Source organism: Pipistrellus kuhlii, unplaced genomic scaffold, assembly GCF_014108245.1.
Source record: "Pipistrellus kuhlii isolate mPipKuh1 unplaced genomic scaffold, mPipKuh1.p scaffold_m20_p_3, whole genome shotgun sequence".
In the NCBI taxonomy this organism is placed as follows: Eukaryota; Metazoa; Chordata; class Mammalia; order Chiroptera; family Vespertilionidae; genus Pipistrellus; species Pipistrellus kuhlii.
Window position 1 is genome coordinate 48,735,538 of NW_023425529.1, and position 67,844 is coordinate 48,803,381.

Sequence of the window (67,844 nt, forward strand, 5' to 3'; positions counted from 1 at the left end):
GAAGAGCTGGGGTACCGAAGGGGTTCGTTCCTGCAGAGCCCCGCGCTCACAGGCCCGCCACAAACGCGGCCTCTTGGTGAGCCACACGCACACACACACAGGAGGGCCCTCGAGAAGCCGCCAACTTTCCGGGCGCACTCCTCCCATGCCCACGTCCGCCACCCTGGGGCCTGCGTGCGGGCGCGGGCTCCTCGCGGAGCTGCTGGGGCGCCCGGGGCGCTCCCCGGTCTCTGCTCCCCGCGGAGGCAGGGGCGGCGGGGAGAGGCTGTCGCCGGGCGCTCACGTGGGCACGTGGGCGCGGAGAGGGCTGGCAGTGCATCCGGCGTGGGCGGCTGGAGCGACCTCGCCCCGCCCTCCGGGTCCCCGAGCCCGCCTTCCCCGCCCCGGCCTCGGTCACCCCAGTCCCCACTTTGGCGCCGGGGCTTTGAGTCGCCGCCCCCGCCGCCAGCTCCATACCCCGTCCCGTCCCCTCCCCCCAAGTCTCCGCCTCCCTCCGTCTCCCCACCGCGGCGGCGGCGCCTTCCCCGCGGGCCCCGCAGCCCGGCGCCCGCCCCCCGCCCCTGGCCTCCGCCCCCGGCTCTGCCCACGCCCTCCGCCCGGCAGCCCGCGCCGCGCCGGCCCCGCTCCCCGTGCGTCCTGCGGGGGCGGCGGCGCGGAGAGGCGGCGAGCGCAGCCGGGGAGGGGGGCGGGGGGCAGAGGCACAGACGGAGCCGCGGAGGCTCGGAGAGGAGACGTGGAGGGAGGGACGCAGCCCGGACCGCGGCGGACACGGCCTCCGGAGCCGGGAACATCGCAGCGCGCAGCGGGCAGCGCCGGGCGCCGGGCACCCGGAGGGGCGGCCCTTGGCGGTCGCCGGCCGTCCATGCACAGAGCGCCCTCCCCCGCCGCCGAGCAGCCGCCGGGCGGAGGGGACAGCGCCCGCCGGACCCCGCAGCCCAGACTCAAGTTAGTGGGCAAAGGGAAGCGGCCGGGAGTGGGGATGGGTGGAGCTGGACTCTGGAAAGGGGTCTGGAGGGCGGAGATCTGGGGGTGGTGGTGGGGGGTGGTGGTGGAGGGGAATGTCGAGGGGAAGAGAGATAAGGGTTGGGGAGGTGGAGACTGATGGAATTGGGGGGGGGGGGCTGGGATCTGATGAATCTGGATATGAAAGAACATATTCAAACTCTCCATCCCACCTTCTACTTTGTGGGCATGACCTGGCTTGTGAGCCCCCTGCCTAGAATATGGGGGCCCCCCAAGCTCCAGGGGAAGCCCTGGGCCTCTAGCTGGCAGCAATGCGGCGGGAGTGAGGGGGTTTGGGGGGGTCGCTCAGCTGACTCGGTCTGTCCCTGGCACGGGGCGGGAGGACTCCGGGTCGGGAGAAGTCAAGAGAGCAGCAACTAGGCAGTGGAGAAGCAGGGGCTGTCTTAGGGGTCCCGTTGCTGTGCCTCTTAATTACAATGTGGGGAGAAGAGTTTCCAGTGTGCAGCCCCTCCTTCAAGAGGCTTTGAGCCGCTCCCCGTCTGCACTGGAGATGTGGGTGGAAAATGAGGGAGAGAGAGGGTAGGCGGGAGCCCCTAGGCAATTTTCGCCCACAGACGCTACCACTGTGGGAGTGTGTGTGGGCGGAACAGGCCCCGAGCAGAACAATCGAGGCGTTCCTCTCCTCCCCGCGGCTGAGTGGCAGGGGAAGGCCTGCCTCTGAGCAGGTGTGGAAGGTCCCTGCTGGGAGCGGGGTCGCCAGGGGGTGCTGGGCAGCCTGGAGGAAAGCGACCATCCTGAGGGCAGGGAGCTAGAGTGTGCTAAGAATGCCTAAGTGGTAGGGAAGCTCAGGTGACGGAGCAGAGGTGCATCTGGCTCACGGGTGTGGGAAAGGACTGGGAGGGGCCACACCTCTCCCTCCCCGCGGGAGGCAGGATGCCGCCAGGGACTGGAGCCTGCCAGCAGTGGTCCCAAGTGTCCACTGTGGGCAGGAAGGGGCCATCCTACATGTACCTCAGGGCGGGACGTCTCCTTGAGTGATGGTGAGGCGGCCAGTGCTTAGGGTGGAAGGTAAGGACCGTGTTCCGGAAGAGAGGCACATCTAGGCATCCCAGGATGTGCTCGCTGGCCTCGTCGCTCAAGGTCTCCATGGCCCAGACCAGAAAGGCAAACGCTGAGGTTGGGGACGGAGAGCCTTTGGCTCCCGCAGAGACCGAGCTGGCTTTGGTACTTCTGCCTTGTCTAGGATGGCACCACATGTCTATACTCTGAGCAGTGCCTGATTCTCAGAGTCTGTGCCCAGGTCTGGCTACCGGTCAGGGAGAGCATTCAAAAAGAGAGGAAGAGAAGCAGGCAGGACTGAGAGGACAGTTGTGAGTGTGGGTTGGTACCCAGCAGGGGGACTTGCACTGACCGTCCCCCTCTTTTGTGTGCCTCCTTCTCAGGCCTGGTGCCCGAGCCATGGCACTGCCTCGGACACTAGGGGAGCTGCAGCTGTACCGGGTCCTGCAGCGCGCCAACCTCCTTGCCTACTATGAGACCTTCATCCAGCAGGGAGGGGACGACGTGCAGCAGCTGTGCGAGGCGGGTGAGGAGGAGTTCCTGGAGATCATGGCTCTCGTGGGCATGGCCACCAAGCCCCTCCATGTCCGGCGCCTGCAGAAGGCACTGAGAGAGTGGGCCACCAACCCCGGGCTCTTTAGCCAGCCAGTGCCTGCTGTGCCCGTCTCCAGCATCCCGCTCTTCAAGATCTCTGAGACTGCGGGCACCCGGAAAGGGAGCATGAGCAACGGCCACGGCAGCCCCGGGGAAAAGGCTGGCAGCGCCCGAAGTTTTAGCCCCAAGAGTCCCCTGGACCTTGGAGAGAAGCTGTCGCCAGTGCCGGGGGGACCCGGGGCCGGAGATGCCCGAATTTGGCCAGGCCGGAGCACTCCGGAGTCTGATGTTGGGGCGGGAGGAGACGAGGAGGCTGGTTCACCCCCTTTTTCCCCACCTGCGGGGGGAGGCGTCCCGGAGGGCATAGGGGCTGGAGGTTTGGCGGCCCCCGGGGCCGGAGGTGCTCCGGACAGACTGGAGCCGGAGATGGTGCGCATGGTGGTGGAGAGCGTGGAGAGGATCCTCCGGAGCTTCCCGAGGGGCGACGCCGGCGAGGTGACGTCCTTGCTGAAGCTGAACAAGAAGCTGGCACGGAGCGTGGGGCACATCTTCGAGATGGATGACAACGACAGCCAGAAGGAGGAGGAGATCCGCAAGTACAGCATCATCTACGGCCGCTTCGACTCGAAGCGCCGGGAGGGCAAGCAGCTGAGCCTGCATGAGGTGAGGACCCCGGTCTCCCCAGATGGCTCTTGGCTCCCAGGCCTCCACTTGCTCACCCCTGGGAGCCCTCACGTTCCTCAGGTCTGTTTCATGGCCCTTTGACCAAGACCCCAGGCCCCGATTCCCCCTCTCCTCCACCCCAATTCCAGCTCCTGCCGTGCTTCCCTCCTCAACTGAGGGGGAAACAGAGGCCCAGGGGGGAGCCCAGCGGCCCAACTTCATGCCACTCCTGTCCCCACAGACGTGGAAGAGGCCTTGGGCATTCCTAGGAATCTGTGGGCGCCGAACTGTCTTCTTCCCTCAGGAGACGCTTGGATTATGTCAAAACCCAAGCAAGAATCTGATGGGTGGGCCTCCTGGGTCTGAGGATGGAGGGATGTGAGGATGTCTGGGCGGGACAGTGGGGAGTTAGGGTTCTGACTGCTCGGGTGGTCCTCTCCGCAGCTGACCATCAACGAGGCTGCCGCCCAGTTCTGCATGAGGGACAACTCGCTCTTACTGCGGAGGGTGGAACTCTTCTCCCTATCACGCCAAGTGGCCCGCGAGAGCACCTACCTGTCCTCCTTGAAGGGTTCCAGGTGAGACCCCTTCTCCAGGTTCTTCCTAGATTAGGATTCTGCCCGGGAGCTGGGCCGTGTCCTAACCTCCATGAGGTGCCTCCGGGCCTGCTTGCCACCAACCTGCATGTCCCGCCCCCTCCCATCCATCTCAGGTCCCCTCTAAGCCCCAAAACAGGAGGGCCTGAGCTGGGGGCTCTTGCTCAGCCAGCTCCTGCCCAGGATTTTGGGGGGGAGGGGGAAATGCATGCCCCTCACCGGGTTCTGTGCCCAGCCCATCCTGTGCCCCTCCCCAGCCTCACCCTCCGCCTTCCTCCATCTTTACAGGCTCCACCCCGAAGAATTGGGAGGCCCGCCCCTGAAGAAGCTGAAACAGGAGGTAGGTTTGCCAGGGTGCATGGAGGGGGTTAGAACGGTCTTTCCCTAAAACCTTTGCCGGAGCCTCATTTCCCCGTTTGGGGCATACACAGGTGGGAGAGCAGAGTCACTCTGAAATCCAGCAGCCTCCCCCGGGCCCCGAGTCCTATGCACCCCCATACCGCCCCAGCCTGGAGGAAGACAGCGCCAGCCTGTCCGGGGAGAGTCTAGATGGACACTTGCAGGGTGAGTGGACATCAGAGCACTTCTCAGGGCGGGGCGGGTGTGGCGGGAGAGGGCCAGGAGGCAACTGCCTGGGCCAGGGTTGGGAGGCCTGGCCGGATGGGGGCAGAAGGGCCTAGATCTATGGGTTTGGCTTTGTGGTTGAGGGTGGGGGTTCTGTTGACTGTAGTCCCTTACCTGACCGGTGCCCATGCCCACAGCTGTGGGGTCATGCCCAAGGCTGACGCCGCCCCCTGCTGACCTGCCTCTGGCATTGCCAGCCCATGGGCTGTGGAGCCGCCACATCCTGCAGCAGACACTGATGGACGAGGGGCTGCGGCTAGCCCGCCTCGTCTCCCATGACCGCGTGGGCCGCCTCAGCCCCTGTGTGCCTGCCAAGCCGCCTCTCGCAGGTGAGGCAGCCAGCAGCGCTGTCCCCGAGCACCCCACCACCCAGGCCCCCTTAGCCATCCTGGGGCCCTGGGGCCAGGTGGGAGGAAGAGGGTACAGTGCCGAGAGGGCGGCAAGGAGGAGGGTCAGGCTCCAGCCAACCAGGCCTTGGGTTAAGAAGAGGGACCTGCAGGACTGCTCCTACTGGGGAGGGTCTGACCCTAACAGAGACCTGTGAGGCGGGATTGGGGTGAGCAGGGGAGAGAGTTGGGAGATGAAGGGGAGCAGAAGGAGGGTCACCAGGAAGGAAAGCGTGGAGAGAGCTTCCACCCGTGTAGGACGGTGGAGCAGGCTAGCTCTTGGGATGGGTTTGCCCAGCCTGAAAGTGGAAGAGCCTAAAGGTGGGGGGATGCTTTGTGTTGGGATGGGGGGAAGGGGATCAGGCCACCAAAGGGCCAGGCAACGGCTGGGCTGGGCTGGGAGTGACGCAGCAGACAAAGCCACCAACCCTAGCTTGGTATTTTTAAACCGTGTGTGGGCGGGAAGTGGGGGCAGGGACTGGAAGGGGGGCTTTTCTTGGAGGAGGAGCTGGGAGCCTGGCTTCCTGTCCCCCCCTCCCCCACACTTGGCTTCTGAGAAACTTGGGGGGCGTGGGTGGGTGGGCGGGGCCTGGGAGGGGGCCAGAGATGAGTGGGGGCTGCAGAGCCTAGGGAGGGGGAGGGGGAGGGGGAGAGGTCAGAGCCAAGCCACCCCCGCAGCTCCTGACAGAACCAGAAATTCCAGCGGAGCAGAGGCGGGAGAGACAGAGAAAGAGAGACATACATACAGAGACAGAGAGCTACACACAGCCAGAGAGAGGAGGGGGCGCGCGCGCAGGCATGTGGAGCCCTCCCTGTGCACACGGCGGGCAGGAATCAGTGACGCCGTCAGTCAGGCTCCTCTCGCCGCCTCCTCCAGCCCTGCCTCTCCGCTCAGCCACCTCTCTCTCCAGTGTCCGCCCCACAGGCTCCTAACCTGCCCCTTCTCCCTGCAGAGTTCGAGGAAGGGCTCCTGGACCGATGCCCTGCCCCAGGACCCCATCCAGCTCTGGTGGAAGGTCGCAGAAGCAGCGTGAAAGTGGAGGCCGAGGCCAGCCGGCAGTGAGGGATGGACTGGTACCCTCTCACCCGGGCCCTGGGATTTCCGGCTCCCACAGGTCCCTACACTCTCCATCCCCGGTCTCTGGTCACAACTCTGGATCCTCCCGCCGCCCTTCTCCTGCCTCCCCACGTGCTCCATGGGCGTAAAACTATGGGGCTTCAAGCAATAACGAGCAGGGGCCTGGCAGGAGGACACAGAGGGTGCGTCCTGCCCCTCACAGCACGGGGCGAGGGCTCTGCCTCCAGGGCATCTGGGGTCTCCCCTCACACAACACACTCCCATTCTCTCTAGTCTGAACCAGTGGTGTGAGCAGTCGGGCTCCGTTTGGATGTGGGGGACAGGGGAACTTACCTGGGAAGGTCCAGCCTCTAAAAATGGAAACGTTTCTCCCCAGAAATGGGGGCCTGAGAACACTGGACCTGCTCTTCCTCCCCTTGCTCCCCCATTTTTGTGCTTCTAGTTTGTTTCTTTAATTTAACAAGTGCTGCAGTTAAATTCATGCCCATCTTTCCCCCCGAGTCCCCGCAATTCTTTTCCTCCTGCCCTGCCCTCTCTGGGGGCGGGATGTGGGGGCCCCTCCATCAGCTCCCACGGGAGGCCTGGGTTGGACTCAGCGTCTCCCGCAGCTGGGGGCTGGACCACAGCATCTGTCTGAGCAGTTAGAGCGTTTTTCTTTTCAGATCGTGTACAGTAGATTATTTATTTTGTTATTTTGGAATAAAATTTATTTTATGGCTTATGATCTATGGCCCCCAAGGGGGAGAAAGGGTGGTACGGGAGTGGAGGGAAACTGGCGGTGGCTGGGGAAGTAGAAAAGAAGCAGCGGGAGGGTCCCTAATACATGGAGAGGACCACACGCCTGGGCCGGCCCGACTCCCCCTGCCTGGGGCGGGACTGGCAGTGCTGAGCCACAGAAGCTAAGCCGTGTGCGATGTCACAGCCACGCGGACCTGCCTGAGCAGTCACTCAAAGCTGAGTGTGCCTGGGTTAGCATGTATCAGGCTAGCACACAAACCCGTGTCTTTCATGCAGTGTCTCACATTTCAAAAACTTGTCACAGGGAAAAATCAGATAATGTCCTATGTATGGCTGTACGACTAATGTGCGTGACATCTATATGTTAATGTGTCTCAAGTACACACACACACACACACACACACACACACACAGCTGTACACCAAGATACTCAGCCCTGTACTTTGCACCATTTCACACACAACCGCAAGCCCCCATCTGACTGCCGGGTCTGGAGCTGTCTGGGATCTGTTTTTTAATCTGGACAAAGTCCACATCAGTAGCCAAACGGACAGGCCCTTCTTGTCCTCCCACCCGGGGTCTCCCGAACTGCTTCCTCGTTCCCCCAGGGCTGGGACCCGGCCCCTCCTCTCCCACACCCCCAGCCTCTATAGTGCACATGTGTGCTGCTTCCCACACGTGCGTCCGGGGTCCCGGCTGGGAGGGGAGAAGGCGCCTCCGTGCCCTAACCCGTGCTCTTGCTCAGCCCCCTCCGTGCTCGGCCCCGTCTCCGGGAGAGCCGTGTGTTCTGCGTGTTCAGGCATGCAGGGGCGTGTCTCACTTTAGAACCTGAATTTCTCCCCCGGCACAGGAAGGGAGAGGGCGGCGGGGGCGGGCGTGTGGCGGGAGGGAAGGAGTGGATAGGCTCCACCCGCAGCGCCTTCTCCTGGCAAAGTCTTCCTCCTCGCCAGGGAGTGGGTGGGGCTAGGGGGACACGCTCCCCATCTTTTGCTTAGCAGGAGCATGGGCAGGTGTCCAGAGCAGGTCCGTCGGGGTAGAAAAGCTGTCTCTGAGCTCCCCCTCCAGCTGGGATCACCAACTGGGGTTGGCCCTTAGGTCCATGTGGGACATTGAGATCCCAGCCTGCCCGTAGGGGTTGGGCGGCAGGAGGGGCTGGGCTCCCATAGGCCCTCCCCCCGGCTCCCCTTGCCCCTCCAGAAGAAGCTTGGTGAGGTCCTGTTCTGTGGGCGGCAGCAGGGGCGGGAACATGTCTTCGCCAACCCTGCCGGGAGGGAGGAGAGAAGCGGTAGGCTGGCATGGCACCCACGCCTCTAGCCCACACTCAGCCGCCGCCCCCAGGCCACCACTCACCAGGTGCGCTGAGTGAACCCCCCTACTGGCTGGTTCAAGCAGTTCTCTTCTGCCATGGTCACATCCGAGCAGAGCAGGGGCTCGGGGCTGGACATGGCATGCTCCTGAGTCTGACACAGTAGCAGGCTCCTGCTGGGACCAGAGAAGTGAATGGAATGGTGGTGGGTGGGGAGTGAATGGGGCATATGGGACCAGGATGGGGACAGGCACTCACTGAGGGTGAGATTGGTCAAAGGGCAGGCTCATCGGGTTCAGGTTGGAGGACATCTGCAGGTGAGGTCTGGAAGTGGGAAGAAGGGTACAGTCAGAGAAAGCAAGAGCTGGGTGTTACAAAGTCAAGACCACTGAATGATTTTCTATTCCTTATCCAAGCCGTCTCTACCATGTGAGCTCAGGCTTCCCATCCATAAGGTGTTTGTGGGAGCCTGAAAGGAGGGGGAGATGGGGACTGGGCTAGCTAATTTCTTTTTTTTTATATATAATGTTTTTGTTTTGTGTCAAATGATCTTTTATTGAAATATTTTCCTTTGTAGTTCTTTTTTTTTAAAATATATTTTATTGATTTTTTACAGAGAGGAAGGGAGAGAGATAGAGAGCTAGAAATGTCGACGAGAGAGAAACATCAACCAGCCGCCTCCTGCACACCCCCCACCGGGGATGTGCCCGCAACCAATGTACATGCCCTTGACCGGAATCGAACCTGGGACCCTTCAGTCCGCAGACCGACGCTCTACCACTGAGCCAAACCGGCTTCGGCGAGGGCTAGCTAATTTCTGATGCTTATTTGGACTCTGAACTTTGGTGGTCTGTTTCCCCCACCTCAACTCCTGAGAGGGAGATATAATGTCTTGACTAAGAGTGTTAGCTGAGGAATAAAAATGTCTAGATCACTTCAAGGCCAAAACAGATGGATAAATAAAAATCAAGATAGCATGCCCTGACCGGTTTGGCTCGGTGGATAGAGCATCGGCCTGTGGACTGAAGGGTCCCGGGTTCAATTCCCGTCAAGGGCATGTACCTTAGTTGTGGGCACATCCCCAGTAGGTGGTGTGCAAGAGGCAGCTGATCGATGTTTCTCTCTCATCGATGTTTCTAACTCTATCCCTCTCCCTTCCTCTCTGTAAAAATCATATATATGTGTGTGTGTGTGTGTGTGTGTGTGTGTGTGTGTATGTTTGAAATCATATATATATACAAAATCAAATATATATGTATATATGATTTCAAATATATATATATATATATATATATATATATATATATATGATTTTTACAGAGAGGAATATAAATATAAATTTCTCTATATAAAATCAAGATAGCAAATAAGAGACTGTGGATTCCAGGGGCAGAAGAGAGAATCTAATCCTTATATATATAGCCCTTGCTATAAGCCAGGTGCTTTGCTCAGCAGTACACATATTATGAACTCATTTAGCCTTTACAATAATCCCACGAGGAAGGTATATTTCTCCATTTTACAGACAGGCACCACAGTTAAGTAACTTGCCTGAAGTCAGTTAAACAGCAGAGCTGGAATCCAAACCCAGGGAAGTCTGGGTCTTAACCACTGAGCCTCAATGGAGTGAACAGAAGAGACAAAGAAAGCTTTTTGCTGCTCCCTTCTCCCAGGAGAGCCTCTCCTAACCTTTGAATGTCCCTCCCCTTTGCAGCTGGGTATCCCCACCCCATCCCTAAGAGGTTCTGCACTTACTCTGGGAACACATTGCCTGATTCCTCCTGGGAGAGGACTTGATATGAAGGGATAGAGTGAGAGTGCGGTGGGTACACCTGGTGCCTGGGGAAAGAAAGAATCCCCTGATGCCAGCTCTTCTTCTGGACACCCCCAGCCCCTGCCTCGGGATGAGGAACCCCTTTTGTGGGAAGGAAAACTCCATCCTTCAGTCCCCAGTTCTGGCTCTCCCAGGCGCCCGTGCAGAGAGCCGGCCTGCACAGACCACTTCTATCCCCATCTCTCAAGCTCCTTACCCCATATCTGGGCTGAGCTGCATGGTCATGGAGTCAGGGGCCATTCTAAGATCATAAGTGGGCAGCATAGCAGACATATGGGCCTCTGGAGCGGGAAGTGGCTGGTCCCTGGAGGAGGGAAGGAGATACAGTAACTGACAAATGGCCACCACCCCTTCCTGCCAGTAAGCACCAGGCCTTCCCCGTCATCCTCACCACCACACTCACCTTTCCACAGTCATCTTGATGGTCGCTGGGACGTAACCCCTGCCATCCTTGCCTATCTGCTCATCTGTTGTGGGGAGAAAGGAGATCTGTGGCGTGCTCCAGGGGTAGGCTGGAGAGGAGGTGGGGAAGGTGGGGATGGATGATGGGCAAGTGGGAGAAGTGGAGCTACAAAAATGTGGCGAGAAGTCAAGATGACACAACGGGCAGGGAGGGCGCCACTGGGACCAGGGAGGAGTGGGCAACAGGAAGGGGGGTCAGAACTGCCAGCTCCAGCTCACGCTTGTAATGGCTCCGGAAAGCCTCGTCCTTGGGTTTGTTGCCGTAGAGCTTCTTGAGCTGAGAGAGGTCCCGGATCCGGTCCCCCAGTGAACGGATAGACAGGTCTTTGGCGGAGAATGGCTGGATGTTCTCTATCTGTGGGGAACCTACAAAAGGAATGAGACCCTGAGCCACGCCGTCCAGATTTCCTTCCCCTTTAAAAAAAATTTTTTTTTCTTCCTCTTTCCCAGCCCCCACACAGAACTCAATCTACCAAGGCAAGGAGGAGAGGACCTCCAGTGGGGTCCTGGGGAGGGAGGCCCACTAGTCTCTATCCCCACAAAGCTCACAGTGAGAAAGTGGAAGTTTTGACCATAGAAGGAAGAAGAAAAGTCGGAACTAAAGAAGAACTTTCTGAAGATCAGAATTGGCATAAGGAAGCTAAAACGTTTCCTTCTCAGAAGAACTCGCAGAGGGCACAGGCACAGACAGGACTGGCTGGAGTGACCTCACCATCCTGGCCCCGGATGACGTGGGCAATGGTGATGCCTCCAATTTCTGAGTCACTGAAGCGAAGAAGGAACGTTCCGTCAGGCTCATTGAGAAGAAGGCTGGTGACATACTGCTTGCTGATGAAGCCAATGATCAGCCTGAAGGAGAGGATGGGGGTGGAGGTGCTGGATGGGAAGAGGGAGCTGGAGGTACAGCTGCTCACACCACCTGGGGCAGAGACTCACCGATCTGACCAGTAGCTCTTGAGACAGCGTTTGGTGAGATCCAGGACACCATCGAACCACTGCCAAAAGGTGAAGCCACGACCCAGCAGGATCTCCTGTGGGGGAGGGAGGAGCTGGTGTGAGCTCACGAAAGGGCTAGAGCCGGAGCCTGGTTAGGGCAAGTATGGGTTGTGCGTGCCCACATGACAGAGTCTCAGGGCTCAGGCACCACACTGGACCTGACACCCATCAGTGATAACAGCCAATACTCACATTCACCAGGTGCCAGCCATTATTCTAAGCCCTTACCATAAATTAACTTATCTGATCTTTACAAGGTAATGAAGGTAGGTCTTACAGCTGTCCCATCTTAGAAGTAAAGAATGGAAGCCCAGAAAGGTCAAATAACTTGCCCAGGTCCACATGGCTGGTGAACTCCACCTTTGCCCAGAAAGTCTGGGCTAGAGCTCCTCATATCCACTAGGACCCACCCGTCCCCAAGGAAGCCTGGTGGAGTCCAGAGAAGGTGGCTGCCTGCTGGGTGTGAATGTCTGGCTCCCTTTGCTAACACATGCTCTGGTCATGTGGGCTTTTCTTCCTTCCTTTTTTTCTAAGTGAGCAGAACATGACTGCACTTACCCTGCTGGTGGCCAGCCAAGACACCCAGATTTCTCCCCTTCCCCCCGTTCTTGTAACAGACCCAGTTCTGGGGCCATCTTATTTTGGAGGGAATAAAATATAGTAGCTAAGAGCAAGAGTCAGAAATATGGGGTTTCGCCAAAACCGGTTTGGCTCAGTGGGTAGAGCGTTGACCTGCAGACTGAGGGGTCCCAGGTTCGATTCCGGTCAAGGGTTGCGGGCACATCCCCAGTAGGTGGTGTGCAGGAGGCAGCTGATTGATGAGTCTCTCTCATCAATGTTTCTAACGCTCTATCCCTCTCTCTTCCTCTCTGTGAAAAATCAATAAAAAATATATTTTTTAAAAAATTAAAAAAGAAAACAAAAGAAAGAAATATGGGGTTTCCTCCCAGCTATGCCACTCACCTGCTGGGAGGCCTTAGACACACTACTGAACCCCTCTGAGCAATAGATTCCTGGTCTATAAAATAACGATGATAAGGGTACCTACCTCAAAGGGAGGTTGGAAGGATTAAGTGAGATAAATGTGTAAAGTGCTAAGCATAGTGCCTGGCTGGTAGTAAGCTGTCAGTACATGGTTGCTGATACTACTGTGTGTCCCTGTGGGATTTCGTCCTGGTCTTTGCAGTAGAAATTGTTTCCCCCTGGGTCAAAGTTATTTTGAGCTGTGTTTACGCACAGTCTGGGTGAGTCATCCAAGTCACTGGCAAAGAGGGAAGACAGGGGGTTCCTCATCCAAACCCTAAGGGAAGCCAGAAAACGCATCCTCTGGGCTGATGGGATTTCCTGCCAGGACAAGGCTTCCTGATGGACGTGAAAGGGCATGGTGAAGACCCCAGCAGTCAGTCCCTGGGCAGAGGTTGGGGATACCCTGAAGAGAAGAAGAGCTTGGGGACAGGATGTCCGAAGGACAATGACCTTGTTGAACTGTGACCAGGACACAGAACGATGCTGGAAAGTCTCTATGCTGAGGCTGTTGTCGTTGAAGATCTTCTGGGCCAAGAAGAGAAAGTGCTCTGGGAGTAGCCCCTGGTTGGTTCCCACCTCAGCCATGAACTTGAGGTTCAGAGTTTCGCACATCTTCTCCCATGGCACCCGCTCAGCCACCACAAAGGGAACACGGTCCTGGGGGGAGGGGGAAAGAGAGGGTGCCTCAGGCAACCACCCTCATTCTTACTCAAGAGAGGCCTTCATTCCTTCCACCTCCCCAAGGCTGCCCCTCCCAGGTGTCCCCCTGAGCTCGCTCACAAAGATGGTGCTTTTACTACAGTTTAGGGTGCTGCAACATGATATAGCTAAGACCGGTATGAAAAGAGGCCAGAAGTGCATGAGAAGTTAAGATCACTCCCATTTGAACATGCCTGCTAACCCACCAGCCTGCACCCCATCCTCATGTTACAGCCCCCTCCCCTCCTCAGTCTTTCCTCACCATCTCAGAGAAGGCGTTGTCCCACAAGATGGTGGCTTTGGCATTGTTGTCTTGGTTGCCGTGGACGATGACCACCAGGGGCAGAGACAGAGCCTACAGGGGTGAGGAGAGGGGGTTCTGCATAATGGGGCCAGGGCTTCCTTAGAGAGCTGGCTCTGAGGGGGAAGCTTTGGACTCACATAACATAATTAAAAGATCATGGGGAGTGGAGGGGGTGCAAAAAATAAAATAAAATAAAAAAGATCATGGAAGCCCAGGCCACTTGGCTCAGTGGATAGAGCATCAGCCTGCAGACTGAAAGGTCCCAGGTTTGATTTCAGCCAAGAGCACATGCCTGGGTTGTGGGCTGGAACCCCAGTGGGTGGTGTTCAGGAGGCAGCCGATCAGTGGTTCTCTCTCATCGATCATGTTTCTATCTCTCTTCTTCTCCCTTCCTCTCTGAAATCAATAAAGAAATATATATATATATATATAAAGATCATGGCATGTTTTCAAATGCTTTCTAAAGCTTAATGAGGGCCTTACTATAGAGAAGTGATTGTGAGCCAGTGCCATGGGCAGACCTCCAGGTTTCCAACGCCAGCTCCAACACTTAGGAGCTGTGAGACTTGGGCAAATTTGCTCAATCTCTCTGCCTCAGTGTCCTCCTCTAATTGAGGCTAGTGATACCACCCTCCTCATAATGTTATTGTGAGCACCGTGTGTGTGTGTGTGTGTGTGTGTGTGTGTGTGTGTGTCACTTAAAACAGTGACCTGGTCTATCAAAGGTGCTCGATGCTACTACACTGTTATTCCATGGTACGCGCCCTCCTGTTCTTGCTCCTCGCCGTGCAACCTGGAACGCGGGACAAACTCAGAGGCTATGAGGCGATCCTGAAGGTTCGGGGATTGAGGGCCCCAGTGTGTAGCATGGCGGGGCCCTGGGGGCCCAGACTGGGCAGGGCTGGAGCCTTGGTTCACCTGGAGCTGGATGGGAAGTTTGTTGGGGCCAAGCAAGAAGCTGGTAGAGAAAAGCACAGCACACTTCTCCTCCGTGACTGATTCCGTGCCCTTCCGCTCACACCGCTTGATTTTCTTCAGAAGCTGCAGGATGGGGTGAGGGGGAGCAGGAGTGAGGACAGAAACTCCTGGGCCCCCAACAGCCACTCCAAGGGGAGTCTCTCTCTCACACACACACACACACACACACACACACACACACACACACAGTGCTTCCTAAGCCCTCACCAGGTTCTTGAACAGGGCGGAGCAGCAGTTCCCAGAGCCGATGTTCTCGAAGGGCACGGTGTTGTTGGTGATCTCCCCAGAGCTCTCTCTGCCAGGGGAGGTCGGAGAGTGAGAGGGCTGGCCCAGGTGTGGAGAGGAGCCCGAGTCCACGGGTGAATGGTGTGGACTTCCGGCTCCACCTCTCCATTTCCCCGCCTGGGTTCTTCAGTGAGGCATCCCATCTGGGCCGAATCACGATGTCCCCCTCACCTATTCCAACACCGATGGGACCCTCCCCTTCTGCCTTGGTCATTCATCCCACGGTCCTCCCTCCCTCCTGGAGGTGCCAGTCCCCCAAGCTCCTCTGGCCTTCTCCAGCCCCAGCTTACACTCCGGCCCCAGGCCCCTGGGGGCTGCTCAGCTCCCTCGCCTGCTTCTCCGTCACCATGTCGGCCCTGACCAGCGGGAACTTGGCAGAGTTCCCCAGGAACCGTGGACCCAGCAGGAACCGAACTCCAGCCTGAAACTTGGTCTGAGTTTTCAGAACCTGAGGGGGCTGCTTCTCCACGAGGAAGGAGCTGGGAGGAGGGAGGACAGTGGAATGTTAGCAGCAAGGGTCCCTCCCCAGGAGCCCTCCCCACAGCTCTAGCCCTCTTTCTTCCTGGGGTCTGCTCTAGGCCAGCCTGGGGCTCACGGGGCACATACCTGGTGACGAGGGTTCGCAGGACTTCATCCAGCCGGTTCACCAGCGCTGCCCGGGTCTTAGGCTCAAGCTCCCCGCCAGCTGCCCCCACCTCCTGCTGCAGCTGGGAATAAATGTCCACCAGGCTCTCACACCTAGGGGCAGGACAGTGGTCAGGGGGCACAGGGTCCAGGCTACCTGCCCTGGCTGAGAAGCCCTGCCCTTAAGACCAGGAAGAAAGCAGATTAATGTGTGTGGAGGGGTGGGATGGACTGGGGGTGTTGCTGCCAGCACCTGGGCCGAAAGGGCCCTGGGTGGGCGCTTCCTGTGGAAGCCCAGCTGCCTCTTCCCCAGGGCTCTGATACCCGGATCAGCTGCCAGCATGGCTGGTGCTTTTGCACAAGTTAAAAGATGCTCTACCCGCCAAAACCGATTTGGCACAGTGGATAGAGCGTCGTCCTGTGGACTGAAAGGTCCCAAGTTCGAAACCTTGGTTGTGGGCACATCCCCTCAGTGGGGGTGGTGCAGGAGGCAGCTGATCAGTGTTTCTCTCTCAGTGATGTTTCTAACTCTCTACTCTCTCCCTTCCTCTCTGTAAAATGTCAATAAGACATATATTTTAAAAAGATGCTCTTCCCAATAGGCCAAATAGAAAAAGAATTCCCATCCCTCTGGGCATGGGGCCTGAAGAGAACAGTGTGGGTGGGAAGAACTCCCACTTGTGCCCCTTTGGCCTGGCGTACTTGTGCAGGACACGCTCTGAACAACAGGGTGCGTAGCTCTGCCTGGACTGGCTCCTCTGAGTCTTGGCCCTCTTGCCTGGCTTTTTCTCTCTCACACCTGTGGGTCCTCCAGCAGAAGCAGCAGGCGCCTGCCAACCCCCAGCCCCTTCCCTTCTGGTCAGCCCTGCCCCAACCTCTCCTGTAGTTGGGTCAGGTTCTCATCGAAGGGCGCGCCATTCCCTGCCAGCTGCTGCTGCCGCTTCCAGATCTGGATCCTCTTCAGCACCAGGGCCTGGGCAGCCTCTAGCTCCCCCACAGTCTCCTGCAGCACCGTGGCCAGGGCCTGCGGGCACGGGGGGGGGGGGGGGGGGGGCTGAGCCAGGACTGCACCCAGCTCCTCACCCAGCTCCTCACCCGGCTCCCTCCTGACAAAAGGACTCTTTCTCCCTCTCTGGCATTCTCTCACCCCACCTCTGTCTGCCCCCCTAGGGTCTAATCTCCATCACATCACGGATCTGAAATCCCACAAAGATGGCACTTTGAGCTCAAGCGCCCCCTCTGGGTCCATTACTCACCTCACTTGGCCCAGTCCCATTGGCAGACGTTTCTATCAAGCTGTGCAGAGACACTGAGGGTGGGGCAGAAATCAGAGGGACAGGACGATTTGAGGTTCAGGCACAGTTACGGTCTGAGAGGAAATCACTCCCACCCACTCCCCCAAGCCCTCTGAGGGCTCCAGGCCCAGGTGCCCACCTTGGCCAGCCTCAGCCTCCTGCTTCAGGGCTTCTCGGAGGAGGCAGATCTCCCCCACTCGGTGCCGCAGCCGCTGCAGGGCTGTGTTAAACTTGAGTTCCTCCTGCTTCCAGTGGAAGGACATTGGCAGGTGACGGAACTGCGCGGGAGGGACAGATGTCAGCCATGTAACACTGCCCTAGCTGGTGTGACTCAGTGGCTACAGCGTCGGCCTATGCACTGAAGGGTCGCGGGTTCGATTCCCTGTCAAGGGTAGGTACCTGGGCTGCAGGTGTGCGTGTGGGAGGCAGCTAATGGATGTGTCTTTTTCACATTAATGTCTCTCTCTTTCTTCCTCCCTCCATCCTCCTACTTTCTCTAAAAATTAATGGGAAAAATATCCTCAGTGAGGAATCACACACACACACACACACACATACACACAAACTGTAACACTCTGCCCACTCCTCTCTACCCGGCCTCCACTCCATAAAAGGGTGCCCGCTGCCATGCTCTGCAGAGAAGAGAGACCATTTCCCTTTTCTCCCATTTGACAGTGCTTCCCAACCTTTTGGAATCTCCCAAAGATAATACCTCTCTCCTTGCTCCTTGCTCCTTGCACTCCTCCCAGGCCTCACTACCCCCATCCCTCATTTGAAGTTTCCCTGAGCTGGGCTTGGGTTCACTCTGACCTCCTTTAGTCATCCCGGGCCTAGAACCCTGAGCCTTGCCTGAAGTTCAAGTTCCTCCCAGTTTCTCATGGTGTAAGCCACTGTTCCAGGGAACTGAGTTGGGGTGGGAGATGGGGTGTCACCATACCTGTTCCATAACAGCTCTTTTCTCCCCTTGAAGTATTTGTCTGAATATGGCCACCAGCTTCAGGGGGTCCCTCTGATAGATGCTCTACAGAAAGGAAGGGTAGTAGACAGAGTTAGCCTGGCTCTTCCCCGTGTCAGTCTCCCCTTCTAATCCCCCACCTCAGTTCATACATACACACACACACACACACACACACACACACACTGAAAGGCAACACAGCTGTAGACTCCAGAAGCTTTTTCCTGCATTTGCATGCTTTTAAAATCTAATTTGCATGCTAGCTAACCCTAACCATAGGAACACCAATTTGTTTCCAGCGCCCAACCGATTTTCTTACGGCAGCCGTGCTCACCCCAGCTCCAGCCCAGCCCCACTCCAGCTTTGTCCCCGCCCCCTGCGGCCCCCACCTCCAGGGTGCTGATATGTTGCAAGATGGCACTCCCCTCCCCCTGCTTTCTGGCGGAGGCCTGAAGGTGCTGGACGGTGGCGGAAAGCAGGGAGCTGGCCTTGTTGCAGCAGAAGGCATCCGAGCTTACCAGGAACTCCCTGTGGGAAGATCAGGGTGAGGAGGCCCTGAGTCAGGGCTTCATCAGCTCTCCTGACCCTCCACCCCACAGCCAACAGCTCAGTGGCTCCTTCCTCGATTATTCTCTCCACCCAAGCCCTCTGCAGCCCTCATCATGCCTTGCTCCCCAGTCTTCCAGCTGTGATAGGAAGTGCCCTTGCCCCAGCCCTGACCTCCCTCCTCTTTGGTCCAGCCTTCTAAAGAGTAGGGGACTCCAGGTGTCAACATGCATAGTCTGGCTAATGCGACACAGACTTCCTGCTACATCTGGGTTCCCGCACATCAAATAATGGGCCCCGAGTCCTGAAATGGTGCAGAGAAAAGCTAATGAAAGGGAAAGTGGGTGAGGAAGGACCTGGGGGACTACCACGGGGGCAGCAGGGACTCACCAGGGCTGTTTCTCCAGCCAGTCACCCAGGAGATGCCGCAGGTGCTGGGGGAAGTCGACGTAGAGCCGCTGCAGTTTTTCTGGGGGTGTCTGGGAAACCAGCCCCCACAGAGACATGGTCTGGGGTTTGGAGGGCATCTGGAGGAAAGGAACAGGCCACTCTGAGAAGCGCCACAAGGGAGGCGACCTGTGTCCTGGGCCAGCCGGGGACCACCTGGAGATAGCTCTCCCCGAGACCGCCCCACCGTCACTCACAGCCAGACCCCCTCACACCAGGGACACTTTTGGTCAGTGTCTGAGACCAGGTGAACCCTCCAATGACAGACACAGGGTGGTGGAGCTGCAGGCAGAGGGGAGACAGGAGAGATCGGGCATCGGGGAAAGCTCTCCGAGAGGAGGCAGAGGACTCAGGTTGCAGCTCTAGACCTGGCTCTGGCTCTGTGGGCAAGGCCCTCCTCCCCGTGGGCCTCAGTCTTCTCGTCTATGACACGGGATGCTTGGAGAGGGGCAGGGCTCTCCAAACTCGTTATAGGGATACTCTTACTATTTGTAATCCGAATTACACAACAGGTATAAAATCAGAGTTTTGGGGGTTAATCCTCACCTGAGGACATTTCCCCCCCATGGATTTTTAAAGAGTGAAAGGGAGAGAAAGAGACAGAGAGAAACATCAATGTGAGAGACACACATCAATTGGTAAGCCTTAGCCTTCGCACACACCCTGACTAGGGCCAGGGATGAGGTACATGCCCTTGACCAGAATCGAACCCGGGACCCTCAGTCTGCAGGCCAACGCTCTTTCTGCTGAGCCAAACCAGCTAGGGCAAAATCGGAGTTTTGAAAGCAAGTGTGGTAGGCCTGGAACTCTACTACTTCTTCCTACCTCTCCCCACCTCCTCACCCCAAATATGACCCTGAGAAACTCCTCAAAATTCCTGGGTTCCATGAGATAATTTGAAAACTAGCCAGCAAGATAATGAAGAAGAAGAGTATGGTGAAGCAATAATAGCTATCATTTATTAAGCACTCATTATATATGAGGCATTGCCTGTTATCTCATTAGAACCTCACAACAGCTTTTTAAATATATAATTATCTCCTTTCCTAGATGAAGAACCCATTTTCTTATATGCATACGGAAGGCCTGGTGCACAAAACTGTGCACTTGGGGTTAGTGGGTCTCTCAGCTCAGCCTGTGCCCTCTTACAGTCCATGAGCCCTCGGGGTGTCTGACTGAAGGCTTAGGTTTACTCCCGGGGAGCAGCCCTCAGCCTTCAGTAGGACATCATTAGCGTTGCTTTGGAGATGGGAGAGACTCCTGTCACCGCCACTGCGCTCGCCAGCGGTGAGCCCGGCTTCTGGCTAAGCAGCACTCCCCTTGTGGGAGCTCACTGACCACCAGGGGGCAGCTCCCAAGTTGAGTGACTGCCTCCTGGTGGTCAGTGCACATCACAGCAAGTGGTTGTTCTGCCCATTCGGTCGATTTGCATATTAGCCTTTTATTATATAGGATATGCAGAGCCCATGGACAGACAATAGTGTGGGAAAGGCCTGGGGAGCGGGTAGGAGCAGGGTTGAGGGGTTCAATAGGCAGAAAAAAAGGACATCTGTAATACTTTCAACAATAAAGATAATTTTTAAAAGAAAGAAAACAAATCTCAAGGAGGTTCTCTAACTGTCCATGACCCTCAGCAAGCACATTTGGAATCAGGATTTGAATCCAAGTGGGAATTAACTATCACACTGTACTATTAGGATCCCTTCCAGATTCAAATCCCATCATCCTGAGGAGCAGTGCTGAGGGAGGAAGGTGGAAGAAAGGGAGATGGAGCAAAGAGGAAAGTAGAAAGAACTCAAGAAGAAGGTGAGAGAATGGAGAAAAGTGGGGTTGATAAGCCTGGAATAAAGCGTTTAAAAGAGTGGTAGAGGATGCTAGAAGGCGAAGGACAGAGAAGAAAAGAGAGGAAAGGAGGAGACGGGAGAAGTAGGGCAGATGTTTATGGCCCCTTTTCCGAGTAGGGTGCAGGGCAGGGTAAGTATACCAGCAGTTTCCCAGGGGTCTCTCAGTTCATGTTTTTGAAATGTTCTTCTTCTCCTAGAGACGAGGGAGAAGAAGGGGATGGAAACTCCCTGGGTCTCCCCCCAGCTCAATAACCCCAAACCTTCCTGTTGCACTTTTAGCTTCTCCCATCTCCCAGGACTCCCAGAGAGAGAGAGAGAGAGAGAGAGCAGAGGAGCCTCTTCTCTGAAGATTCCTGCTTCAAGACCCTCCCCCCACCCCAGCCCTCCTCCTCCTCCAGCTCTTTTCCCCAAAAGTATAATCTTCTTGCCCTCCTGTGCCTAAGCCCTCCACCCCCTCCTCTCTTTCCTCCCCAAAGCAGAATTCCCGCCCCACACCCCCACCCCGCTTGCTCAGGGTCCTCCAGACCAATAGGCCCTTCTTTATTGGGGAGGGGTACATTTTGGTCTGTTTCAAATTCAAGGGAAGACTCTATTTCTTCTCTCTTCCTCTCATGTTTCTCATGGAGCTAAGATTCTGACCCTCTACCCCTACCCTATTGAGAACTGAGGTGATTCCTAAGTCATGGACCAGCCTCCTAGCCTGGCCCTGGCTTCACATCTCCTCCCCTACTCCGTCCTCAGACATCAGGAGGCCACACTTCCCCCCACTCAGACCCCAGAACAAGGCTGGGTCCTTGGGCTGGTCAGCAGGGGAGCCCCACCTGTTTAAAGCCCCATAAAGACTGTCAGGGACCCAGAACCAGGGCCTAAAGGGGTGGAGCCGACATTCCCTTCCAAACCGAAGGAAAAACCCAGTGTCTGGGATTCTCATCTCCTGCTCCGCGGCCTGCATCTGCTCCCCTCGACCCCTCCGTTCCCTAGCCCTCTGACCGCCCCTGACCACAGGATCAAAAGTCAAAAGAGCTCCTCCGAGTTGCCCAATGTGTGTATGTGGCGGTGGGGGCGGGGAGGGCGAGGGAGGCGGAGCCAGCTCCGCACGAGGGAGGTTAACCCTGCGCCGCCGGGAAATCTCGGCGTCTACAGCGGCCAAGCGTGGAGCAGCTTTGAGGGGGAAATTCCCCCTGGTCCAGGGCACCATGAGGTCTACAGCTAGGGCTCGCTCACCCCCCAGCTCCTGAACAGGAGCCTTCCTTGGGAAAAGCGTTAGGGTTTGTCCAGGCCCTACTAGCATCCACCTCCCAGGGAGGGGCAGCTACTTCCCCCCACACGCAGCGGGCCGGGGACACCACCTTGCCTCCTTCCCCAGACGTGACCACAGTTCCTGCTGGTGGTGGTTAGGGGTGGGGTGGTGGGGTGGTGTTTGGGGGTTAGGGAGGGTCGGGGGATGGAAAAAGTGTCCCAAGGCGGGGAGGTAGGAGTGCTGGGCCTGTACCCACTCCAGATTCATCTGAGATTTCGAAACCGCCCAAACCCAGTACCACCAGCGACCAACACCAACCGAAACAGTTTCCTGCGGCCCATCCACCCTGCCAAGGGGAGGATCCTCAGATGCCCCCGGGCTCACCCCCATCTGCCACTCACACAGAGGACCCCCACCCTCCCCTCCTCGGAGGCATCCCCTCACCTTGGCAACCTCTCTGCTGTCTTCTCCCTCTCTCGGCAGGCACTGCAAGGCCATGGGGCTGTAGCTGTCCAGCGAGTTCAGGGCTGGCCTTGCCAGCACCCGCCCTCCACCACCACCACCACCACCGAAAAGAAAACACACACACACACACACACACACACACACACACACTCTTCTCTCCCCCTCGTCCTTCCTCCTCCGTGTCAGCAGTGGCTGCCCCAGCCTGCTGTTTCCGGCTTCTCGGTCTACCCAGGTCCCTCCCTGGAGCTCTGACGACACAGAGAAGAGAAAGTAGGCTGGAGGAGGAAGAGGAAGAAAGTGGGTGAGTGTGTGTGTGTGTGTGTGTGTGTGTGTGTACCTCCTGTGCCAAGCGGGGGTGAACAGGACTGGGGCTTGGGGCCCCTGGGCCTGGCTGGAGGGGAGACGGATCCCCCACCTACTCTGTTCCCTCGAAAGTGATAAACTTTTCTCAAGAAAGTGACCTACTACCAAGCAGAGACATGCCGCCCCAAACTCAGACTTTCACGGGGACTCCCGCTTTGGAGCTCACGAGGTCGGGGCGCCCGGCGCCTCTGGAAAAGCAGGTCCCTCCGGGCTCTGCACTCCCTCCAGCAGAGGACCCTGAGGAGCAGCCGGGGAGCTCGGGCTGGACCGAACGCCTGGGTCCCCCTCCCTTCGGGCAGGGAACGCCTTAGAGGTCGCGTGACCACGGATGGGGGGGGGGACCCCCAAGGTCAGAATTCTGGAAAACTCCCGAGTGCCTCCGACGGCCCCTCCTCACAGGCTGCTACTCAGACCCCGGTGGGAGTGGGCGAGGCTGGAGTTGGTGCCTGCAGATTCCCAAGGGACAAGTTGGAATACGAATCTGCTGTGCAGCCTCGTGAAGTTCCTGTTTCTGGAGTAAACACTGAGACACACCCAGAAACAAACACACATGAACAGCTCCCTGGCCACAGACCACACATACGCATGCTTACACACATGCAGGCAGGTTCACAGACATGCCAGCGCTCAGAGCCACATACAGCCACAGGAGACACATACGCACGGCTTGCTCAGCTTCTGAGTCACCGTCATAAGTAATGGGTAATTTCTGCAGCTCTTGCTGGAGGAGGAGCTGGAGGGGGTCAGGAGACCCAGAGGCCTTCAGGCCCCGAAACCTGAGAGACAGTGGTATGTGGGAAGGATGGTCCCTGGGGGATCCCAGAGGTCGGAGGAAGTTTCTACTCCCCCTGCCCCCACCTCTTCCTAAACAGGGCGGGGTTGAGGGGCCAAAGCTAGGCCTATGCTGCCCCCTGGTGTCTGAACTGATACCTAGAATCGAGCTCCATGTGGATGGGCCTGTGTGTTCAAGAACTCAGAATGTGTGGGCTCGGCCAGGCAACAGAGGGTGGCCATTAAGAACTGGGATTCTTTCCCTGGCCGGTTTGGCTCAGTAGATAGAACTTGCGGACTGAAGGGTCCCAGGTTCGATTCTGGTCAAGGGCACATACCAGGGTTGCCGGCTTGATCGCCAGTAGGGGGTGTGCAGGAGGCAGCTGATTGATGTTTCTGATTCTATCCCTCTCCTTTCCTCCCGGTAATATAAAAAAAAGACAAAGCCTAGAGGAAACCGGTTTGGCTCAGTGGATAGAGCATCGGCCTGCGGACTGAAAGGTCCCAGGTTCGATTCCGGTCAAGGGCATGTGTAATACCTCTGCTGCGGGCACATCCCCAGTAGGGGGTGTGCAAGAGGCAGCTGGTTGATGTTTCTCTCCTTGATGTTTCTAACTCTCTATCCCTCTCTCTTCCTCTCTGTAAAAAATCAATAAAATATATTTTAAAAAAATAAGACAAAGCCTATATGTGTGTTGATTGAGTCTGGAAGGCAGTGAATTGAAAGGAGGGGGAGCAGGGGTGGAGTTGGCCAGCAGGACATCTGTCCGAGGGTCACGGGTGTGCACATAGGCACGCACAGCACACATGGTTTGTAAGTGCTCCCAGCTGCCCACTCCGCCTGCAGACATCCACAGACAGTGGCTGAATTCAGGCGTCATCAACTAAGGGTCTCAGAAGGTCCAAGTTCCCCCGAACTTTTGCAAGAGAAGGGGCGGAGTGAATGCAGTCTCTAACTTTGCCCCCTTTTGGGGGTAGGAAGGTGAGGAGCACATACTGGTAGGCAAACAATATTTGTGGTCACACTCTCCAACTGCTTCCGCTGATGGGGATGCTGTGGTGTCATGGAAAGAACCCAGAATTGGGAAGCAAATCAGCTTGGGTCTGATTTAGTTTGGATTTTGTGTCAGCCCCTTAAATAGAGACAATAGTTGCATCTACTTTACGTGGATGAGGCTAGGGAAGTGTTTAGGATGCAAAATTTAAGGAGACACTCATCTTCAGCTTGTGCAATTGCAGTGTTGGCTAGACTATCAGCAATGACACTCCCACTTGCGTGACCCTGAGAGTGAGTGCTGAACTTGCCACATCCTCCTCTGGGTCCTTCCATCCACCGAGTGGCTGTTACGATTGCACAAAAGAAAGCAAAGGGAAAGAGACGTTTGTGGTCAGTGCACTGCCCACAAAGTTTGTGGTCAGTTGCAACCCAACTGAATCGCAAAATCAATTTGGTGAGTGTATTAATTCGCTGGGGCTGCCATAACAGAACACCACAAACCGGACCGCTTAAATGACAGAAATGTATTGTCTCACAGAAATGTACCAGATCCAAGATCCAGCAGCTGGGAGGGCTGGTCTCTTCAGAGGGCTGTGAGAGAGAAACTGTTCCAGGCTTCTTCCCTGGGCTTGCAGATGGCCATCGTCATGTTCACGTGGTGTGAGTCTATCTCCAAATGTCCCTCCTTTTTTAAAAATAAATATATATTTTACTGATTTTTTTTTACAGAGAGGAAGGGAGAGGGATAGAGAGAAACATCGATGAGAGAGAAACATCGATCAGCTGCCTCTTGCACGCCCCCTAGTGGGAATATGCCCACAATCAATGTTCGTGCCCTTGACTGGAATCGAACCTGTGACCCCCTCAGTCCACAGACCTACGCTGTATCTACTGAGTGAAATCGGTTTGGCTAAATGTCCCCTTTTTGCTAAGGACACCAATTGGATTGGATTAGGACCCAACCTAATCACCTCATCTTAATGTGATTACCTCTGTAAAGGCCGTATCTCCAAATAAGACCACATCCTGAGGTACTGGGGGTACCTTATAAGAATATGAATTTTCGCTATAACCGATTTGGCTCAGTGGATAGAGTGTTGGCCTGTGGATTGAAAGGTCCCAGGTTTGATTCTGGTCAAGGGCATGTACCTTGGTTGCAGGCACATCCCCAGTAATGAGTGTGCAGGAGGCAGCTGATCAATGTTTCTAACTCTCTATCCCTTTCCTTTCCTCTCTGTACAAAATCAATAAAATATATATATTTAAAAAGAATGTGAATTTTTGAGGGACATAGGAATTCAACATATTAACATAGGAATGTTCAAGAGACACAGTTCAGTCCATAACAGTTAACATTCATGACTACAACTTAAAAAAACACACAAACTGCCGAATCCGGCTTGGCTCAGTGGATAGAGGATAGGCCTGTGGACTCAAGGGTCCCAGGTTCGATTCTGGTCAAGGGCATGTACCTTGGTTGCGGGCATATCCCCAGTAGGGGGTGTGCAAGAGGCAGCTGGTCGATGACTCTCATCGATGTTTCTAGCTCTCTATCTCTCTCCCTTCCTCTCTGTACAAAATCAATAAAATATATATATTTTTTAAAAAGTAGACTAGTATAGACAATACTAGAATGGCCCTAACCAGTTTGGCTCAGTAGATAGAGCATCGGCCTTTAGACTGAAGGGTCCCAGGTTCAATTCTGGTCCAGGGCATGTACATTGGCTGCCACACATCCCCAGCAGGGGGTGTGCAAGAGGCAGCTGATCGATGTTTCTCTCTCATCAATGTTTCTAGCTCTCTATCCCTCTCCCTTCCTCTCTGTAAAAACTATATATATATATATATATATATATATATATATATATATATATATATATATATCTTAAAACACATACACACACACAACAGAATGTGTCATCGTCTGCCACGGGATGGTGTACAATGACCTGCTACAGAACCCGCTACTGGTGCCCATGAAGGTGCTGAGGGGGCACACGCTGACCCGAGACCTAGGCGTGCTGGACGTTGCTTTCCACCCTACCCAGCCATGGGTCTTCTCCTCTGGGGCTGATGGCACCATCCACCTCTTCTAGAAGCTGGCTTGAGCTGGGTCCAGGCTCTGGCTCAGACCCTCAATAGAGATGTTTCTCCCCGAAAAACAAACAAACAAACAAACAAACAAACAAAAACAGAATGTATCACACAAAGAAGGGTAAAGAGTGTTGCTTATTTTATATATGTATTTGAGTTCTAAGTCTTGATGTAAAAGACGTTTCAGTGCAGGTTGTGATTTGTCTTTTTAAGTATCATTTGATGTTGGTTACCACCACAAATTGCTTTGCATTGCTTTTTAATTATTTTATGGGTACATCTTTCTCTGACAAGAACATAAGCTCCTGGAGGACAGGGGATCGTCTTATCTTGTAAACACTGCTGTGTAGCTAGAGAAGACAACATTTTTCTTGCCAGCAAATACAAGGACTGCCATTTAGTGAGTGTTTACTGTGTAGCTGGTGCTGGGCTAATTGTTTTACATACACACTCTCACATGAGGACTAAACCTGATGATGGTGGCACGAATTCAGTACATTACACAGACAACACGAGTGGGTGCCATGTTCAGGTGCACTGGGCAGCAGGCTGGGGTTTGTGGAGGATTGAGGGATAAAAGGAAAAGGTCACAGAAGAAAAGTGGGAAGCAGCAGTGGGCCCCTAGCCAGTTCTGTCTCTCAGACTTTGGCCATTGTCCCAAAATTTCCATCCACCTCGATACCAACCCACCACCTAGATTAACGCAGAGGCCCTCGGTTGGAAACTTCCTCAGCTTCTTGCTCCCGGCCAACAGACATGCTCAGCACCTGTGCCCTCCCTCAGGCCCAGAGGAGAGGGTATCCCTGCCCCTGCCCAAGGCATGCTCCTCCACCTGTGCTCAGGGCCCTTCCTTCTGCTTCTCCAAGCATAGTTCCATTCATTGTGCCCTCAATCCTTTAAATCTGCAAGGTCTCATTTCTAATTATTACAGTACTCGAGGCCTGGTGCATGAAATTCATTCACTTGCGGGGGTCTCTCAGCATGGCCTGTGCCCTCTTTTTTTTTTTTTAATATATTTTATTGATTTTTTTACAGAGAGGAAAAGAGAGAGATAGAGAGTTAGAAACATTGGTGAGAGAGAAACATCGACCAGCTGTCTCCTGCACACTCCCCACTGGGGATGTACCAAGGTACATGCCCTTGACCAGAACAGAACCTGGGACCCTTCAGTCCACAGGCTGACGCTCCATCCATTGAGCCAAACCGGTTTTGACAGCCTGTGCCCTCTTGCAGTCCAGGAGCCATCGAGGAATGTCTGACTGCCGTAAGATGGCAATTAGACATCCTTAGCTCTGCTGCAGAGGTGGGAGAACACACACACACACACACACACACACACACACACCCCTGCTGTGCTTGCCAGCCGTGAGCCCTACTCAGGGCTTCTGGCTGAGCAGCACTCCCCCTGTGGGAGCTCCCTGACCACAAGGGGGTAGCTTCTGCATTGAACATCTGCCCCCTGGTGGTCAGTGTGCATCAGAGCAATTAGTTACTATCATAGTTATTCTACCATATGGTCAATTTGCACATTAGCCTTTTATTATATAGGATTTTACCTTCAACATTTAAACATGTTCAAATCTCTTCCACCTTAAAAAAAAAAAAGTATAGTAAGCAAACAAAACAAATCTGCCCAGAATCTATGTCCAGTTGATTTAACAAAAATTTGTTAGGTTTCTGTTCTTAGGTTCTTAAAGCTGAGACGGGAGTCTGATTAGTTAACAGTGATACTATAGGACAATCTGGACTGTGACTCTAGTGAAGCACAGGGAGCTGTGGAAATACATAGGAGGGGCACCTAGACTAAGTAGAGAATAGGGAGACCAGGGAGGAGGTGATGCCCAAACTAAATCTTTTTTCTTTTTTTTTTAAGTTTGAATAAGATTACTTGGAAAGTTATGCCAAGAAGTTTTTGTTTGTTTGTTTGTTTGTTTGTTTTTTAATTTTATTGATTTTCCACAGAGAGAAAGGGAGAGGGATAAAGAGCTAGAAATGTTGATGAGAGAGAAACATCGACCAGCTGCCTCTTGCACATCCCCCACTGGGAATGTGCCCGCAACCAACGTACATGCCCTTGACCGGAATTGAACCTGGGACCTTTCAGTCCACAGACAGACGCTCTATCCACTGAGCCAAACCGGTTTCGGCCCAAACTAAATCTTGAAGGAAAAATAGGAGTTATGTAGGCAAAGAACAAAAGAAGAGTTAAACCAGAAAGATGATCTAGCATATGCAAAAGCATAGATACTATGGGAGTATAGTACCTTCTGGAAATGGGTAGTAGTTGGGAATGGGGATTATTAGAGAACTTAGGGTAGGTGCGTAATATGATGAGATTTAGTAGAGAGACCTCCCTGGCTGTAATGTAGAGGAGGATTTAAAGTGTAAGTCTGAAGCCAGGAGAACAATTCAGGTGGAGGAGGCCACTTAGTGAAGGAATGGAGGTGAAGCCATGAGGAATAGAGGCTGGTTTAAGAAGAGAAGTAAAGACACGTGGAGCCAGTGGGTAAGGAAAGAATAGAGTCAAGGAACTAGAAGTATCCATAGACCTAAAGACCAGCCTTCCTGGGAGAGAGGGAGAGAAAGATCCGGAGGGCTGGAATGTAGTGGTCAGAGACAAGGGGCTAAGATTTCAGCTGTTTCCTTGCCAGGGTGTGGTACAGGTTGTGGCCACTGGAGTGAGCAGCTACGGTAATGTCATTAGAGTTGAGGAGGGCAAGGAGCCAGGAGGCCAGGGTGCTGTTGACTACCTGCATGAACATTAAAGCCATCTGGCTTTGCAAAAGACCTGAGGATAGACAGGAAGACAGTGAGTCAGATGCCATAGTCTTCAAGGAGCGTGGGAAAGTGACCGGGCCACCAGTGGATGATAGCAAAAATAATAACTAAGATTTAGTGAGGGTTTATGTATTACTTCAACTCCTACTTTAAAAACAACTTAAGCCCTAGCCGATTTGGCTCAGAGGATAGACTGTCAGTCTGCAGACTAAAGGGTCTTGGGTTTGATGCTTCAAGGGCACATGCCAAGGTTGTGGGCTCGATATCCAGTAGGGGGCGTGCAGGAGGCAGCCATTCAATGATTCAATGATTCTCTCTCATCATTGATGTTTCTATCTATATCTCCCTTCCTCTCTGAAATAAAAAATAAATAAATAAATATTAAGCTCTGTATATTTTATCCTACAATACTATGAGGTAGAACTATGTGCCCAACACAGTAATAACCATATGTGGCTATTTAATTTAAAAATTAAATTTCTTAGTTGGACTAGCCATGTTTCAAATGATCAATAGTCATATATGGCTAATGGCTACTATATTAACACACACATGGGACATTTCCATCATCACAGAAAGTTCTGCTGGATAATACTGAGGGCCCTCATTTTACAGATGAATAGATTGCAGTGTGAAAGGTTAAGTAACCCGCCCGAGGCCAAAGAGCTGGCAAGTGAGCTGGGATTGAAATCCAGTTAGTCTTTCACAAACACCGTTGCCCTGCAGTTGCATGCTGCACATACTCCCAGTGGAAGGTGAAATAGCTGGCCTTAGAAAGGAAGAAGAATTTATGATATATGGCTGTCTGTGAAAGCACCCATAGTGTCTACTTAGCAGTAAGCCTCTCTCCCTTTTGGCAAAGTCTGGATTCTGTACAGGTGTTCCCTTCCATGCTTCAGGGGATGACTCTCTTTGGCCTAGCCAATCACAGTATTTCGATACCCTACCAGGCGTCCTCAAACTTTTTAAAGTGGGGGCCAGATCACGGTCCCTCAGAGAGCTGGAGGGCCGGACTATATGAACTACTAATTCCTACTGTAACACCTCGGCTGCGCTCACTGCCCAAAAAACCTGGCGGGCCGGATCAGACTCCTCTGCGGGCCGCATGTGGCCCGCGGGCCGTAGTTTGAAGACCCCTGCGGCTAGGCCAATAGGACCTTAGGGGGCTCTTGGGAAAGATTTTGTTCTTCTTCAATGGCAAGTCCATACGTGAGACTGGAATAGCTGCAACCATGTGGCAACTGTGAAGAGAGATACCATCAACCTTTGGGAAAAGAATAGCAGTGCAAAAAGGTAAAAAACAAAACAAAAAATCTCTCAATGAGTCACCCAGTCCTCAGCCTGCTCTAGACTTCCTCGTTCATTCAATCTGCTTTAAGTAGGTCTTGTTACTTGCTGCTAGATGCATCTTTAATTGAGATCTTTTTTAAAAAAAATAAATATTTTTATTGATTTCAAAGAGGAAGGGAGAGGGAGAGAGAGAAACATCAATGATGAAAGAGAATCATTATTGATCGGCTGCCTCCTGCACGCCCCCTACTGGGGATCAAGCCCACAACCCCGGTATGTGCCCTGATCAGGAATTGAACCGTGACCTCCTGGTTCATAGGTTGACCCTCAACCCCTGAGCCACGTCGTCTGGGCCTTCACTGAGATCTTGGTGGCGTCATACTAACTATAAGAAATGGAGAGCCCAGAGTGGGATGACTGCTTATGATCCCACCACCACTCGTCTTGCGGACTTGGAGGAATAGTGACATATATCTCTTTAAAGGAAGAGAGTCCTCAGACAAGCAACGAGGAGCGAGGACAATCTGAATTAAAGGTAGCCCGGAGCTTTGTGCAGGGATGGGGGTGGAAAGCAGTATTGGGGTGGCCAGGAAGAGGAAGCACTGGGCTGAGTGGAGAAGGGTAGACGCCCAGTGAAGCCTGCCAAGGATGACAGGATGTGAGCGGTGGCGGGCTCGGCGGATCTCAAGGTTCCAAATGAAGTCCTGGCGCTGGCAGAGGCTTACTGTGGTCAACAGACCTTCATCTCGCAGAAGGACAAGTAGCAGCCCCGGTGGGTGGGCAACGTCAAACATCTCTGAATGGTGCCAGCTGTGGTCAGGACTGAGCCTCTCCAAGGAAATTCCAGCCCTCTAACTAGCACTGTGATTACTGCGAGCGAGCTCTCTCTCTCTCTCCCTCCCTCCCTCTCTCCCTCCTTCCAGTCAAGCTTTTTTGGAAAGTTATTCGTGCTCACTGTCTTCCCTCCCTCACCTCCTCAGTACACTGCCAGCTGGCCATTGTCTCTACCAGTCCAATGACAATGTCTGGCCCCTGTCACACATGCCCTCCTAGGTGTCAAGAATGATGCCCGCCCCAGTCCTTCTCTCGATGGACTCTCAGCAATACTCCACACTGCTAGCCACTCCTGAGTAAGTTCTGCCTCCATGGGTCTTCACGATTCCTCTCTCCTGGTCTTCCTCCCACCTCTCAGGGTGCTCCTTCTCAGGCTCCTGTCTTCACAGGCGATTCTTGCTGTGTAATCTTATAAAGCAACGTAATATGGAGGCTAAAACCTGGCCTCTGGTGTCTGGCCATCCAAGTTCAAATCCCTGCCCTACCACTTGGTTGCTGTATGTCATCCAAACCCCTATCAAGATGTAGATCATATCCTCGCCACCCCAACTCCCCCAGGAGAGCCACTGCTCTGATTTTGGTCACAGGGGATTATTTTTGTCTGTTTGAGAATTCATATAAATGGAATAAAACAGGATGCGCTTTTATGTCTGGCTTCTTTTTTTTTTTAATTGTTGAAAGTATTACATATGTCCCCTTCCTCCTCCTGACCTCTCCCTCACCTCTCCCCCCACCAGGATTTCACTACCCTATTGTCTGTGTCTGTGGGCTATGCACATACGCATATAAGTTCACTGATTGATCTCTTCTTCCACCCCCTTCCCTGCCTCTTCCCTCTGAGGTCTGACAGTCTGTTCAATGTTTCTATGTCTCTGGGTCTATTTTTGTTCATCAGTTTATGTTGTTCATTATATTCCACAAATGAATGAGACCATGTGATACTTATCTTTCTCTGATTGGTTTATTTTACTTAGCATAGTGCTCTTTAGGTCTATCCAAGCTGTTGCAAATGGTAAGCGTTCTTTCTTTTTTACAGCTGTGTAGTATTCCATTGTATAGATGTACCAGTTTTTTAATCCACTCACCTACCAATGGGCACTTAGGCTGTTTCCAAATCTTAGCTATTGTAAATTGCCTTGCTATGAACATAGGGGTGCATATATTCTTTCTGATGATTGTTTCTGAATTCTTGTTTTTAAATTCCCAGAAGTGGAATCACTGTGTCAAATGGGAGTTCCATTTTTAATTTTTTGAGGAAACTCCAAACTGTTTTCCACAGTGGCTGCAGTCTGCATTCCCACCAGCAGTGCACAAGGGTTCCTTTGCTCCGCATCCTCGCCAACTCTTGTACCCTTGTCGTTTGTTGATTTGTTGATGATAGCCATTCTGATAGGTGTGAGGTCATATCTCATTGTCATTTTGATTTGTATCTCTCAGATGATTAGTGACTTTGAGCTTTTGTGTCTGGCTTTTTTTACTCACCATGTTTTGAGATTCATCCATGTTGTTGTATATATCCATAGTTTGTTCATTTATATTTACCAGAGGCCTGGCCCATGAATTCGAGCACCAGGGGGGAGTGTCCCTCGGCCTGGCCTGTGAGATTGTGCCAAAAGCAGTTCTCTGACATCCCCCAAGGGGTCCCGGATTGTGAGAGGGCACAGGCCAAGGGACCCCACCAGTTCACAATTGGGGCCAGGGAGGGATGTCGGAGGTTGGCCAGCCAGGGAGGGACCACAGGATAGCTCCAGGGCATATCCAGCCATCTCTCTCAGTCCCAATCAGCTGGACCCCAGCAGCAAGCTAACCTACTGATAGAAGTGTCTGCCCCCTGGTGGTCAGTGAACGTCATAGTGAGCAGTTGGATGGCCTTAGCATATTATTAGCATATACGCTTTGATTGTTTGAACAGCTGACCAGATGACTGGATACTTAGCATATTAGGCTTTTATTATATAGGATTACTAAGTGATATTTCATTTAGAGATATAGCACAATTTGTTTATCCTTTCTTTCTTTTCTTTTCTTTTTTATTAATATTTTATTGATTTTTACAGAGAGGAAGGGAGAGTGATAGAGTGTTAGAAACATCAACAATAGAGAAACCTTGATCAGCTGCCTCCTGCACATCCCTTCTGGGGATGTGCCCGCAACCAAGGTACATGCCCTTGACCGAAATCGAACACGGGACCCTTGAGTCTGCAGGCTGATGCTCTATCCACTGGGCCAAACCCGTTAGGGCTCTTTCTCTCTTTTTTTTTAAATCCTCACCTGAGGGTATGTTTTTTCAGTTGATTTTGAGAGAGGAAGAGGGAGAAAGAGCGAGTGAGAGACCTCCACGTGAGAGAAAAAGATCACATCGATAAGTTGCTTCCCATAAGTACCCCACTGGGGATTGAAACTACAGCCAAGGTATGTACCCCAACTGGAAATTGCACCCCCAACATTTTGGTGTACAGGAGAATCCTCCATCCAAATGAACCACCCAACAACAGGCTATCCTCTTTTTCCTTAATGATAGACACCCAAGCTGGAGCCAATTTGGGGCTATTATGAAGGAAATGCTATGAACATTCTTCTTCCAATCTTTGTGTGAATATTCAGGGGTAGGCAAAAGCAGGTTTGCAGTTGTTCATATGGAAAAAGACATGCAAGTTATGATTATTACAGTAGCTTTATTAACTCTGTGTTTCATGTACTCACAACTATAAGTCTACTTTTGCTCACACCTGTATGTTTTCACTTGTCTTGAATAACTAAGAATATACTTGCTGGTTCATAGGGCAGGTGTATGCTTAGTTTTATAAGGAGCTGCTATATATTATTCCAAATAGATAGTACATTTTACATTCCCAACACTTATGAGAGTTCCAGTTGCTCTACCTTCTTCTTCTTTTTTTTTTTTAAACATAATTTTAATGATTTCAGAGAGAAAGGGAGAGAAGAGATAGAAACATCAATGATGAGAGAGAATCATTGATTGGCTGCCTCTTGCATGCTGCCCATTGGGGATTGAGCCTGGGACCTTCCAGTCCGTAGGCTGACACTCTATCCACTGAGCCAAACCAGCTAGACTCTACATTCTTACTAACATTTGGTATTGTCAGTTATTTAAATTTAACATTTTGGTGAGTGTGGAGAATTAGCTTATTGTGGTCTTAATTTGCATATTCTTGATGAAGAAAGATATTCAATACTTTTCCTGGGTTTATTGGCCATTTATATATGTTATTTTATGAAGTATCTGCTCAGATCTTTTGTCCATTTAAAAAAATCACAGTCTTGCTGAAGCCGGTTTGGCTCAGTGGTAGAGCGTCGGTCTGCGGACTGAGGGGTCCCGGGTTCGATTACGGGCAGGGGCATGTACATTGGTTACGGGCACATCCCTGGTAGGGGGTGTGCAGGAGGCAGTTGGTCGATGTTTCTCTCTCATCGATATTTCTAGCTCTCTCTCTCTCCCTTCCTCTCTGTAAAAAATCAATAAAATATATTTTTAAAAAAGTTTGCTTAAACTTCTAAAAAAATAAAAATAAATAAAAAATCACAGTCTTTTTATTACTGTATTATAGGAAATTATATATATATATATATATATATATATATATATATATATATATATCTTGGATGAGCATCCTTTGTCAGATCAATATTTTGCTTACCTTTTTTGGCTTTATTTTCTTAATAGTATCTTTTGATGAGCAAAAGTTTTAAGTTTTGATGTTTCTTTTATTAATGTTTTTCTTTTATGATTATTGTCTTCAATGAAATTTTTGCCTGTCTCCAAGTCATAAAGATATTGTGTTTTCACCTAAAAGCTTTATGATTTTAGCTTTTATGGTTTAGACCTATGACCCATTTTGAATTAATTTTTGCATATGGTGTGAGATAGGGATCAAGGTTCATATACTTCTCCCATATGGATATTTAGTTGTTCCGGCACCATTTGTTGAAAGACATTCCTTTCTCCAGTGAATTGCTTTGACACCTTTTTCTAAAATAAAGTGACCATTAAGTGTGAGTCTATTTCTGGTCCTCTGTTTAGTTCCATGGGTCTGTCTGTCAATCCTTATGCTAGTACCACACTGTCTTGGTTACTGTAGCCTATGCATCTTGAAGTTAAGTAGTATAAGTCTTCCAGTTTCTCTTAGCATTGGGATTTTAAAAGCTCCCCAGGTGAGTCCAATGTGCAGCCCAAACTTGAGAACATTCTAATGTGAGCCAAAGTTTCCAGGCCCAGCTTTCTCTGTCCCTAGCTTCTAGGAAAGGGTGGGAAACCATTTTTCTGCCAAGGGTCATTGGATATTTATCACATTACTCACAGGCCATACAAAATTATCCACTTAAAAATTAGCCTGCTGTCCCCAGCGGGTGTATCTCAGTGGTTGAGCATCAACCCATGAACAGAGAGGTTACCATTTCGATTCCTCTCAGGGCACATGCCCAGGTTGCAGGCTAGATCCCCAGTGGGGGATGTGCAGGAGGCAGCTGATCAATGTTTCTATCTCTATATTCCTTCTCCCTTCCTTTCTCTCTAAAATCAATAAAAACATTTAAAAACAAAAAAGCACAAGTCCTGGCCCAAAACACCTTGTAGGATTAAAACAAAACAAAATAGCCTGCTACTAGTTTATTTGGTCACACGTTTAATTAACTCGCCCCTAATGCCTTGGCAGGGCCAGACCAAATGATTTTGTGGGCCTTGTAAGGCCACCAGGGGCCGGATATTCCCCACCCCTGCTCTAGGGCAACATGGTAAACCAATTAGCAAGCTTGATCCTATCTCCTTTGTCTAGAATCCTCTTCCTCTCCAGCTTTATGACTGATGCTTTAAGAACTTCACCAGTTTTTTTTTTTTTGCCGAGACCGGTTTGGCTCAATGGATAGAGCGTCGGCTTGGGGACTGAAGGGTCCCGGGTTCGATTCCGGTCGGGGGCATGTACCTTGGTTGCGGGCATATCCCCAGTAGGGGGTGTGCAAGAGGCAGCTGATCAATGACTCTCTCTCTCATCGATGTTTCTAACTCTCTATCTCTCCCTTCCTCTCTGTACAAAATCAATAAAATATATTTAAAAAAAAAAAAAAAAAAAAAAAAAAAGAACTTCACCAGTTTTTTACCTGGCTTCCCATAACTTCTAGGAAAAAAAAGTTCTTACTTAGTGCCTAAAATCACCCTTTACAATTAGGCTCATGAATACTTCACTCATTACCCTCCCCAATAAGTACCTTAAACTTCAGCCATACCATATATTAGTCATTCCTCAAGTGTGTGTGTGTTTTTTGTTTTTTTTAATGTTAGTTGTTTTTTTTTTAAATTATTTTGTGACAAGTTTTGTGTGTGTGTGTGTGTGTGTGTGTGTATGTTTTAACTAAAAAATATTTTTATTGACTTCAGAGATGAAGGGAGAGGGAGAGAGAGAGAAACATCAGTGATGAAAGAATCATTAATTGGCTGCCTCCTGCATGCCCCACTTTGGGGACTGTGCCCAGAACCTGGGCATGTGCCCTGACCAGGAATCAAACCATGACCTCCCGGTTCACAGGTTGATGCGCAACCACTGAGCCATGCCGGCTGGGCCAGTTGATGTCTCTTATGACCCATATACAATTACTTATCTCCTGGTTTGTTGAAGCAATAGGTCAGACATTTGCCACAACAGTGTCGAAAACTGGCCATAAAACTCTGGCACACATTCATCTAAGGGCACTCCCAACGAAGGCGACTGGCTTTGCCGTTCTCCCCACATCATAGTATTTCAGGACAGCCAGCTTCACCCTTTCTCTACGCTCACTCCTCTGGGGAGGGTGCAGACTTCTTCCCTTTCTTAGCACCACCACATAGTCTCAACACAAGATAAAGAGCGGGCTTCTTTCTAAGGTTACGGTCACACACAGTACAGCCATCTTCCAGTTGCTTGCCAGCAAAGATCAGTCTTTGCTGATCAGGAGGAATTCCTTCCTTATCTTGGGTGTTGGCCTTTACATTTTAGCTTGTATCCAAGGGGTCAGCCTCGAGAGTGATGGTCCTCCTCACAAGGGATTTCACAAACACCTGCATCTTGGCGGCAGATCAGAAAGCTTCCTCAAGTGTTTTAAACGTCCTCGTGCCTCCATGCCTTTGCTTGCCCACCAACCTACAATAAACTTTCCTCCCGCCATTGCCTGCCACTTCCTTCTTCTCTTTCAACGCGTCGCCTGGTGTCGTCGACAATGCTGTGCTTTGACCCCTTTATCTGGAAGGAGTATCCTCCCCTGGTTCCCATGGCCATCTGTACTTGTCTTTATTATAGACACTAGGGCACTGTGTTGTAACTGTCAGTCATCTTATCACACAACTCCACTAATCTATATGCCTCCTGAAATCTGAGACTTTGTGTTCCCATTTCTTGTCCCCTGTGCCTACCAATACGCTCGGCACCTATGAGGTACCTAATAAATGTTTATTACATGTATGAGAACTGGGCTCCAATCTGCATTGTGGTTTGGGGCAGATTTCCTCCATCTCTTTGAGCCTCTATTCCCATTTCTTTCTTTCTCTTTTTTTTTTTTTTAAATATATTTTATTGATTTTTTTTACAGACAGGAAGAGAGAGGGATAGAGAGTTAGAAACATCGATGAGAAGGAATCATCGATCAGCTGCCTCTTGCACACCCCCTACTGGGGATGTGCCCACAACCAAGGTAAATGCCCTTGATCAGAATCAAACCTGGCATCTTTCAGTCCGCAGGCCAACTCTCTATCCACTGAGTCAAACCAGTTTCTGCTCTATTCCCATTTCTCCATACTGGAAATAACAGCTATGCCATGAGGTGGTTATGAGACCCGAGTGAACTATTGATAATCCATGTAAAACCCATTGCATGAATTGGTACATGGTAAGTAGTAGCTCAATAAATCTTGGTCCCTTCCCATCTTCCACTATACCCTTCAGAAACACCCTTCCTATTACACTTCTTTAGCTGACCACTAGGTGGTGTCAGTCTTTGATCTGATAGTCAATCCCAGAACAGCTCCCTCAATGCCCCAATCCCAGTGCCTGTTACACACAGACAGGAAAAGATGTTTAATGATTTGCTGGAAGATCTGAAAAAGAAGATACCCTCTCTCACGCCAATTTCTTTTCCTACTGTCACCATTCTAGGTATCCTAATTATGGATTGCAAAAACAATTCTTCTTTGATTTCTCACTATTTTGGTTATAATTTCAATTCAAGAATTTGAAGATTGAAAATGCTTCTTAACAATAGAAGTGGGAGAAGATGCTGAGGCAGAGAGGGATTCATGAGTGCTACAGGAGAAATACAAAGAAGATGTTTACAGTCACAGCCGTCTGAAAGGAATTCATTACGATTGCCTCCTCAATCAGCACAGGCACCCCTGGTCCTAACACTTCTGTCTGCCTTCCCATCAATTAATCAAGAGCTCCTAATAGTGGGCCATGCCACACTTAAGCATCTCTAAAATCCTGATGCCCCCCCACCAGTGACATATAATTTTTCTTATTTAAAAAGTGAACTCCTAAAAAATAAATAATAAATAAATAAATAAATAAATAAATAAATAAATAAATAAAAATAAAAAGTGAACTCCTATTCATGTGGAGGAAGCCTAAAAGGCCATTAACTTGGTCTAAACAAACTTCCAAAGAACATGGCATCCATGAAAGAGAAATATCAAAGAACGAAAGGGCAGTGAAGTACTGAGGAAGAAATCACTAAAAATGTATTAAAAATAATAATATGAAGTGATATGAAAAAATAGCAAGTAAAGTTTCAAAATATATAATAGAGAACCGAAATGCACAACTATGTCATAATATATATTTATATACTGTATATGAGGCCCAGAACCATAAGAAATGCAAAAAAATTCACTGTTAATTACTCATTCTCGAAGTGCCCCCCTAAAAAATCTAATTGCCTCTCTGTGAACCACTGGGAACCTGGCCTAGGTGCTGAGGCTATCCTGGGTACAAGTTGGGAACCGGAGAGTCAGGCAAAGGGAGAGTAACAGCAGGGCTTCTCTAAGGCGGGTAAGGAGGGGCTGGGAGAACAGTATAATTAAGGCTCAGAGAGAATTATGCATTTTCTAACTTTTAGAGACACCCTGAGCAATTCACATACTGGAAATAACCAAGTGTCTAACAGGCCCAATGGATTGTGTAGAATCCAAGCAAGGGCATTCCAAGTAGCCAATATAAAATGAGGGCTAGATGTGCGTGTACAAAGTGGAAAGGGATCAAGATAAGTTAATTGGAAAAGTAAGTTACAGACTAGTATATTGTATGAGCTCATTTGTGGCTTTAAATCATGCTTATGTATATTTGGGGGTTTTTTTGTTTTTTTTAATTTTTTTTTATTAAAAATATATTTTATTGATTTTGTTCAGAGGAAGGGCGAGAGATAAGAGAGTTAGAAACATCGATGAGAGAGAGTCATCGATCAGTTGCCTCTTGCACACCCCTACTGGGGATATGCCCACAACCAAGGTACATGCCCTTGACCGGAATCAAACCCGGGACCCTTCAGTCCCCAAGCCGATGCTCTATCCATTGAGCCAAACCGGTTTCGGCTGTTTTTGTTTTTTGTTTTGTTTTGTTTTTTAACCTCGTGGAAGGAGACCCACAGAACCCTCAGTGGTGACTCTGAGGATGGGACTGAAGAATGGGAGTGTGGAGAGCAGCAAGTTTACTTTTCACCTTGTACCTTTCTATATGCTGAGGTTTTGTTTTGTTTTTTAACCACTAATTATTACCATTTTTATAAGATAACTAGAGGCCTGGTGCACGAAATCCATGCTTGGTGGGGAGGGGAAGGTCCCTCAGCCCGGCCTACACCCTCTCCAATCAGGGACCCCTTGGGGGATGTCTGACCGCTAGCTTTATTTTATTTTATTTTTTTTAACTTTTTTAAAAAATATATTTTATTGGTTTTTACACAGAGAGGAATTGAGAGGGATAGAGAGTTAGAAACATCCATGAGAGAGATACATCGACCAGCTGCCTCTTGCACACCCCCCAATGGGGATATGCCCTTGACCGGAATCGAACCAGGGACCTTTCAGTCCGCAGGCCGACGCTTTATCCATTGAGCCAAACCGGTTTCGGCTGACTGCCAGCTTTAAGTGAGCAGTTGGACATCCTTCTCACAATCCGGGACCACTGGCTCCTAGAGGCTCACCTGCCTGCCTGCCTGATGGCTCCTTAACTGCCAGCCTGGTCACCCCCCCAATGCCACCCTGCCAGCCTGGCTGCCTCCCACCTTCCCCCACCCCCGCTGCTCTGCCTGGTTGCCCCCTAACTAACCCCCCTGCTGACCTGGTCACCCAACTGCCCGGAAGGAAGTTGGATATCCAGAAGATGTCCGGTCTCCCAGTCTAATTAGCATATTACCCTTTTATTAGTATAGAAGTTAAAAATAAATACACATTCACATTCATGAGCTAGTAGGGGTTGGGAGGGAGCAAATAAGAAGTGCAGACATGCTGGCTGAGGCCAGACTTTGGGAGTCTGTGGCTGGGAGAGGAGTTCATATTGGATTTAGTTGTCTACAGACGCCCAGTAGAGGTTTGCCATCCAGGAAGAGACTACACCGGGAGAACAGATTTAGAAAGTCTCACTTTGTCAGGTATCTAGCAGAGAGAGGAATGAAACTGCCCGCTTACAAGCAACATATGGTCATCCCATCTAGCTTTTTCCTTTCAAAGATATCTGAAATCTGTTTCAATCTGATTTCACTTGGACCATAATTCTGGGAGAGGGACCTGGGAGAGGAAGGAGTCTGATCAGCATGCATAAAGAAACGTTTAGCCGAGACCGGTTTGGCTCAGTGGATAGAGCGTCGGCCTGCGGACTGAAAGGTCCCGGGTTCGATTCCGGTCAAGGGCATGTACGTTGGTTGCGGGCACATCCCCGGTGGGGGGCGTGCAAGAGGCAGCTAATCGATGATTCTCTCTCATCGATGTTTCTGACTCTCTATCCCTCTCTCTTCCTCTCTGTGAAAAATCAATAAAATATATTTAAAAAAAAAAAAAAGAAAAAAAAAAAAAAAGAAACGTTTAGTGAGTCCCTGCCACCGTGTCTGTCACTGTGCTAGCCCAGGAGGGCTGTATAATGGGATGAATAAGATTCCACCGCTGTGTGAAGAAACTCTGGCAGAGGAAATCTGAGCTTTATTTCAAAGGGGAAAAATGACAGACCTTGAGCATAGACTTGCAAGATTAGACACAACTGGTAGCGCCTGAGATTTCTAACCTGGAAGACTAAAGGTAGGTGGCCTTGGCCCGGAGCAATCCGAGCCCGGAGGGAGCTCTGGTTTGGGGAAAAGGTGTAGTTCCCTCTGGATTCTTCCGTGGCTCTCACTGCCATTCAGGGACAAGTTCTCTGTGTTGCTCCTCCGCTTTCTGCCAGGGACAGACTGGAGGGCGCAGAACCCTTCCTCGACTAGAATGTTAAAAGGGTGCATGCAACCCTCTCTCCTCTTCACATCCATTTCTGGCAGCCAACGCCGCCCGCGGTCTCCCTGCACTCTGACTCCCAGACACCAGAGAGCCAGCCGCCCGGGTGCAGGCTGAAGACACCGCCCAGGAGGGGGCCGTGGCCCGGGGCGTTCGCGGGGCCCTGAGGCCGCCCGGCGGCGCCCTTGGGGCTGCAAACGGCCTTCCCGGGCCGGACCAAGGTCCAGCGCTCAGCTCACACCTCCTTCGAACCCCAGTCCAGAGTCCCTCCTCTTGTTCCAAATCCCTGCTGCTCGGAACCTAAAACCCCGACTTGGTGGGGAGCCAGTCAGGAGGTTAAAGAAAAAAATACAAATAACTGAGCCCCGGACTCCTGGGGCGCAGGGGGCAGGCGGCCCCGCCCGCGGTGACTCACCTCCCTCCCCTCCAGCGCCGGCCCCTCCCCGCCCGGTGCCAGGCGGGCCGGGCGAGGCGGGGACGACGGTGGGCTCCATCCCCGGGCCCCGGGAGGGCGGGCAAGCCGCGGCGTGTCCCCGCGGGTGTCCCTGTTTACTCCGAGCCCCGGAGCGCGGCGGGGGCGGGCCCTGGCGGCCCCTCCTCCCCCGCCGCTGGCCCGGGTCCCGGTCCGTCTCCAAGAGTCTTCGAATCCGAGCTCAGCCTTTCCCCGAATCCTCCCCGCCAGGGCGGCCCCCGCCCCCAACGCCACCCCGGGCCGGCGGGGCGCAGCCGGGCACCTCGAGGGAATCAGGGTCCCCAGACCCGGCTGCAAGCCTAGGAGAGAGAGAAGCCACCCCACTTTCCTCGCCCGCTGCTGCCCCTGCACCCCGGCTCCTTCTGCAGTTCGCAGGGTGGGGGTGGGAGAAAGGACCAGCGGGGCGGGGGGACGCTCCCCGCCCCACACCAGCCAGCCCCGCCGCGGGACCCCCAGTCTGGAGCCCGGGCCGGGGCGCGCACCCCCGTGGCCGCGCGGACCCCCTCCCCGGGGCAGCGCGCCAAGCCGGCGCATGCGCACTCGCGGGGCTGCCGCGTAGCTCTCCCCCCTCCCTCTTTTTTCCTTTCCCCGCCCCTCCTCTCTCTCCCTCCCTCCCTCCTCCGCCCTTCCCCTCCCTCTCTCCCCCTCAGCCCGCCCCGCGGCACCTCAGTCGGGGGAACAGTGGTGCGAGCTCCAGGCCCGTGCACGGAGGAGGCGGAAACGAGGGGAGCCCCCCGAGCTCCATCAGGCCCCTTCCCAGGGCTCCCCAGCCTGGTCCACGCCCCCGCCCCCCACCCTGCCTCCTCCCGATTGTGCATTTTTGCAGCCGGAGGCGGCTCGGAGATGGAGCTGTGAGCTTTGCCCAGGGACGGGGGGGAAAGAGGAGCGGAGAGAGAAAGCAGGCAGGGGTGAAGGGCTTGGATTTGGGGTCAGGGGGGCGTACCCTCGCCAGCAGACCCTTCACAAGGGGCTCCGAACTCTTGCCCCTGGTGCGCGTTGCTGAAGGATAGGATAAGAAGAGAGGAGGAGGAAAGGAGGAAAAAGGGGGACCCCCCAATTGGGGGGGGCGACGGTGAGAAGTAGCAGGACCGGAGAGTAGGGGGCTGCTGCTTGCATCAGCCCACACCATGCTGACCCCGCCGCCGCAGCTGCTGCTGCTGCCCCTGCTCTCAGCTCTGGCCGCGGCCGCTGTCGACGGTAAGTGAGATTCCGCGGCCCCCTAGGACCCCTGGGGACACCCACTCCCCAGCCCCCACGCCTGCGTCTGGATGGGGAAGGGAGACGCGGGAGGGGGTGCCTTTTGTTATCCCCGTCCAGCTGACACAGCAGCGTCCCGGCCGGGGGTGGGGACGGGGGTCCCATTTGGAGGATGTGGCCCTGGGCAAATGATGCTGCCATGGGGCCCCCAGCCCAAACAAAGACCAGAGGCCTGGGAAGGAGAGCAGGGTTCCCCCTTTTTCTGATCCAGGGATCCAGAGGCCTTCTCTGCCTATCCCTGCTTGGGGAGGGCCTCCACCTCCCCTCCATCCTCCTCCACCCCTCCACCCCCGTCTGAATTGTGAAGGAATCCGGATTTGCAATATAGGGCTGCAAATGGGGGTGGAGGGACTTGTGCAGTGGCCTCTGGATCTGGAAGAGGGAGCCGGGTCAGGAGTGCCTCGCTGGGAAGAGAGCAGGCAGGCCCGAGACGGCTGTGGGTGGAAAGGGAGGGCCGTGGAGAGGCCCCCCTGCCTGGGTGTGGAATCTGGGCCTGGGAGACCAGGCTCGGAGGCCTGGGTCCGGGATCCAGCCGGCTGCCCGCCCGGGTTCGGAAGGGAGCACTCCCCCCTCTCAGGGCCTCTGTCAGGAGCCTGGATAGGGCTGTTTTGGGGGGGCAGAGGAGAAGCAGGGGATGCGATGTGACTTTGAATTTTCCTTCTTAATTCCTGGGAGCTTTGAAAGGGAAAGACGTCAGATGTCATGGTTGGGTAAGGGGACTGGAGGATGGGGAGAATGCTGAGGTGGGAGGTCGGAGGAAGGCCGCTTTCTTGCCGGCTTCTGGCTGGATCACAGATGGGACTGGTAGGAGAGTTGGAGGTTGGATGGGGGTGATGGCTGTGCCCCCACTTCCCAATTCCCTGCTGCTTCGGTAAATGTGTTTATTTCTCTCCACCATGCCCCTTCTCCCCGCATATATATGCACTTTGAATATTACAGTTGGGTTTGGGCTAGAACTTGTGTCCGGTTGGGGAAGTGCCCCCTCCCGTCGTATGTCAGCTATTTTTTTTCCCCCTTCTTACTTGTGAGTCACTGGTTCAAGTCTTGCCTAAGCTTTGAGCTGGGGTCATGGGGTTGGGCTGGGCCTCTGACTTGAGAAGGGGTGGGATCTTACCGCTTCCTGTCAATTTTATTCCCGTCATCCGGGAAAAATTGGGCTCAATTTCCATCAGGCACCCTTCCTCCATCTTCTACGTTTTGCGAGGCTGGGATTAGGAAAGTTTTTCTCGGAAATCAGATTACCTTTCCCGCTCTTCCCCTACCCCCAGACTGCTTGGTTGAGAGAGGGAGGTTAGGGAGTCAGGAAGCAGCGGTGCCAGGAACACAGAATGCTCAGTGGCCCTCAATAGTTCTGTCTTGGGGACTCTCTGCTCCTCTGCCGGCCCCCACCTCAATTATCTGTCCAAAAGATGTGAAGAAGACCTGTCCTGAACATTCTCCAGACCAGCCCTCACAGCCAGGCCTCGCTCACGATGTTAACTCTTAATGCACGTTCTTTCCTCTTGTTATCAGTTCTGTGAGGTGGGAGGGGAAACCGAGGCAGAGGGATTTAGATATAGAAGCTTCTGGGAGGGAGAGGGGAAAAATTGAGAGTGAAACACCCCATCAGGAGTCTGTGGAGAACAGAACGTTTCCCCAGCCCAGCCAGGAATGGCCCAGGTAGTGTCCACACACACACACACACACACACACACACCCCGGGATTCTAAGGCGGTTCTGTTTGCCACACCAAGCTAGTTGGTGGTGAGTGGAAGAGGGAGACCGGATATGCTCTCCCTAATGCCTCCCTACCCTTTCTTAACATTTCCACTCAGTCCGCGGCTGTCACCCACGCTCAAACAACCCGCACCCCAAAATGCCAGGGGCAGGACCCCTCCCCCCCCACACACTCCTCTTCTTGCCCTGGGGACGGGGCTGTGAGTCGTGAGTCCCACTCTGGGTCTGGAAGGGGAATTGCTAGGGCCAGTGCCATCCAGGCAGCCCAAGGGGTTCCTTATCCTTCCTACCCCTCCCTCAAGCCCCAAGCCCCAGGCCCCAAGCCCAGACCTGAGTGAGAGAAGGAAACCTGGCCCCAGTTTACCTGACTGAGAACCCAGCCTTCCTTCCTGCTGCACAGGCCTTGCTGCTGCTCTTCCAGGAGGGCAGCCTGGGGTCTTCCCAGGCTCTGCCGCCTTCTCTGCTGTGCCTGCGCCTCCCCCAGGGTCCCGTTCTCTTTGGGGAGCAATGGCCTCCCTACTGGAAGACAGAATTGAGTGCACTTGCTGTGGGGAGGATGGGGAGACAGATGGGGTGGGGAGTGGGAAGAAGGGCTATGGAGGATCCTGCTGAGGTGAAGAACATCGTGCGGCGAGGAGGGCTGCCCCAGGCAGATCCGGCGCAGGAACGAAGGCTGACTGACCGCCTTCCTTTCTCCAACCGCTCTCCTCGCAAACCCTTGAGCAGTGTGTTACCACTTATCAGACCAGCTGGGCAGTTGAAGTGAGTTATGAAACTGAGGTGTTTGGCCTCCTGATTCTCTGGGGAAAGGTTCCAAACGCCTTTTATCATGGTTAGACCCAGTTCCTTGAACACCTCCCTTTACCCTTATCTTTCAAAGCAGAGACACCTAAGACACGTAGGGCATTGATTTTGGGGGTGGGGTGGGGGATATTTTGATGTTTGAGGCTGCTTCGTAAGACTTCCCTTTTCCCCATTCTTGCTCCCCCTTCCTCCATTTTCTCCATAGTTTCTTGTTCCCAACCACTTCCCCAGCGCTAGGCCTCCCAAGGATGCCAGCCAGGGGCCTGGCCAGAGCCAGAGCTTATCCAAAAGCCCCATCTCTCCCAGACTCCTTCCTCACCTTGGGGAGCGCTTCCTTATGTAAGTCTAGCTCTCTGTGCTCCTGTTGCAGCCTCGGCTGTGCACATTAGAACCCCAAGCTGATTCCCTCCCAGAGTCTCTTTCAGCTCCCCCTGCCCCCCACTTGGTGGACTCTCCGGCCTTCAGGTCCTCCAGCTCTGAGTCGCCCAGTGGAGTCCCATGCAAGGGTCCCTTGACCCGGTGGAGCAAACTGTGGGATGTGAGCTTTTGGAGGACCTAGGCCCACCCCTCGGTATTCAGTCCCAGATTTCAGCCCGGTTAGCAGGATCCTGCATTGTTTGGAGAAGGAAGCAGTTGGCTCTGGAGTGCTTCCCGTGCTGTGCTTCTGGAGGGCACGGGGTAGACCTTCCCCGGGAGAGGGGAGGGGTGGTGGAGGAGAGGCTTCTGCCCCTCTTGCTCCTCCCCAGGCCTTGGCCTCCCACCCCCCACCCCCTACGCCCTCCACCCCCCACCCCCGGTTCTAGGGGAGGCAGGAGTCCCTCTCCCGGGCCCCCCTTGGGTCAGACATTGCAGGGCAGGGACTCTGTCTCCCTACATCAGGGTATATGCTGCCCCCACCCTAATCTGGATCGCAGGGCGGTTGTTGTTCCACATGTTTGTCCCAAGATAACTGTGTCATTGTCTTGGCAACCTTTGGGCTGAGACCCCGCTGTATCTTTTTTGCTTCTGTCTGTCTGTCTGTCATTGGTATGTGCCCTCTTGGCCTTTCAGAAACTCTCTCTCATGGTTTGTCTCCCATATTGCCCATCCTTCATGGCATTCTCTGCCCTGTCTCTCAGTCTCTGTCGCGTGCTTTGTCTCTGCTTGTCCCCATCCCTTCCATCCAGGCCTCTTGGTGTCCTGAGAGCTATCTCCTGGGCTTGCTCACGTGCTCGAAATTTTGTAGCTATTCGTCCCCTCCCAGGCCAGACTGGGAATATCCAGTTTGGCAGTGAAAGTTCTTCTCCACTTTCCTTCAAGTTCCCCTCTCGTCTCCCTCCTCCTCCACTAATTTTGGGAAATGGATTTTGGAGAGAATGTTTCTGCAAGGAGGGAACTTGATACCCTTCGTGGACTGAGTAAGAGGGAGGAAAGAGATATTTCAGAAGGAAGGAGGGAGGTAAGATTTCTGGCAGAACTGCCTCATGACCTAAGAACCAGAGAAAGGTGTGGGGAATGGGTCAGGCGCTCAGAGCTCTTACTTCCGCTGAGGTTAAGCCCTGTGTGTGAGTTGGGGGTAGGTGGTCAGGGCTCATCAAGGCCTGGTGAGAGATACGATGATCTCTGGGGACATTTGAAGGGTCTGAATCTTACTTGTGGGGGAAGGAAAAGATGGCAGGGAGGTCACTTGTCAGGCTAATGTGCTGCTGAGTCAATATTGACTCAAGATGTAGGGGGAGACCCTTCCCCTCCCCTGGCAGTCCAGGCCATCCTGTCTGTCCGTCTGTCCAGGCCGCAAAGCAGAGGCCCAGACTCAGGAATGACAAAAATGTGTCTGAGCCTCGCTGAGCTGCGGGAAAGAGCCACCGGGTAACACCCAAAATACATAAAATTCAGTGAAAAGCTCTTGGTTTGGGTTTGGGTTTTGGAAGGCCCTTGCTGCCCCACCCCCCTATGTTGGAAAGTTTAGATTCCTGCAGGCTCTGCCCCCCACTCCTTGGCCATCCCATGGCTCCTCTTCCCTCAGATATATCACGTTGTTCCCTTTAGAAAACATCCTCAGCACAATCTCTCCCTCTTGTGTCTGCTCAAGGGTTTCTTTCATGGATTTCCTGCTTCAGGTCTCCTGGTCCTTTAGGAAGCATCTGAGGTCTCCCCTCTCCCTCTCCCTCAAAGAACGGGCCCCCTCCTCTGGAGAAGACCTCCTCAGGGCCTGTCCTTTCCTCACACTCTACGCCCCCTCCCCCGGCCCACCCCCAAGGTCCCCGGACAGGATGGAGGAGGATAGCCGAGGCTTAAGCAGGGCAGTGGGGTCCCGGTACACCCAACTCTGCGCCTCCTGTCCTGGCTTCAGCGTGGTGGCCCTGGGGGCCATGGCTGGGCCGAGTGCCTGGATTTGAGGGGGGCGGGGGGGGGGCGGGGGTGTTGGCCAGAGTTAGCATGGCGGTCACATTCATCTCCAGGCAAAGCTGAGAACAGACGGCCCCTGTGTCCTGGCGTTCTCTCTGCAACCTCGCTTGCTCTCTTTCCTTTTTAGTTCTCCTCCTTCATCTCGCTCCTCTTTCTTCCCTCCCCCATCTTGTTCTGGTCCCTCTCCTCCCCAGGAGCCTTGAAGGCCGCTTCCAGCCCCTGGGACCCTGCTCCCACCCCCCACCCCCCTTCCGGGGACCCCAGTGTGCTCACTGCCGTCTCCCTTCTCCACCTGTTGTTACTCATCGCTCCCTCTACCTCGGTTTTTCCTTCTGTCTGATGGGGATTGCAACGGTACCCACCTCGCAGAGTGCTTCTGATCAGAGTCTGACTCACGGGGACCACGTGAAGCGTTCGTTAGCTCACGCCAGGAAGAAGGGGCAGTTCTCCCGCGGAGCAGGCCCCGCAGCGGCCCCTGAGGCCAGTAGTTGGTCCCAAAGTGAGGGCTGACCTGAGGGCAGTCTTGCTCCCTCATCTTAGCCGCAGGCCACAGAGATGGGTGCTCCGGGTGCAGTATCAGATGCCGAAGGCTCAGCCCGGGGGAGTGGGCTTGGCTGGAGGCTCTAAGCAGATTACCAGCTTCCTACCCACCCCCATGGCAACTCCCTCCCACTCCAGTGGGGCTTCCCTTGGCTGCGTGGACTGCCCCAAAGTAGGTTATTTGTTTCTCTCCTCCCCTCTCCCCCTGAAGGAAATCAAAGACAGGCCTCAGCCTTCAAACTCCACATTTCCTGAGCTTCTCCACCATCCCTGACAGGAAGGAAGTTCTCTCACTTATCTCTCTGCGATCCCCGTGCTGCCCCGGCTCCCGGGAGCTGTGCATCCCCCAGCCCCTCCGTCCCCGAGTCTGAAGAGATGCTTATGTGGGATAGGGGCCCTGAGGGCTCCTCTTCTTTCACTCCCCCATCCCCCACGCCCTTCCCTCTGCAAGAGCACATCTGGTTTGTGAATCTCTCTCATTCCAGCTTTCGGAGTTTGCCAGCTGCTGTTTCCTCTGTCGAGTTCAGGCCAAAAAATGGGGGTGGGGGACAGCAGGGGGGACAAAGTAAGGGCCAGAGGAGGGGGGATATCATGGCTGGGACGCAGAATGGAGGGGAGTTTGGAGTGACCATCCAGTGACCTCGGGCCTAGTCTGTGAGTTCTGGCCCAGCAGGCGTGGGGGTGTGGAATACGTCCAGGTGGTGGTGGCAGTGGGGGAGGGGGGGCACAGTGAGGCTATGGAGGCCATTTCTGGGCTTCAAACAGCCCATCTGCCGTTCCCTTCCAGCCCCCGCCAACCCCCCCAGACGGTCTCTGCTGGCCAGGGGAAGAGGACCCTTCTCCAGCATGCTAACTAGGCTGGCGGGTTCCCCGGGAAGACCTCACAGCTGGCCCAGTGGGGCAATGAACTCAGTATTATCCACCTCCTCAAGGGGCCTTTATTCCCTGCTCAGGGTGGGGGGTGAGGGAGGGGGCCTCTGGGGAGGGAGGGCCTGGCCCGGCCATCCTTGATGTGTTTCCTGAACTCGGCTCTGGTCCTGGGCAGGGGCCTGGGTGCAGTGCCCTCTGCCAGCGATGGAGGTGAGGGAGGGAGGACACCTTCTCCGGGCGGCCCCCTCAGACGCTGTCCCTCTCCCTGCGAGCCCTGACATACTTTACTTCTGCTCCGTCCCAGCCCCGAGCTCACTCTGCCCTGCATTCGAGGTCGTGGTGTGCAGCTGCCTTCGCAGGGAAACTGGGGCTCCCGAGGGCCATTTCCTCTTCCTTGGCACCCCGGTGCCTAGGCAGTGCCTGGCACGGAGCTGGTCTCCAGTGCATGCCAGCCGAATAGAAATGGACCTGGCCCGCCGAAACCGGTTTGGCTCAGTGGATAGAGCGTCGGCCTGCGGACTGAAAGGTCCCGGGTTCGATTCCGGTCAAGGGCACGTACCTTGGTTGCGGGCACATCCCCAGTGGGGGGTGTGCAAGAAGCTGGTTGATGTATCTTTCTCATCAACGTTTCTAACTCTCTATCCCTCTCAATTCCTCTCTGTGTAAAAATCAATAAAATATATTAAAAAGAGGCCTAAACCGGTTTAGCTCAGTGGTAGAGCGTCGGTCTGTGGACTGAAAGGTCCCAGGTTCGATTCTGGTCAGGGGCATGTACGTTGGTTGCGGGCACATCCCCGGTAGGGGGTGTGCAAGAGGCAGCTGGTTGATGTTTCTCTCTCATCGACATTTCTAGCTCTCTATCTCTCTCCCTTCCTCTCTGTAAAAAATCAATCAATAAAATATATTTTAAATATATATATATATATATATATATATATATATATATATTAAAAAGAAAAAAAAAAGAAAAGAAAAGAAATGGACCTGACCCAGGACGAGGAGGAGGCGGTGGAGCCCGGCCCTGGGTAGGGTTAAAGGACAGGGAGGACTTCTTCCCACAAAGCCACGGAGGACGTGGGGATGGGGTCGGGAGGAGCAGCGGGAGTGTGTCTCGGTGGGAATGGGCGGCACCGGTTAAAAGCTTGGAGTCGGCTCTAAACAGTGAGCCTGGCTTTGTCCTTTGCCTACTTTGTGGCCAACCCTCTTGGGGCTCGGGTTCCTCACCCAGGAAATGGTGGTAGGAGCAGCGCCTCCTTTCTCATACTGTGGGGAGGATTAAGTAAGATGACACAGAGAAAGGACGGGTTCACCACAATTCCTGGCACCTACGGAGCCCGCAATCGGAGTCACTGTTACCATTCTTTTTTTTCTTCTTTTTTTTAATATATTTTATTGATTTTTTTACAGAAAGGAAGGGAGAGGGATAGAGAGTTAGAAACATCAATGAGAGAGAGTCATCGATCAGCTGCCTCTTGCACACCCCCTACTGGGGATGTGCCCGCAACCAATGTACATGCCCTTGACCGGAATCGAACCTGGGACCTTTCAGTCTGCAGACCGACGCTCTATCCACTGAGCTAAACCGGTTTCGGCCTGTTACCATTCTTAATCCCTCCTCCTTAGAGGATGAGGTAAGCGGGTGGCCGGGAGCACAGGGAGGCCGGTGGGGGCGAGGGGCAGCGCAGAGTGGCCACTTCACGGTCTGGCTGGACTGCAATCAGCTCCCGTGGTCCCTCAGCCCTCTCGGCTTCGGCTGGCTTTCCAACGCCATCCCCCTGAGCAATCTTTAGGTGCCTCTTATCTGGGGGACATCTGCTGCAAGTCCTCCCTGAGGTCTAAGCACGAGGGAAGCTATCTCTTTAGAAAGTGGAGGTGGAGGTGGGGCTTCCTGTCGTCCCCAACCGCGCTCCCGCCCCCGCGCCCCCACAGTCTTGCTCTCCAGTACCTCTGCTGATGCCATCTCCAGGGGCACCCCCCCACACACACTTCCCGTCTGGGGGCCTGCTGGTTGGTTAGGAGTTGGAGATGGGGGAGGCGGGGAGAGGTTCCCAGGACCAGGAGTTCCCAGAAGGCCGAGGAGCAGAGAGATTACAGAAGATCGGCTCTGGGCTTCCAGTGGAAGGGGGAGGGCGATAAGGGGAACCGTGTCCATGTTCTGTAAATGCCCATCCTTCCTCTGGGTCAGCAAAGCTGCAGGTGTTGGTGCATGGCCAAGAGTGACCCAGACAGCAAGGGCCTTGACCCTGAGGGCTGGAGGAGGGGCGCAGGGGACGGGCAGCAGAGGGAGCGGGGTGAGGGGCAGTCGGCGTGCCCTCTGGGTCCTCCCCCTCCCCCCACCACAGGTATACAGCGTTCTAGGAGTGACACAGCCACCTCCCCCTGCCCCCCAAGGGCTGTGACTCAGAGTCTGGGCCAAATGGAGACTGATGATAGGAAAGGAGGAGGAGCTGTACGGGGAGGGAGGGAGCCATTAGAGCTGGCTGTCAGCTTTCCTTTACACCCTGTTTTCTCTCCTTGCCCCTAGTCCCCAAGACGTGCAGCCCCAAGCAGTTTGCCTGCAAAGACCAGATCACCTGTATCTCAAAGGGCTGGCGGTGCGATGGTGAGAGGGACTGCCCGGATGGGTCTGATGAGGCCCCTGAGATCTGTGAGTACTGCTCTGGGCCCCTCCCCCCAGACTCCTGACTTATCTTTTCCCTTTTGGCCAGGCAGTTTGGGATGAGGACAAGCTGATCTCTTGCCTGGCATAGACCTTGCTCTGTGATTGTTTGCCCATGACACAGCTAAAGCTGCGCCCCCCCCTCCCCCTTCACGGTGCCCGGCAGGATGCCTGGCTTGCTCAGAAACAGCACATGGGATTGCTCACTGCGAGTCTTCCAGAGACTTTCTCCGCACTGACATATTAAAAAATATATGTATTTTATTGATTTTTACAGAGAGGAAGGGAAAGGGATAGAGAGTTAGAAACATCGATGAGAAACACCGACCAGCTGCCTCTTGCACAGCCCCTACTGGGGATGTGCCTGCAACCAAGGTGCATGTCCTTGACCGGAATCGAACCTGGGACCCTTCAGTCCACAGGCCGAGGCTCTGTCCACTGAGCCAAACCGGTCAGGGCGCAGACATTTAAAAAAAAATTAAAAAATATATATATTTTATTGATTTCAGAGTGGAAGGGGGAGAGAGAGAGATAGAAACATCAATAATGAGAGAGAATCACTGACTGGCCGCCTCCTACACGTCCCCTACTGGGCATCGAGCCCACAACCCAGAATCGAACCCCGGACCACAGGTTGATAACTCTGCTTCCTGAGCCAAACCAGCCAGGGCCGCACTGACATTTTTGCTGGAAGGAGAGAGCCCAACCTCCCTTTTCTTTTGCCTGTCCTTCTTTTTCCCACCTCGAAGCCTCCTGACCCTTGCTGAGTGCCCACGGGTCCAGCCGGGCCCCCTTTCCGTCCTCAGAGTCCCAGGCCAAAGGCCACCAACTCTTGCTCAGTGTCTACACCAGAAGCCCCACCCCTGTGCGTTTCCCACCACCCCCGCCTTCCCCTGCCCCCAGTAAGTGGTGTAATCAGAGGCAGCTGTTTAAACTGGGAGAAAGGTCCCCACCCAGTCTTTACTTTGCCAGTGGGGTGGGAGGTGGGGGGTGGAGGACTTGCTGGCTGGACCCCAGAATCCTGGGCAGCTGGCAGAGTGTTGGGGTCTCCACCTTCAGCCTCTCCCCTGCTTTGTTAATCTCTGCCAGGGTCTAGGTGCCCGAGCATTCTTAGGTCTGTCTCTGCTCTCTTTCCTGGGTTTATCCTGTTCCAGCCCCAGCCCGTGTGCTCTCTCCCCACACCCTGAGCCGTAATTATCAGGGGTAATTTTAGGGCCGGAAAGGGAGCCACCAGTTCTCTCTGCCCTGGAGGACTGGGGGCCAGGGAGATTCTGCAAGTGAGTCTGTGGTGGAGTGGTTCAGCCTGGAGGGCCTTCTTGTCTGATGCCACCTTTACCCCTCACATTTTTTTTTAAAAAAAAGTGTTTTATTGATTTTTTACAGAGAGGAAGGGAGAGGGAGAGAGAGTTAGAAACATCAATCACCCGTCTCCTGCACACCCCCCCACTGGGGATGTGCCCAAAACCAAGGTACATGCCCTTGACCGGAATCGAACCTGGGACCCTTGAGTCCACAGGCCGATGCTCTATCCACTGAGCCAAACCGCTTTGGGCAAACACCGCCCCCCTCCCCCATTTCTAACCTGATGTTCGGTGTTAAGGATTAAGAGAGCCTTGCAGAGAGGCCAGATCTGGCTCTTTTTATCCATTCTTCCTTTGAAGCAAACCCCACCTCGTACACATCCCCACTCTGCCTCTCAGACCCATCACACGCACGGCCTCTCCTGGGCACTGACTTGTCCACCCTCCACCCCGACCTACACAAAGCACAGCTTCTTACAGCAACACAGAGTCAACACTCAAAACGGGAGGTGCAGAAGCACTCAGACGGACACACACACAAAACCAGACTCAGTCCCGAAAGAATGTGGAAATGGAGACACACAGTTGTCCCCTCACTCCACACCACACAAACGCCCTCACCTGTGCATGCAGACTCCTGCCCAGGCACACGGGCGAGCTCACTCCCGGGGACACTCTCACACCCTGTCCAGAGTTGCGAGCCAGTAGACAGTAGTCTGTCTCCCAGCTCATGGGCGCAGACAGCTTCCTGGCCTGCAAGGCCTGACGATCCTCTGAGGAGCTTAACAGCCCAACTCCATCTTCTTGGGCAGCAAAGGGAGTACCAGAGTCATCACCAGCGGGCTACCACCTTTGACCCTTCCCAAATCTTCCTATCAGGCAGGCCGCTCAGGTTGGGGGATCTAGCAGAGTGCTATCCAATAGAAATATAATGCAAAGCATAAGGCAATTCGATATTTCCTAGTAGCCACTCTTAAAAATGAAAAAACCAGGTGAAATTAATTTTATTTATTGTGTCCAACATATTATCATTTTAGTATAATATTCATATAAAAGTATTCATGAGATCTTTCACGTTCTTTTTTTTTAAATTGATTTCAGAGAGGAAGGGAGAAGGGGAGAGAGAGAGAAAGAAATATCAATGATGAGAGCGAATCATCGGTTGGCTGCCTCCTGCACATCCCCTACTGGGAATTGACCAAGCTACCTGGGCATGTGCCCTGGCTGGGAATTGAACCATGACCTCTTGGTTCATAGGTCAACACTCAACCACTGAGCCACACCGGCTGGACCCCATTCTTTTTATGTGTGTGGTATTAAGTCTTCAAAAGCCAGTGTGTATGCTATGCTTACCTTTTCAACCAGTCACAGTTCAAGTGCACGGTAGTGACCTGTGGCTGATGCTACACATTGGGCAGTGCAGTTCCAGAAGACCTGGTGCGTCCGGCTCTCAGCCCATTCCGTGACCCAGGACGCTATGAGAAGGAGATGCTCCTGAAACCGGTTTGGCTCAGTGAATAGAGCGTCGGTCTGTGGACTGAAAGGTCCCAGGTTCGATTCCGGTCAAGAGCATGTACATTGGTTGTGGGCACATCCCTGGTAGGGGGTGTGCAGGAGGCAGCTGGTCGATGTTTATCTCTCATCGACATTTCTAGCTCTCTATCCCTCTGCCTTCCTCTCTGTGGAAAATCAAATATACATACATACACACACACACACACACACACATATATAATATATATATATATAAATTAAAAAAAAGGAGATGCTCTTTGTCATTGGAGCTTTCCTACCATGGACTCTGTTTTCCTTGGCTCATTCAAACCTGTCTAACCTCGGCCTGTCCTCTGAGTGTGCCCTGTGGAAGCGTCGGGGTCCATAGGCAGGGGACATTTGAGAGTGGACTCTGGGCTGAAAGCCGAGTTGTCCCCTCCACCTGGCGCTCCCAGGTATGTCGAAGAGCTCTTGATGGAAGAGTCCAACCAACTAAGATCTGAAAAACGCAGATGTCTGAAACCCAAGTCCCAGTTTCCTCTTCCTCTCCCGGCGAGCAGCTGGCCAACTACAGCCGCTCCTGCCCGCTTGGTAATGCTCACCTTTCCTTCTGCCCCCAGGCCCTCAGAGTAAGGCCCAGCGATGTCAGCCCAACGAGCACCATTGCCTGGGCACTGAGCTGTGTGTCCCCATGTCCCGCCTCTGCAATGGGGTCCAGGACTGCATGGACGGTTCGGACGAGGGCGCCCACTGCCGAGGTAAGGCTCTTCCACCTCTCCTCTCACAGGTGCCTGCAGTGAGCTCTCAGCGGGGCATTGTGGGAACTTTCACGTCCTGTGTGGTTCAGTGTTTGTGTTCTGGAGAAGGGCCACACGCAAATTAAAGAGAGACTGGGAGAAATTTTGGCGATTTGGGGGGCCGGGCAGGAGCCCACCTCTAGTAGGCTCTGGCTTTGCTATTCCTTTTATTGAGACTATGGGACACACCCATTACCCTTAAGCAGGTTTGGGATACACCCATAGTCCTTAGGTAATAATCGGATTATCATATCAGTAAGGATTTACATGATTATTTGATGGGGAAGTTGCCTCAGTGACCATTGTCTCAATTAGACAGGGAGTGGTTGGCTCTGACCTTTCTGAGCTTCAAGATTGACCAGCCTTTTACGTCTTTCTATTAGTGAGACCATGATCGGTTTCCGGCAGGCGTCCGTGGGGTTTGGAGGCCTGCCCTCCTAGGAATGTGCTTGCAACACCAGTAGGGATAAGGCTTTGTCCTACACCCCTACCTAGAATTGTCACCAGACAGTGGCCAAAATCCACAGGCCCTTTGGGCTCGGAGCTTGTCCAAGTACAGTCCCTGGCCTGGGCTTTTCTGTGCTTGGACAAGTCAGCACCGTCTCCAGACCCTCGTTTCCCACCTGTAAAATGAAAGCTTTGCACTAGATCAGTGTTTTCATGCTTTTTTTATTTTGTAAATAGTGGGATCTTTTCTCCAAATGGTTTCTTACAAGCACCGTGAGTATGAACAGAGGAGAGCAGACTCTGATTAAAGCTGGGGCTGGGGGCTGGAGTTTTGCTCGTCTGCTTCCCTGGCCTGTGGGAGGAGACACCTGGGTGCCGTGCACTCAGGGCAGGAGCGGGGAGTCTGTGGAAGATGTTTGTCCCCTCCTTTGGCAGGTTTTGCATGCTCTTGTCTGAAGCTCCTGGGCTGTGGTGCCGTGTGGGCCCCGGGGCTGGCTTCAGTGACCATGCCCATCCCATCCAGTCGGATGGCGCCTGTTCAAATGTGCTTCCTTTGTGATACCTCAGATACCTTTTCAGTTTTAAAAACAACAACGAACCTCCAAAACCTAGGGTTTGAACTTCCTTTCTGATATTACAGACGTTGGTTCTCCTCAACGTCCCCTTCCCCCCAACCATATCCAGAAGAGAAACTCTTCTAGATTTTCCAGAAGAAGCAATACTAACCCGCTCATTGGTGGGAGGCTGGACAGACAGCCCATTTGGGCTCTCGGGTGGAGGTGGGGAGGAGAAGGAATCACTGAGGTCTGGCCCCCCACCCAAGCTCTGCCTGGCAGAGCTTAGTGCTTCTGAACGTCTTAGCATCTGGGGCAGCTCTCACTCCTAGGTGGGGGGGCGAGGCAGCTGGACAAAGGGGTCTTTGTGGCCAGGCCGCCTGGCCCCACGCAAGGCCTTTAATTGGGTCGCTGGTTTGGGGGGGCCGCTGTTCCCACCTCTCCCCCTCCTGTCTCGTTCCCTTGTGTCTTGTGTGGAAGTGGGTCAGTGGCAGGAGAACGGTTAGAGAAGAATCCTGAGGGAACCAAGTTTGCTGCTCCTGCCCTCCTCCGCCTGGACTTCGCTTAGGCTTCTCCCAGAAGCCTCTAGGGCTCAAGGGATAAGTTGCAGGGGGTGCTTCCGAGCCAGAGCTGGGATCCTGTGGGGAAAGATTCGATTGCATATCCGCTCTCCACCCCCAGCCCTGGAGCCAGCGTCGTGGTCCCCGGGCAAATAAGAGGCTTATCGGGGAATAAGACTCACTGCCCACACTTGCTTGGAGACCAACAAACTGCCACACCTCTCTCCATGGAACCAAGGGAGGCCAGTGCAGGGAGATGGCTGTGAGCCCTAATGGGTTACGTGACCTTGGGCCTGTCTTATGCCCTCTCTGAGCCTCCGTTTCCCCACTTGCAAAATACAGTAGATGCTTCCTAAGCCCCTTTCACCTCCAACACAGCAGGCCTTGAAGGTGGTTTCTGAAGGGTTGGCGGGAGTTGGGTGAAGGTCAATGCAAACCTTGCTGCGTTGACCCTCCTCCCCTCCATCTGGAGGTGGCTGCCAGGTCCGAGGGCCTGAGCGTGTGTCTCCTGCCCTCTCACAGAGCTCATCGGCAACTGTTCTCTGCTGGGCTGCCAGCACCACTGCGTCCCCACCCTCAACGGGCCGACCTGCTACTGCAACAACAGCTTCCAGCTGCAGGCGGACGGGAAGACCTGCAAAGGTGAGCGTGGCTGCCCGTGTGGCGGTGGTGGGAAGAGGGAGGCAGGGCCTGGCTGGAGTAGGAGCCAGTTAGAGGGAAGGTGCCGGAGAGGAGGCGTGGCTACAGGCCCTATATATAGCCTCTGGGCATGACGCTGAGCCCACTTGCTCCCAGCAGACGTTTAAAAATTCATCTTAAAATTATTTAGGTCACAGGTGAGTTTTCTTGTAAGAAACTGTGAAGCACTAACAGATAACACTAAAGTCTGTTTCGACGAGTCCTCTTCATTTCTGGTCCCTTTTCCGACTCTGTGGAGGTCAAGTCCGTTACCGGTTTTCTCTCTCTCCTTCCGGGGCTTTTTCTGTGCATCTGTGTGCACGCACTCACGGAAAACCTCAGTGAAAGTACTGTGTATGCGCATCTGCTCTTTTTTTTTTTTTTTTTTTTTTTTTTTTACATAAAACCATCCTGTACATAACTGTTTTCAATTTCTTCACTCAGCATGTTCTAGGGTTTTTTCCATGTTAATACGTAGAGATCTACCTCGTTCCTTAAAAACCGCTGTGATGTAGGACTGTGACCACAGTTTACTTGGCCACCGCCCTATTGATGAGTAAGATGTTCCCAATTTCTCCCCGTTACAAACAATGGGGACTCTTCTGCTTTAAGTTTGCCTCCCTCGAGCCTCTGCACAAATGCCACCTTCTCAGGGAGGCCACGCTGAAACCACACTCCTGCCCCCTGCATGCTCTCTCCCCGGTCTCTGCTTAGTGTTTCCCCACAGCACCAGCCACTTCCCAGTGCACTGGCAGCTCAAAAAGTGCCATTTATCTCTCTTCTGTGTCTCTTACTATCATAGCAGTAATTCATTCATCATCAGAATTTAAGTCTTATGCGGGAACCGTTTGAGTTTGTTTTATTCACGGATGTAGCCCCACAGCCTAGGACAGTTCTGGCAATGAGTAGGCACTAAAGAAATGTTTTCTGAATGAGTGGATGGTATGCACGTATGTGGCTTTCTCCAAGTCCGGACTTGTGCGGTGATTTTGCACATTTATTGTTGGAATAGTCTGCCAGATTGTCCTCCAACATAGCTGTAGGGATGGACAGTGGTGGTGTCTGAGGGCACACACTTCCCTGCTCTCATCACCTTGTTTTTTTCCTGGCAGACTTTGATGAGTGCTCGGTGTACGGCACCTGCAGCCAGCTCTGCACCAACACGGACGGCTCCTTCACGTGCGGCTGTGTGGAAGGTTACCTGCTGCAGCCAGACAACCGTTCCTGCAAGGCCAAGAATGGTGGGTGGGGGCCCCGGTGGCCACCGCGAGAGGGCCCTCGGGGCTGCTCCTTGGTGGAGAATGGCCCGGGAGGTCCTGGGAACCCTTGCTGCATTGACCCTCCTCTCCTCCACCTACAGAGCCGGTCGACCGGCCCCCGGTGCTGCTGATTGCCAACTCCCAAAACATCCTGGCCACGTACCTGAGTGGGGCCCAGGTGTCCACCATCACGCCCACCAGCACCCGGCAGACCACGGCCATGGACTTCAGCTACGCCAACGAGACCGTGTGCTGGGTGCACGTCGGGGACAGTGCCGCCCAGACGCAGCTCAAGTGCGCCCGCATGCCCGGCCTGAAGGGCTTCGCGGACGAGCACACCATAAACATCTCCCTCAGCCTGCACCGTGAGTCGCCTGCTCCCAGTCTGGAGGGCGCAGAAGGGCAAGGGAAGTGGGGCCTGGCGGGGACAGGAGCGGGTGGTTAGACGGGATGACCCCGGTCGGGCCCTGGAGCCCAAACAAGGAGCCGCTGACGGAGGCCGGGGCAGGGCAGGGTCAGGCCGTGCCTTTCTGGCTCGGATCTGCGAAGGCCTCAAAGGAGGAATGACTGGTCCATCTCCAGAGACCAGGGACTGTCCCTTCTCAGAGAGAAGAGTGTTCCAAGGGACTTTCCCTCCAAGCTAGGGGTGTCGAACTCAATCAGAGAAGGGGCCAAAATCTAAAATCCAGCCTAAATCGCGGGCCGAATGGTTTACTGAACAGTCATAAACTGTCATTGTGATGGAAACGCAGTGGAGTGCAGTGATGACAGCGCGGTGCGGGCCACATTGCAAGGCCTGGCGGGACGGATTTGGCCCTCGGGCCTTGTGTTTGACACATGTGCTCCAAGCGGTAGCGAGGGCTGAGGAGCCCTGCCGGGCAGCGCCTGAAGTCTGTCTTCGTGAGGTCGCCGGAATAGACCCTCCGTTGTAGCATGGTGTGGAGGTCCTGGGGCTGTTTGGGGCGGGGGTGGGAGGGGTTGTGGCAGTGGATGAGACCAGAGGAGGAGATGAGGCTGGGACCACCTGATACTCGGGATGTTCCCTTTGGGGCTCCCTCCCGAGGCTGTGCTTTGCTGTCTAAGGGGTGATCCTGTGGGTGGGGCCAGGGCATAGACACAGCCCTTGGAGCAGCACTGCTCCGCTCAGATGCTGTTATATAAACAAACAAAACATCTGGCATCATCACATTCCCAGGAAATGCGCCACGGGGCTGAGGGGGAGATGGGGCCTGTGGTTGGTCTGACCCACTTGGGAGGGTAACTTGATCGGTGGCCTTGAGCAAACCAGAGTTCCCTGCAAACTCTGGTTTCTAATCTGCAGAAGGGGGCTGGGGCTGTCTTCTCGGGTCCGATAGGTGGAAGTGAAAGTTGGAGGTAACGGGAGGGTGGCAAACAAAAGGCTTGGGATCGTGAACCTTGGGCCTGCCTCGATCTTGAGGTTTTTTGTTGGTTCCTGTGTGAGGATCCCCAGAGAAGACACAGACCCTGGGAAGGTGCAGGGCTTAGTTCTGCTTCAGCAGATGCTCTTTGGAGAGCCCCGCCCTCCGTGGCCTCATCTCATTGTCCACACCCCAGGTCCGGGGCATCCCAGCGCTGCCCTCGGGCTGCTGGTGGCCAGGCTCCCCTGTGATTAGACGTGTTCTCCCTGGAGCACCGAGCTGGGGGCTGCCCCCCATGCTTGGCCGAGCTCTTGGGGATGGGCAGCTCAGGGATCCCCGTGACAAACGGGGTAGGGTTGGGGGGGGGGACCCCAGGAGACATCTCCCCTCTCCCCGCTCATGATCGATGGCCCCACCTAACAGGCCTGTCTGGGCAAACAGCTCCAGCCGTGCCCTCCCTGGCCCTGAGGCCAGACCCGTGGGCTGGTGGCCGGAGGCCCGGGAGGGGTGCTCCTCTCCTGCCTTCCTCCCCAGGAGAAGCCGGAAATAACCTCAGGCGGGTATCCCTCCCTTGGCAAACACAGCCTTGACTCCCAGCCTGCTAGGTTCATGGACCCTTCTGGGGCAGAGTCCAGGAGGCGGGAAGAGATCAAGGTTCTGGGGAGAAGTGTTAGCGGGGAGAAGAAGTGGGTTCCTCTTGCCCCAGCTTCTGTGTCCCCGGCCCCCCCGCCCCCCCCCCCCGCCTGCACCCCGCACCTCATGCCGCCTGAATGTCTGGCTGTCACCCTGAGGATGGTTGTTTTGCTCTCATCCCACAAGCTAATTACGGGCCCTGAACGGAGGAAATAGGAAGCATCTCTCCCCTGGTGCCCTCCCCACATCCCCGGTTCATCCCGGTTCCCAGGAGAGGCGGATGGCTGGTCCCAGGCTCTCACCTGTGCCGTGGGCAGCGGACCTGTAATTAGCTCCCCGCGGTGACGGTGAGGGGAAGAAAGGCTGCTGGTTTCTCCTGCTTTCTCTCTGCCCTTTGGGGGAGCCCTCCCTGCAATCATCCATTCTTGGCTGTGACTGTGACCTCCCTCAGACCCCAGGCGAGCCCCGTGCGGGAGGGAGGAGTCTGACAATGGAGAGGTGTGGCTGGGTGGGGGCGGCTCAGAGGCCAAGAGGCCAGGGAAGCCTGCCTGCCGGTGTGGGAAGAAGAGGGAGCCTGCCCCAAAGAAAACTGGTCACAGAAATAGAACAGAAAGAAGGAAGGAGGCCAGGAAGTTAAGACCTGGGTCTCGGGGCCCGAGTGAGCCAGACCTGCCAGTTCTGAGAGCCCTAGACGACCCTCCAAGGCCTGGGGTGGCCAGTGGTCAGCGCAGCCTCTAGGAGAGGCTTGTGGAGCAGGCTCAGGACTGGCCCCTGCCTTGGTCCAGCTTCTTCCTTCTGTGTGTGGGGCGGGGGGGGCCCTGGGGGGGGGGGACACACATCCACTGAGCAACACCCCCAGCATTCTGAAAGGTGTGTGTGCTCTTCCTTCCTTACCCACACCAGGCGCTCACCCTCTTCGCGCAGCCCCAGTGCTTTCACGGCCCTGGCTGGGGTGAGCCCTCCCCCGTCCTCCTGGGCCATCACCCAAAGGCCATCCTCCCAGCTGGATGGTGGTCTCTGAGGACCCTGATTCCATGACTGAGAACGAGACAGTGAGTCACGGGAGACCCTTAGGGAGGCCCGAGGCCAGCCCCTCAGTTGTTTTTCTTTTATATTGTTATTGCTTTCAGAGAGGGAGAGAGATAGAAACATCAATGATGATAGAGAATCATTGATGGGCTGCCTCCTGCACGCCCCCCACTGGGGGTCGAGGGCACAACCAGAGCACGTGCCATTGACCGCATCGAACCTGGGATCCTTTAGTCCACAGGCCAACGCGCTATCCACTGAGCCAAACCAGTCAGGGCCAGACCCTCAGATTTTTGTTTGTTTGTTTGTTTTTAAATAAATTTCATCCTTTTTTAATTTTTTATTTTATTTTATTGATTTTGTACAAAGAGGAAGGGAGAGAGATGGAGAGTTAGAAACATCGATGAGAGAGAGTCATCGATCAGCTGCCTCTTGCACACTCCCTACTGGGGATATGCCCGCAACCAAGGTACATGCCCTTGACCGGAATCGAACCTGGGACCCTTCAGTCCCCAAGCCGACGCTCTATCCATTGAGCCAAACCGGTCTCGGCTGTTTGTTTGTTTTTAAAAAAATATATTTTATTGTTTTTTACAGAGAGGAAGGGAGAGGGATAGAGAGTTAGAAACATTGATCAGCTGCCTCCTGCACACTGCCTACTGGGGTTGTGTCTGCAACCAATGTACATACTCTTGACCGGTATCGAATCTGGGACCTTTGAGTCTGCAGGCCGATGCTCTATCCACTGAGCCAAACCAGTTTCAACTAGACCCTCAGTTTTTAATATTGCCTTTCCCAAGGCAGGGATGCCTTGATTTTCTGTTGCACATTGGTGTGCATTTTTTATTATTGTAGTTATGTTTTATTGAATACTCATTAGGGAACTCCGATAACTAGCATATCAAATCTATGATTTTGTAGATTGTCTAGGATGCAGCAAAATAAGTTGATTTAAAGAAATAGTAGGTAAATAATAGTAAACAACTGTGCATAAACGTGGTGAATATTTTGAAAGTGATACTCAGAAGACTTTATGTTCTGGTAACAGAGGCCCAGAGGGGTCAACTGGAACAACCTGAGACAGGCCTGACATCCCCCCCCCCCCCCCCCCACCTCTCACCCCCACCCCCTCAAGGATGGTGCTGGGCTGAGCTGTGTTGGAGGTCAAGTCTCCCGGCCCCACCCTACCCCGAGGCCTGCACTCTCTAAGCTGTGCTCCTCTGACCTCTCCCTTCAGTTCTGAGGATAGCTCCCCTGTGAGAAGGATCAGGGCAGACTGCAGGCGGGGATCCTGAGAAGGTGTGTGTGTGTGTAGTGGGGAGTACGGGAGCAGACGGAGCCTTGAAGGAAATGAGATTTGCGAAGTCGCTCAGTTGGACTGTGTACGAGGGGGCGCTCTGGAGGGGCTTTCGGAGATCCCGGGGTCTCCTCCCGGCCCCGGCCCTGTGCTGCCCGGTGCTGGCGGGGGAGGAGGAGGCAGACCCCCTAGGAAGAACAGGCCCTGGAGGCTGCAGGCAGCAAGGTTGCGCAATGGGTCCCCAATTCCAGCTGGCCAACTTCACTTTTCTTTTTTTCTTTCCCCTCCCTCGTGTGTGTGTGTGTGTGTGTGTGTGTGTGTGTGTGTGTGAGCTCACATTTAAAGTCACAACAGGAAACGGGGCAGTGATTTGTCTGGAGGGAAGGCAGAGGGCAGAGAGCAGCGTCTCTGAGCCTGTGGTGAGCTGGCTTCCCAGCTGGAAGGGGACCTGTCCTCCCACTGAGCTGGACACCCCAAGCCCTCTCAGCCTCCATCCCCCGTCCCCGGGACACGTAAGACGGTGTGAGAAGGCCAGCTGCCCCTTTCTTGGCCTTGCTTACCCATGTGGTGTCCGAATACTGAGGGGCCTAGCCACCCTCTGTGGCCTCGGGCCCTGCACATCCTGGCGCTTGTGCTCCCCGTTCCCATTCCGAGTTTGCTGTCCTGTGTCAGCCCTCCCCCCTCCCGCAGGCCAGGGACAGCCCTGCGTCTCGGCACGGCTCCAGCCGTCCTCTTCTCCCCCGCTGTCTCCTTGAAGTCGCCTCTCTCCCCAGCCTGCTCCCAGCACCCCCTCCCTACTGTTTCCAAGCCAAAGGAAGGAACTTAGGCAAGCGCGGTGTGTTTTAGAGCCCAGTAAGGATTTCTCAACAGCTGAAAGGCCTGGTTCTGATTCTGAATCAGAGCTGCAGAATCTGTGGACCGGGGCCAGGCAGGAGAAGGAAGCACGCACACCGTCGTCGTCCCCCCACCCCCCAGGTGGAATTCTGAGCAGGGAGCGGGCCTCGGGGATAGAGGGGACACTCTATGGCCGAGGCCCAGACTTGCTGGTGGGAGGAGAAGAGCTGAAGTCGGGACCTGGCAGGAAGTGAGAGCGTGAGGACATGCCATTGAGCGATGTTCTGTCAAGCCCCAGACTCCTGCTCATCCCCCAGCCCTCCCCCCGCCCAAGCAGGAGGATTACCAGACAGATGTCTTCTCCCACTGTCCTGGGCACCCAGAGGCCAGAGACGAAGGTTCTGGCAGTAAGAGGGAAGGGAAAAAGTGATGTCCCAACACTGGGACGACCGAGTGAGGACTCGGCGCTCAATAAATATTTGTCGAATGAATCAGTGCATGTGTGTCGGGAACTGGGGACAAAGATGAAAGTGCCCTGGCCTCTCAGTCCTCGCAGTCAGGTAAACAGGCTGCGGTACACGGAGCTGCTGGGGCCATGGGAGCCTCCAGACTGCCCACCTGCAGGGTCTGCCTTTAGTCTGAAGGCCACAGGACTAGCTGGAGGCACAGATGGCACCTGGGTGGAAAAGGTGGGGACGGGAAGGAGGGAGGAGAAGGAGGACCATGGTCCAAACCATAGCTCCCATTTGTGGCTTGTGTATTGTCGGCCCCGCCCTGTGCTATGTGGGTGCTGTTAACGCACCATCCCATTTTGCAGATGAGCAAACTGAGACTCAGAGACATGAAGTAATTTTCCCGTAGTCCCACAGGAGGTGACAGAGGATGACTCACACCAAGGCTGGGCCCAGGGCAGAGCAGAGCCATGGGTGAGGTGGGGAGGTTCCTGAATGAGGACCAGATGCCATGTGTTCCCTGAGGTCGTGGTGACAGTTACGGCTAACGGGATTCTTCCTCCTCAGCCCTGGTCCTTGCACCCTACCCTACAATGTCTGGGTGTGCGGATGTGTGAAGGATATTTCCTTAGGACCCAGAGGCCCCGCCCGTCCTGCCCGGGATTTATTTTAGGGAGAGTGCCTGGAATCCTGCAGCTGAAGCTGGGGTCTTCTTGGGAATGGGGTGGGGCCTGTTGTTTTTGGAAAAGCAGCCACTATTTAGGGAAATGCCTCCTGAACATCGTGAATGACGGAGACGGGGAGAGGAAACCGGAGCTGTGGGGAGTGCAGGATGCTGAGCACGGGAGTCAGGTATAAGGCGGGTTCAGCATATAGGAAGTTTGGCCTATGTCACTGGGTCCAGCCTAAAAGCACACACCCCGGGTCTATTCTGGGGCCTGGAACTGAAAGTCCTTTGCGACATCACAGGCAAGCTGCGGTCTGTCCTCTCCCTCCCGGCTTCCGAGCGGCCTTCTCTGGGCTGGCATCCCTCACTCCTAGGACTCCAGACCACTCCCAAACTCCTCTCTCCTCTTGGGTCTGCCTGGGACTCCCCTGTCTTCAGGGTTTGGAGGGTGCCCTGGCGTGGCTCCGCAGCCCTGGGAAGGCTGGACCACGAAGAGCAAGCCCTCTGGGTGTGTAGGGCCAGAAAGCTCAGGTCTTCTGGGCACAACCCCAGGACTCCAGTTGCCCCCCCGCCCCCATGCCCTGGACAGAGGGCAGCCCTCTCCCAGGCTGAGCCCATCTCTGTGATGGCCTTAGAATGGTGTGAGCGGCCCCGCACACGCGTGTGTATGTGTGTGTGAATGTGTGCCTATGTGTGGTGGGGCGGGCGGAGGAATCGGACTGTAGGGAAGAGGAAAATACTGTGGTGGAGGGGGGTTGGATAACAAAGGATTTTTGCTTGCAACTAATGGTCTCCAGCTGCAAAAATACCGAAGGGGAGGCCAAACCAGGCTGGGGACTCCAGCTCTTGCCAACTCCTCACCAGCCTGCTGAGCGGGGCCCTGCCTGGCGCTGGGGAGGTGGGAGGGGAGACCGGCCAAGGGTAAATATCTGAGCGCAGGATGGCCCCTTCCTGGAACCAGGAGGAGGCCGGAGGTGGAGGGCAGCCTCGTGCCGTCCCGGGGCTCTGCATCAGCTCTGCAGGCTGCTCTCTCCTCTCTCGCCGCTGTTGAGGGGAGGGTGTGTGGGGAGCAGGGCAGGGTGTTGCCAGCCCCGGGGCTGGGCAGTGACTCAGGGAAGCCTCAGGAAACGGAGCGAGGGACCCAGCTGCACCAGCTGGCGCTGGGAAAACAGCTTCCCATGGTGAAGTTGGTCCACATGCCAGCGGCCCCCAGACCCCCGCCGCGCCCACCAAGCAAAGGGCACGCAGCCCTGTTTGCCTTCCAGCCGCGCTGCCGGCTGCCCGGGGCTGTGGGCAGGCCCCCGCCCTCCGGGACTAAGAGACTTTGGCTTCCTCTGGAGGCAGCCCAGCGCCTTCGCTGTAATCTGACTTCTCTGTGGTAACGGTGTGGGGGGCATTGTGACCACCTTACCCCTGCCCTGGGCCCTCTTCCCGCTTGGCCTGGGTCCCACACCCCAGGCCGCTCTGCCCTCCTCTCCGCGCGCCAGCACCGGGGCCCCGAGGAGGGGATGGGTCCGGGTGCATCAGCACTGACAGGGATAACCCGTCCGTGTGACCTTCCCCCAGTCAGTCCCCTCGGGGTGGGTTTCCACAGGGGGACCCGACGAGGAAACCAGTTGGATGAGAATCTCACATCGGCTCCTTCCTCTCGCCTCTCCCCTCCCCCAGCCCGAGTCCTGTGACCGTGAGTCAGTGGCAGGACCCAGCCAAGTTCCTTGGGAGCCATGTTCCTGTTCCCTCTGTCCCCACCCCCACCCACTGTTGGGAAACGGACCCTGAGTCCCTGTGGGGAGGGGAAGGATCAGGGGGTGCTGAGCTGAATTCCCAGCTATGGCTGACTGTGCGGGGCAGAATGCTTCCCGCTTTGCTGAGTGTGAGCAAAGGGGGTCAGATGGGCAGAGGCAGGCCGACCAGAGATTTCTCTCTCTGTTGGGGACACTGGTGGAGGTGGAGTGCAAGGCAGGGGTCCCAGGGAGTCCCAGTCTTGGAAATTTTCCAGTTTGCAAGAGGCATCAGGCCAAGGATGGCGGTTGGAGAAGAGGGGTGGCCAGGGGGTCCTGGAGAAGAGGGGCCCAGAGGCCAGCAGGGTCCCTGTACCCTGACTTGCTGCCTCCTCTATTTCCGCTGCCCTCACCCCACCCCTGCTCCCTTCAGCTTCTCGGCCTCTTGC

At 53.9% G+C, this 67,844-nt stretch overlaps 3 protein-coding genes, 1 long non-coding RNA gene and 1 pseudogene across 23 annotated transcripts in view; 3 read left to right on the forward strand and 2 right to left on the reverse strand.

Moving 5' to 3' along the window:
- The first annotated feature begins 611 nt into the window (after window positions 1-611).
- On the forward strand, window positions 612-6,684 carry NAB2 (NGFI-A binding protein 2). Of its 3 annotated transcripts, none has more exons than XM_036455956.2 (7): window positions 612-945; window positions 2,406-3,279; window positions 3,724-3,857; window positions 4,164-4,215; window positions 4,307-4,439; window positions 4,622-4,828; window positions 5,839-6,684. In XM_036455956.2, the coding sequence occupies exons 1-7, from the start codon at window positions 863-865 to the stop codon at window positions 5,946-5,948; spliced, it is 1,593 nt and encodes a 530-aa protein (XP_036311849.1). In that variant the 5' UTR covers window positions 612-862; the 3' UTR covers window positions 5,949-6,684. The 3 variants fall into 3 exon arrangements, with proteins under 3 accessions (XP_036311849.1, XP_036311851.1, XP_036311850.1); XM_036455957.2 differs by having other exon boundaries at window positions 617-945; window positions 4,637-4,828; XM_036455958.2 differs by lacking the exon at window positions 4,622-4,828 and having other exon boundaries at window positions 613-945.
- STAT6 (signal transducer and activator of transcription 6) lies at window positions 6,627-27,575 on the reverse strand. Of its 16 annotated transcripts, none has more exons than XM_045588146.1 (23): window positions 27,564-27,575; window positions 21,987-22,157; window positions 18,402-18,538; window positions 17,855-17,993; window positions 17,448-17,531; window positions 16,650-16,788; window positions 16,472-16,524; window positions 16,091-16,239; window positions 15,198-15,329; window positions 14,882-15,070; window positions 14,514-14,601; window positions 14,247-14,369; window positions 13,287-13,379; window positions 12,776-12,982; window positions 11,240-11,334; window positions 11,016-11,152; window positions 10,523-10,669; window positions 10,245-10,308; window positions 10,038-10,145; window positions 9,763-9,846; window positions 8,266-8,331; window positions 8,052-8,183; window positions 6,627-7,962 (listed from the first exon to the last, which is right to left on the reverse strand). In XM_045588146.1, exons 2-23 carry the CDS (start codon window positions 22,038-22,040, stop codon window positions 7,773-7,775), a joined length of 2,610 nt encoding a protein of 869 aa, XP_045444102.1. In that variant the 5' UTR covers window positions 22,041-22,157; window positions 27,564-27,575; the 3' UTR covers window positions 6,627-7,772. The 16 variants fall into 16 exon arrangements, with proteins under 16 accessions (XP_045444102.1, XP_045444104.1, XP_045444103.1 ...); XM_045588148.1 differs by lacking the exon at window positions 27,564-27,575 and adding an exon at window positions 18,656-18,740 and having other exon boundaries at window positions 21,987-22,275; XM_045588147.1 differs by lacking the exon at window positions 27,564-27,575 and adding an exon at window positions 20,443-20,495 and having other exon boundaries at window positions 21,987-22,275.
- On the forward strand, window positions 11,331-12,318 carry LOC123653197. Its single transcript, XR_006742857.1, has 2 exons — window positions 11,331-11,989; window positions 12,229-12,318. It is a non-coding gene; the product is annotated as an uncharacterized LOC123653197 (long non-coding RNA).
- A 9,164-nt stretch (window positions 27,576-36,739) lies between the features above and the next one.
- Window positions 36,740-37,495, reverse strand: LOC118728909 (annotated as a pseudogene).
- Window positions 37,496-42,737: 5,242 nt separating this feature from the next.
- LRP1 (LDL receptor related protein 1) overlaps window positions 42,738-67,844 on the forward strand; it is an 84,797-nt gene continuing 59,690 nt past the window's right edge. For all 3 annotated transcript variants that reach the window (XM_036455939.2, XM_036455941.2, XM_045588154.1), the window contains exons 1-6: window positions 42,738-43,256; window positions 52,159-52,281; window positions 55,709-55,846; window positions 57,969-58,088; window positions 59,237-59,365; window positions 59,485-59,748. In XM_036455939.2, the coding sequence (XP_036311832.1) occupies window positions 43,187-43,256; window positions 52,159-52,281; window positions 55,709-55,846; window positions 57,969-58,088; window positions 59,237-59,365; window positions 59,485-59,748 (844 nt within the window). In that variant the 5' untranslated portion in view covers window positions 42,738-43,186. The remainder of the gene's footprint in view (window positions 43,257-52,158; window positions 52,282-55,708; window positions 55,847-57,968; window positions 58,089-59,236; window positions 59,366-59,484; window positions 59,749-67,844) is intronic.

What these genes read in the sequence shown, in the direction of transcription:
- NAB2 (XM_036455956.2), top strand. Translation starts at nt 863, where the DNA reads ATGCACAGAGCGCCCTCCCCCGCCGCCGAGCAGCCGCCGGGCGGAGGG. An exon ending in TCCTCCTTGAAGGGTTCCAG is followed by an intron (nt 3,858 to 4,163) that starts GTGAGACCCCTT and finishes CCATCTTTACAG; the next exon opens with GCTCCACCCCGAAGAATTGG. An exon ending in TGCCAAGCCGCCTCTCGCAG is followed by an intron (nt 4,829 to 5,838) that starts GTGAGGCAGCCA and finishes TTCTCCCTGCAG; the next exon opens with AGTTCGAGGAAGGGCTCCTG.
- STAT6 (XM_045588146.1), bottom strand. Translation starts at nt 22,040, where the DNA reads ATGGCCTTGCAGTGCCTGCCGAGAGAGGGAGAAGACAGCAGAGAGGTT. An exon ending in TTTCCGGAGCCATTACAAGC is followed by an intron (nt 10,309 to 10,522) that starts GTGAGCTGGAGC and finishes TCCCCACAACAG; the next exon opens with ATGAGCAGATAGGCAAGGAT. An exon ending in TTTGACCAATCTCACCCTCA is followed by an intron (nt 8,184 to 8,265) that starts GTGAGTGCCTGT and finishes CTCTGGTCCCAG; the next exon opens with CAGGAGCCTGCTACTGTGTC.